Source organism: Nannobrachium achirus (assembly GCF_963921795.1).
Source record: "Nannobrachium achirus genome assembly, chromosome: 11".
NCBI classification, from domain to species: Eukaryota; Metazoa; Chordata; class Actinopteri; order Myctophiformes; family Myctophidae; genus Nannobrachium; species Nannobrachium achirus.
The window spans coordinates 11590094-11652593 of record NC_137820.1 but is presented as its reverse complement, the minus strand read 5'-3'; the positions used below and the strand labels follow the sequence as shown (position 1 = coordinate 11652593).

At 41.4% G+C, this 62500-nt stretch overlaps 1 protein-coding gene across 1 annotated transcript; it reads left to right on the top strand.

Moving 5' to 3' along the window:
• Positions 1 to 22181: 22181 nt before the first annotated feature.
• cbln1 (cerebellin 1 precursor) lies at positions 22182 to 59520 on the top strand (the record flags this gene model as incomplete). The annotated part of the gene is made up of 3 exons (XM_080736641.1): positions 22182 to 22439; positions 23661 to 23780; positions 59323 to 59520. The coding sequence occupies 3 exons, from the start codon at positions 22182 to 22184 to the stop codon at positions 59518 to 59520; spliced, it is 576 nt and encodes a 191-aa protein (XP_080592767.1).
• Between the last annotated feature and the right edge of the window lie 2980 nt (positions 59521 to 62500).

The window sequence follows — 62500 nt, the reverse complement described above, 5'->3', positions numbered from 1 at the left end:
TCTAAACAAAAATGTCACATTCTGTACACATTTTCCTTGTCATTGTGTGAATGGAACATACGGTTGCATACTGTTGGAACATAAATCCACTCGGTTGTTTGGCTTCCACTGGGGAGCTTCAGTGGCCTAAATGCTTTTCCATGCTTTAAAATGTTTCCTTTTTTTTATCTAGAAAAAGAAAAGAAAAAGAAGGAGAAAAAAAGGCCACTGAGAAATAAGAAAGAGTACAGTATGCTGCTGTAATACATTAAGCATGGGGAGGCAGGCGGCAGCAGTAGTACTACAATATTTATATGGATGCCAGCTGGAGTAAAGCCATTTGAGGAAGAATTGTTTCTCAAGTTGTCCTCAACAGGATTTTATATCATGTCGAATATCAAGGGCTTTTCTAAGGCAGCTCTGTGTAAACCCAGCCTGTAAGGAGAAAGCCCAAACATGTAGCTTCTATTTTAAGTCGGCTTTACTGCGCAGCCTTAGGGCCGATGCATGCTCCACTTTTAAGGCCTGTCTATACTTCGACCAAAATGTTCGGTGAGTTGTGTTTTCCGACATGCAAATTTCCGAACTCTCATTCGGTCTAATGCTTTTCAGAAGTCCCGAGGGACATCATTTTATGGTCGAAATCTTCAGTTTCGGTCGAAGTATGGACAGCCCTTTAGAGCTGAATGACATCATGTATGTAAACTCAGCACAAAAATTATATCTCCCCTTTAATAATACCAATTTGTATTTTGCAATACAAAATTTGCCAACATTCAGTCCATTATATCCCCCCTTTAATTATGCCAAATGGTATTGTCTTTGATATCATTGTTATCGTTGATTTGTCACCTTTAAAACGAGGTACAGTTTGTAAGGATCGTGGAATGAGAAAACGTGTGGGTAGCTCCCCTCCAAAAATGGTCAAAATGGCCAGGCAGGCCTGCAATACTGTTCTTTTGGTGTTCACCTTTGTTGCTTGGAGCATTGAATGATTGCACTCTCCCACAGTAATAAGGAAAAGAAAAAACAACACTATTGGCCATTTTTACACTTTGTTTAATGTTAATCTCAGTGTCGGGGAAGCCCAAAACAAGAGTGAATGCAAGCAGAACAGTATTGCAAGCCATTTTGTCAAGATTTTGGTCGGCGCTACCCACGCGTTTGGCTGTGTAGCTCATGCCTCGAATGCCCGATGCCCTTTCAAGCTGCACCGTTTTGTAAAGGTGACGAATTAACGAAAAAAATCATAAAACAAAATACAAATTGGTATTATTAAAGGGGAGATATAATTGACCAAAGTCAAGTTTCCTTTCTTTTTGTATAGAGCCGGACCGAGATATTTCGGCTCTAAAAGTGGAGTATATATCGGCCCTTAGATTCTAAGGGCCGATTCTAAGGCTTAGAATGAATCATAAAAGCCTGTATAACTGTATCATCTGTCTGGGACTTCTGAATCAATAAAAGCCATCATAGTATATTCATTCAAACAATACCTTTAAATGACATAGAGTGTTTCAGACTATTTGTTTACTTTGCAAAAGACATCATTTGACTAGATACAAGGGTATTTTAAGTGGACACGTTACATTATTGTACAATGATTAATTACATTTAATATATTATTGCATTTTATTCTTCTCAGTGGCAAGTCACTGCTTTATCCAAACACAACAGATCAGAATTTGTATGCTGTGGCCCAGCTATGATGCCTGGGCCACAGCATCATAGCTTTTCCTCTAACCATCATTTAATTTGTGTTTAAAGCTATGAGAGATTCGGATCGTTGTCAGTTAAAAATCTGATTTAGGGCGGAATATCTGTCTATCTTAGTGAAACAGCTTTGTTTTGAGATAGTGTCAGTATTCCATTTTCCAATTTATATCAGTTTATAAAACATATACGTTTCAAATGTGTGCCACTGGGCCTACGGTGATAAAATTACTCAGCACAAAGAATCATGAATAGACCTTCAATTTGCTGCATCTATAGGAGCTGACAACCTTGCAGATCGCTGTACTGTCAGGGCCAGCTTCAATCACAGAGGTCCTGTCAACAAACTGTAATTCGATTTAGTAAATAACATTACGGGCAGCAGTTTGCATATCTGATTTGATTATTATGACGGAAGTGCTGGATGTGCTGATAGATGCTAATTTACTTAATGGTGGCTCATCTACAACTGTAGCTATAAATAGGTAGTGAGTGTTTTAATTAATGCTAATGCCAGAATGAGTGGCTATTAGATTTATATCAACTTGCTGGATCAGAGAATGCCACAACATAACAATTAAGGACAAAGCATAAATGCAGTGTAGTTAAATTAACACTGATTCTTTGCTGTGCAGGTAAAGACCAACATCTACATGAGCAAAAACGATTGTATTTGATGCCACCAGCTGTGTAATGTTGCGAAAGCCTTCCTTAATTAGCCCTTATGTGTCTGTGAACATCTGACATATCCAACTTAGACCAGCTATTATGAAATATGTCTCCCCAGAAAGGGGCCATTGAGTAGCGCATTACTGCAGTATTGATGGGTATTGATATTGGATGTTTGTGCAGGCTCCCAGAGACCAAGCAAGACATTTGACACCACAGTCAGCCTCAAGGTGGCACTATACCAGCCCACTTTACATGTTGTGGGCTCGCTGAAAGCGGGCACACATATGTTATCCTCATTATTTATCTATCAGTCAGTCAGTCAGTCAGTCAGTCAGTCAAGTTCTCCTCAAAACTTTGGCACCTTCTACTCCTACATACTTACACCGAAAATCACCATTCAAGGAAGCCTTTGAAAGTGCAAACTTTGAACAGGTAGAGCTCATGCTCTGTTTGATGTACAGCCATGAAACCTGAACAAATATATGCGTCTCCTCATGCCGAATAACTTTGACACTCTGACTTTTGACACTTTGTCTTTTGACCTCTGACCTTTAGATCTCCCACCATTTTGAATTATATGAAAAACAGTAAAAATCTATCTCCTCCTGGGATTTTCGCGTCACCCGCACAGAACGTTTTTTTTTTTTATTATTTTATTTTTTACATGAAATTTGGAGCAATACCTACTCAGGCTATGGGGTGAGAAGTTTGTACGTGATTTCTTTTTAATAATTCAATGAATATTGCAGTTTTATGCAAATTATTCTTCTGCCTCTAAATCATGCAAAGTCACATGTTCATTTGGTAAAGATGCAGAGGGTTAGTCCAAATATCACTGAAACCAATCTTATTCCAACTGGCCAAAGGGGGGCGCTATACGAAGCGTTTGAAAATTCTAACTTTAAATGGGCATAAGTCATGCCTCGTTTGGCTTGAAGACATGCAACTTGCTTACACGCGTGACTTGACTCAAGAGGAACACATCTGTGTCTTTGTCAAGTAAGCTCCGCCCTTAGATTTTCCGCCATTTTGAGCAGTTTGTGAAACGCTTAAACCCATTTTATCCTGGGATTTTCGCGTCTTTTTTTTACATGAACTTTGGACCAATATCTAAAGATCTGTCTGATCGGATTTTTAAAAAATTGAAACATTATTTTATAATAATTCATTGAATATTGCAGTTTTATGCAAATTATTCTTCTGCCTCTAAAACATACATGCAAAGTCAAATTTTCCTGCTTTTTTCCGCTGCTTTTTTCCTTTCCTACTTTTTCCTGGCTTGGCCACTTCATATCTGCTTGCAGCTATATTATAACATTGTTTTTTGCCTTGAAGCGAGCCCATAATTGTTTCGAAGGAACAATATATCCTAGTGTTATAACAAATATTATAGGTCAAGTTTATTCTCCTCAAAAGAATTACCGACGGTACAAAGGCAGGGGCGTTAGCCAATGAGGAGCAGCGTTCTTGGTGACATCACCACTAACAAGTGTGACCTGATATAAATAACAACAACACGTGGGCTCGAGACCAGTATGTTACAGTATATCAGTATGTCATACCAAAACTTTATAGACCAAGGTTATTCTCCTAAAATGTATTACTGACAGTACAAGGGCAGGGCCAATGAGGAGCAGCCAAAGGGTAGATCTTTCTGCCCATAGATGCAGGTGTTCCATGCAAGCCTAGACGTTTCGTAGGAACAGTATTTCTAGTTTTTTTCTCTCTTCCCCCATTTCCTGTCAGTCTACTTTCCTATCAAATAAAGGCATAAAAGTCCTTTAAAAGAATACCCCAAGGCATTTGGTTCATCTTGCCCCACGGTCACCACAAAACCTGGATAGTTTAACGGCCGGGCTTACACCAGAAAACACTCACACACGCGTGCGCTGTCTGTACGTGTGTGAAAAGCCCCTGGCTACACCAAGGAGGGAGTATAAGACCAGGGAGTTTGTGTACAAAACGCATAGGCGCGCACACAAAATAGAACCGACCCTATTTTTACAGCATGCGTATCCGGGGCTCGCGCTATCCGTGAGCCTGGTGTAGCCGATATCATTGATATATATTGGATCTTTTCAAAACGCGCATACGCGCGCACGCCCCGCATACGCACTCGTATAATGCATCAGGCTGATCTTTAGCGAAATGATTCACATAGTTTTATACATTGAGATATCACATGCATGATATATGAGTTTAGATCTGGGTACATTTGCTTTAACATAAAAGTCATTATACCATAACATTAAAAAAAAAAAATGTGTAGAAATATGCTTTCCACTTTACCCATGTGTCTGTCAACTCCACAGCCAGGTGGAAATGATGGTTGTGTTCTTATTTTAAGGTCAAATGACAACTCATGTGTACAGTTTTAAAGATACAGGGGGTGGTTCATCTTACCCCGTTCTCCCCTACAAGGTAACTCTACCTATCGGACATAGCCTATACACCTAGTGGATGAACATTTCTCCAAAGTGGACGGACTGGCTGTTCAGGGAATATGAATGGCTGAATTTATTTCCACTATCCCCCCCCCCCCCCCCCCCACTGTTTGCAGGGAAAGCGTTTCTCCAGTATAGACATGCTCGTGTCGTCGTGTGTCTTCATATTACCTACTGAAACTTGTGTAGCTTAGCCACTTCATGATGGCTGTTCAAGTGATGTAACTTTGCCACACTGTTTTGTGGAAACATCTCCCCAGTGTGGACAGACCGGTGTCCCTTCAGAGTACCTAACCGACTGAAACTCTTTCCACAATGTTTACAGTGGTAAGGTCTTTCTCCAGTGTGGACACGCTGGTGTGCCTTCAGAGTACCTAACTGACTGAAACTCTTGCCACACTCTTTACAGTGGTAAGGTCTTTCTCCGGTGTGGACACGCTGGTGAGTCCTCAGGTGACCTAACTGACTGAAACTCTTGCCACACTGTTTACAGATGTAAGGTTTTTCTTCAGTGTGGACAAGCTGGTGTGTCTTCAGGGCACTTGAATAACTGAAACATTTGCCACACTGTTTACAGTGGTAAGGTTTTTCTCCAGTGTGGACACGCTGGTGTGTCTTCATGGCACCTGCATGATTGAAAGTCTTGCCACATTGTTTACAGATGTAAGGTTTTTCTCCAGTGTGGATACGCTGGTGGTGCATCAAATCACATGACTGATTGAAACCCTTGCCACACTGTTTACAGAGGTAAGGTTTTTCTCCGGTGTGGGTACGCTGGTGTGTCCTCAGATTAAATAACTGATTGAAACGCTTATCACACTGTTCACAGTGGAAAGGTTTTTCTCCAGTGTGGAGACGCCGATGATTCGTCAGACCAGCGAATGCACTGAAACTCTTGTCACACTGTTTACACTGGAAAGGCTTTTCTCCAGTGTGGATACGCTGATGATTCTTCAGGTTACCTGCGTCACTGAAACTCTTTCCACAATGTTTACAATAGAAGGGTTTTTCTCCAGTGTGGATACGCTGGTGTGTCTTCAGATTGCCCAACTGATTGAAACTCTTATCACACTGTTCACAGTGGAAAGGCTTTCCTCCAGTGTGGACAAGCTGATGCTTCGTCAGGTTACTAAGGTTACTGAAATTCTTTCCACAGTGTTTACATATGTGAGTTTCTTTCCTGTCATTACTTCTTCTGGCTGAGTTAAAGTCTTTGTAAGATCTTGGTTCGTCAGTTCCATCTCCTTTTCCCTGGCTGGTTAAAGAGCTGGCAATTTGAACGGCTGTTGGTTCTTCATCAAAGCTGCTGCAATCGCTGGAATGCGATGCGGATGGAACCATTTGTTCTCTTTTGGCTTGGAGGTTAGCCGTCATCTTCTCTTTGTTCACCTCTCTCTCTCTCTCTCTCCTCTATACCTCTCTCTCTTACTCGGGCTGTCTTAGTATAATTTGAAGTCTATCGGCTTTTATTGGTCACAAAATGTTTACTCCGTTTATTCAGTCCACCACAATAGCATGCTTGAAGCCACAATTTATCTTGGATGTACTGCTCTTATATACTGTAGACTATGTCTGATGTCACACAACACAAACTGTTACCAAGCACTAGTGCAGGCGTCATTTCAATGAATTAATTGTGGGCTCACTGTGGTAGAAATATTTATAGAGTAACAAATATGTGTATTATATACTTGTTTTCCTTCCATTCAATGTCATTGAATGGGTCAACCAGCTACTGCTGTCAATCTTAACAGCTGAATTCTCCCCCACGCTTGCTCTCTCACTCTGTCAGCAAATCTGTACTGTGTGTAACTATTTGTATGTTGTCTTTATCTTTAGTACACATCCTTATAAGACCATGTTTAGAATAGCATCTCTGTCAGAATGGACTATAAGAGCTGTATGATAATGGTGCAGGGGAGGCTTGTGCCCGGATGGGCTGACAGTGAGAGGCCAGGAGGCCTGCTCCTCTGATGCTGTAATGCTGATACTCTGTTCAACTTTTTTGCCTTTTTGAATAAATCTTTGTCAATTCTTCAAATCCTTCATCCTTGTGAAACATTAATTAATTTCTATAACATCGCCTGAAAGGCGAGACCAGTATGTTATCTTCATTATTTATAGAGTGAGTTCTGTCCTGTGAGTTCCGTCGCGTGAGTTCCGTCGCAGACAGTACAAAGGCAGGGCTCTTAGCCAATGAGGTGTGGAGTTGGGAGTGGTGTTAGCTGGAGTATTGGTTGAGCTTCACATGACAGTTGGCACGCTGCAGAATATGGTACGAGCGAGCCCACACTGTTTCGTAGGAACAGTATTTCTAGTTTGTCATTGCTATGCTTGAAGGTTATACATTCTTATAGACAGCAGGTCAGACTGGCTTATTGTCGGTATCGGCCAAGGGCCATTGTTAAAGGATTTTTTTTTTCTATATGTACCGGTATGTTGTCACTCACTAATGTTCATGAGCGGGGACATCAAAGCCTTCCGCTTTCTAAGCCTCGCACCGAGAAACGAGTGCATCCTTTTCAAACGTACAGCCTTTTCAACCGCTCTGTGACGATATATATATATATATATATATATGTTACAGTACGTTTGGGTAACTCAGTACGTTCATTGTAAGAGCGCTTGTTTTGTCGTTCACCACACACCAATCACCACCAGATGGCGACGACAGCCATTCACTAGTGAAGGCGCTGACGTCACTCGTTTGCGACTCTCTTTCTTTATTTACTAGCCTAGCTCGGCAGTGTTTAGCCATTAGCTTACTATGAGCTAGGGAGCGCTCCATTGTAGTCACTTGGACAGGGCGTTTATCGTGGGCTTGCATTCACCACGGCTTCGTAACTCGCACGGCGCTCCGCCGGCCGCGCGGCCCTGGCCCGCTCTTCGCGGCCACTCGCGCCTGCGGCGCTCGGGGGCGAAGAGCAGGACCATGGTCCGCTGGCCTTCGCGCCGCTTGCAATGTCGTGGACAATCGAGCGGCTCCGCCTGGAGGATGTTGTTGTGGCGACCGCTTGTTCCGCCCCGTGCCGCACGACGAGTGCTCCGTTTCTCGACCGTACTGTTTCTCTATCAAACCGTGACATATATATATATATATATATATATATATACAGTATATATATATATATATATATAAATATATATATATAGTGGCGATGCGTGCCCCAAGGGACCGGGCCTTCGGGGACCCCCTCGAAATCTGTACCGACCAATCAAACGCTCATTTGTCCCTGATGTCATAAGGCCCATTTCCACTGTAGAGCCGAACAGAATAGAATTGGCCAAACAGAATAGACCATTTGAATTTGAATTTCAAAATTGTATGAGATGAATATACCCATAACCGGAGAAAGTAACCACACTTTTAGACAGACTGTGGTTAATTCCAGAGGTTATAAATGATATGCAGCTAAGACAAGCTTAAAATACAAATAAACAGCCTAACCCTAGCACTGTAGGGCCGACCCAGAACTAGAACTAGAAGGTCACAAAAAAAGAGCAGCAACACTGCTGGCCACACCCATAGGTTCTCAGAACTAAAGTTTAGTTCTACCTCAGGTGCAGGACCGAAACAAGGTTCCAGGAACCGGGCTGTACGCAATGGAAATGAAACCAGATCCAAATAAATAGGTTCAGGTTCCTGAAAGTTCTGGTTTCACTTTGCAGTAATAAAGGGGCTAGAGACATGGGCACAGAACAATCAAAGAATGCGTTTAGCCAAAAAATGAGTATCTCATAGACACCTCTGATTGGTTTGCCTATCTGTCTATAGTCAGAAAATTAGTACCGACCAATCAAACACTTATTTGTCCATGTGTGGTGAGGTTAAAAAGTATTAAAAAGAAAAAAATGCCGACAACGCCACCTGGAGGCTATGGAGCCCAGGACTCCACTTAAAAAAAAAAACAATAAACAAGCAAACAGCTTCTTTAAAACAGGGTTGAGCAGAGTTAAGAAACCAAACCAAGGGCACAAGTAAACAGGGTTTAATGTAATAAAGCAGAATACATGACAGCAAATGATAAATCCCAAACAGGAGTCCTTCAGACAGGCTATCTACCAGTCTGTAATGTCTATCATTGTCCAGTACATAATGTCCTAATTCGTGGGCAATCAATCCATTGAGGAATCAGAGAACAAATAATCAGGACTAATAATCAGTTACTCACTCTTACAAGTTACAATCTATAGCCCTAATGCACACAATTAACGCAGGGCCCTTAGCCAATGAGGTGCAGCCAAAGAGTAGATTGTTGTGCCCATACATGGTGTAACATCCAAGCCCACACTGTTTCGGAGGAACAGTATTTCTAGTTTTTAACCTTTTAACCCGATATGACTTCAAATCAATATCACGATTAATTTAAACTTTTGCCCTGATTTCGGTTAATGAGCAATTATGTTATACTTAATTCTCTGGCAAGGTCTGTACTGTAAACTACATTACTATACTAAATTACAGGCTCACAACAAAGTATGGGCCTAATGCAGGGTTTATGTGGTTCAATCAGACAAATTAATTTAGTAGATCATTAAAAAATCTATTTAAATTATTTTGTGTTGACTCGTTGTCATAAAAAAAACTTTAAAGATTATGTCGGTTAGAGGTTCTAAACGCCGTTTCGATATATTTTCGGTTAATTGCCCAGCCCTAGTAGTCATACAATCAAACATTTCCACCTCTAGATTCCTTGGATCATGATGCAACTCCCCACAGGCAGCAGCCGTTCGCAACTGGTAAAAAAAACTAACCTAGCCCAACCCTACCCTCCCCTGCCCCTTCTTTGTACTTACTGTTTGTTTAGACTCTTTTTTTTGTTCTCTCATTTTTCTTTTCTTTACATATCTACTGCATAGTACTGTGTTCTATTCGTCTGTCATTCAATGTTATATGAGATACTTAAATGGTTTCCTGTGGAAATAAGCTTAGTCTTTTCATGGATCTCCTTTTAGTAGACCTTGTACCAGTGAACTGTACCGTCATGAAACTGTACCTTTTCCTATGCAAACTTCTAATAAAGTCTTCAATCAATCAACCAAACAGACTCATGTCCATTTCTGGACACGAGTTTCTAAAAAAAAAATATATCGATTTTCTGCTATTGTACCTTTTAGCTCTTTGTGACTGCTCCTACAGAACTTGTCTAAAACTCACACAATCGCCAAACATTATCTTAGGAATCAAGTGATAAACACCACACTGAATTTTGAAACAAATAGCTGATCTACAAGCTCACAGCCTGTTGCATTGAGTCACATTACGAGCTTGTACGGTACATTTATTTAGACACCCCAGACTGAAAGATGTTAAGGCAATGGGAAGTGATATTGCTGCGCCAAGAAGTAAACAACAATTTCTTTAACGTTTTGATTGCTGTAATTTCCCAGACTCATTTTACTCCCTGCTGCCCATCTCAAATGTCTCAAAGCATCTTTGCTTGCCAAGGCCACACTTAATCAAGAATAGGATGCAGTGATGCCCCTCCAATGAGACCATCAGCATGGGTTTTTGGAATCTTTTATTGTCTTTTATACTCTTTTAATCCATTTAGGCCTAGGATTTATCGATTATTGACTGCTTTAACTATTGAAAAATAGCAGATATACAAGCTTACGGTGCCGCGCTGCGAGCTTGTAGTTCTGCTATTTTTGAAAAATCATGATTTTTCTTTGCAAGTCTTTGAATATATCTATTTAAAAGCGAACATTTGTAACTCAAGTATTTGCTTCTGGGTGGTCCCTGGAACAACATATTTTGAGATGGGGGTCCGTGGCCAAATACCTGTAATTTTGAGGGTACTTGACATGAAAAAGTTTGAGAACAACATGATTTAGGGGAAGGATTTAGAAGTCGGGTCAAAGATCAGTTCAAAGATATTCAAAGACTTGCACACATTTTCACGATTTTTCAAAAATAGCAGATCTACAAGCTCGCAGATCGGCACTCGGTGCCGCGCTGTGAGCTTGTATATCTGCTATTTTTCAATAGTTAAAGCATAGAATAATGGTTAAAGTGGTTCAAATCTAATGCGACGCGGGCACGTTCCAGGTATTTGAGAGTTAACACAGTGCATTGAGTAATGTGCCAGGGGCTATTTGTATCCTCTGTCTTGTTCCTTTTGTCTCTCACTTTAGTCCCCCACTGTTCTCTGATGGTATAAGATATAGAACCATGACAAGCAGGAAAGCAGCTCACACAACAGCAGGGAAAATAAGTCAAAGAGACAGAATGCATTAGTTTATGCCCTCCGTGTTCCGTCTCCTCATTCTGCGATATGCTGTACCTGAGGCTACACGCGTGCATGTGTGTGTGCATGTGCGCACAGACAAGCATGCACGCGTCGCGCACACACACACACACACACACACACACACACACACACACACACACACACACACACACACACACACACACACACACACACACACACACACACACCAGTGTTGTTTTTGACAGGACATTTTGATTTAGTTTTAGTCATAGTCTTTTGAATAAAATGTCATTTTGTTTTAGTCATAATTTAGTCACCTGAAAAGTTTTAGTTTTAGTCTAATTTTAGTCGACTAAATATCATAAGATTTTAGGCGACTAAATCTACAGTTGATTTAGTCAAGCTAAATGTATTTTGGCAGGCCTTGATGGCATCGTAATGACTGATTTTACACTTGGTTGCGTGCTGAAAATAGCCGATCTACTGCGACGCGTTGTGAGCTTGTAGATCTGCTATTTTCAGCACACCTGAGAGCAACCAAACATAAAATGCACTGGTCCCTCCCTAATGTTTTAGTCTAGTTTTCATTTTGTTGACGAAAATTGGCAATATATTTAGTCTTAGTTTTAGTCATCACAGCTTAGTTTTTATTTCGTTATTTAGTTTTCGTCAGTGAAAAAAACACTGACACACACACACACACACACACACACACACACACACACATGCGCACACAGGTGCAGGTAAACGCCATGGGACTGGGGTTAACAAAGCATCAGTAGGAATGTACTGTCTAGTGACAGACGTCTTACCTCCTGGGGCCTGCGCGCAAGCATGTCTGTGTCTTTTGTGTGTCTATCTGCTGACACGGAAGACTGAAGCTATTGCCTGACTGTGTCTCTGTGAAACATCGTCGGGTGTTTGTGTGTGGGCGTTTTGTTTTGCAGGAAATGGTAGGATCTGAGATTTCTCCAGCGAGATGTCCTTTCTGGCAAATAAAACACACATGCACGCACGCACGCACGCAGGCAGGCAGGCAGGCAGGCAGGCAGGCAGGCAGGCAGGCAGGCAGGCACGTTTCTTTTTCCCACACATGTATAATCACACATCCTTCCACTCCCTGTCTATAATTTATATATGTGTATTCTCAAGGGAAGATGAACGTCCAGTGCTGACTTTAACACAACAACATACTCTAAACTTCATGGGCCCATTGCATTATTAATGAAGTAATTGAAGTAAGCTTGCAATAAATATGGCCTGTATTACTTTCAGCGTGAACATTGCTTCACCAATTAGACAAAGGACAATATTGGGTTTTAATGGACAAAACTGACTAGTAAAAGGTTAACAATATAATATATAAGACTGTATATCTATTTACCCCATGTTCATTCCTCTCTGCTAATCACCCTGAGCATCTGATTCCCTTAAATCAGCCTTTCCCATGATGTCAGTCAGGTAATGGGTTTTCTCAGACGGGTGGCTAGCCTCTCCCTTATAGAGATAGGGTGAGAAGTTTGGTCATCTGCAAGGGACTCTGAGTCGAGCCACTGCTCCTTCACTTGGAAAGGAGGCAGCTTAGGTGGTTCAGGCATCTACAGTAGTAAGGATGCCTCCCGAGTATCTCCCTAGGCCTTGGGAGGGCACTTCAAGGGAAAGCCTCGCTCAATTTGAGGACAGTCTGAAGAAGTTCATGAATACAGGGGCGTCAATTGGGTATGGCAGCAGGGGCGGGGCTATAGGCGATGCAGCCGATGCAGTCGCATTAGGGCCCGGAGGCATTAGGGCCCGCCACCGCTCCGGGGAATAAATAAAAAAAACTTTTATTTTGAAATGCTTACCGGATTAAGAAGACACTCTATTGGCCCTCTTGACGAGTGCTACTGATTACCTAGTCAACAGGGGGTCCTTAGACAGAGTTACTACAGGGGGTCCTCCAAATCTTCCAATCCTTTTTATATTAACCACTTGAACCCTAGTGTCCATATTCTGAGAACTGTAGCCGAAAATAGCCGATCTACAAGCTTGTGAGCTTGTAGATATGGAATCTATGAAAAGGTTGTGGGGGTCCCTGCTCCATCTCTCTTAACCAAGGGGTCCTTGGCCTGAAAACGTTGAAGATCCCTGATTTATACTGTTATATTGTGTCGCTGTTGCCTACTGTATTTTATTGTGTTGGAACTTGGCAGCCGCTGTGCTGCGCTGTTTCTGACCGGGGGGGTCAGAAACTGGATTTATATTTTTTAAATATAAATCCATGAATGTCTCTTTGTCTATCTGTGCTGGTTATTATGTCGTTAAATTACAGTAAAATAACTACAAATGCAAAGTTTTACAAAATGGTCACTTTAACAAGGTATTAGAATTATATTCTCCACACTTGTATTCTCCCCATCTTGACAAGATGGTATATTCCCAGGCAGGTCAGCTGCACAGGTGCAATGCATTATTGTTAATTGTGGCACGTTTACTAACATGATAAGTTTAGCTGCACTTAACAACCGTTCCAGGCTGCCATCCAGCCCAAGAAACCGTAGAAACAGGGGAAAAAGATAAAATGTACTTCTTAAAATAAATGTATCATGCCTGTTGCTAAGGTATGGCGACATGACTGGTGTCTTCGTGCGCGTGCAAGACACCAGTCATGTTGCCATACCATAGCTTTTTCTGAACTGACGCCACTGCATGAATATACTGGGTGCAGATTCAGATAATGCGTAAAAAGAATTGGTACAATCCGCACATTTTCCTTATAGGGAGGTCCTTGCTTCACACCCCACTGGGAGGAGACCCCCTGGCAGACCAAGGACCAGGCGGGGGGATAATATCTCCACATTGGAATTGGGCATTGGAATGTCTCGAGATTCCCCAAGAGGAAGTGGCTCGGGAAAGTGAAGTCAGGAGCTCTGACCACTCTTCTGCTGCCGTTCTGTTGTCCTGCCGACAACAGACAACAGGACGCCCTACCAGGGACGTGCTGGCCATTGGGAAAAGCGGGACAACTCCCGAACGGCCGGTTCATTCCCGGCCGGTCCAGGACCGGCCTTCGTTCCATTTTGGGGGCTAGGCAGCCAACAAAGTAAATTGTCACTGTCGGGCAGAAACCTCGTATCTCCAAGTTTCAAATGTGTACATTTTTTCGCAAAGCAAAGCCCTGCTTCATCATACAAGGCCGTCGCACAAAAGTAGTGAAAACAGCAGATCGTCTGTTTTCACTAGTTTAAATACTTTTTTAAATGATAAATACAGAACAAACGGTTTTGGACATACAAGGTTTCCACCCGACAACCACTGGCTTGTCACTTGTCATGATCTGAAATGTCAAATCTTTGAGTAGCAGCAGCGCTATAGAGAGAGATCTCTCTCTATAGTGCGCACTGAGGGCCTCTCCAACTCTTTTTCCAGGGCTGAATCAGGGGCCCAGTACGTCCCTGCGCTATAGATTCACTTCAGTTGAGAACGATTTTTAGATATTTTTATCTTTATATCTTTATCTTTTATCGCGCCCGGTGGAAATGATGCTGAAGACTTGACAGCCGAAGCACCAGTTACCTTGAGGCATATGGGAAAATAAAAGGATACAATAGAATGTGTGTGTATGGTCCTCCTTGTTTTGATTTAATGATTTTCTGTAACTGTCATGGTGGCTCTCTTGCATAGTTAAATTCAACCAATTCAATTTAAACCCTTCCGTGTCACATCCATCCTGCACCTTGCGCTCTCCATAGAAAATGGTGTCCGTCAATGCATCCAGTTTGTCTGCACAATTAGACATATAGCTCAGAGGAGGACAGGGAAATCAAGGATCAGATAAATGGAACGACAGACAAACAGGTACTGTAGGATGGTAGGTAGACAGAAGGAGAACAAATGGTAGCAAAGACGGATAGGAAGGCTGACTGACAGATGGACTGACAGACAGACCATGAAGATAGGCAGAGGAGAGAAACAAAGATATGACTCCTAGTCTGCAGGCAATGAGGATTCTATTCATGATAGCCAGCAAATCCTCAGAGAATGCACACGCACGCACGCACGCAAAACACACACACACACACACACACACACGCACGCACGCTCGCACGCACGCACGCACGCACGCACGCACGCACGCACGCACGCACGCACGCACGCACACACACACACACACACACACACACACACACACACACACACACACACACACACGTAAAGGCAGGACACCAGATCATTTTAAACTGTACTTTCTCAGAGTCATAAACAATACATGTTTTAAACTGTAAAAGCCGCACCCCTGGCATTCAATGATCCCAGGTTGAGCAGTTTTGTGATGTCAGGAGTGGAAAAAAGGCCACCCTGGTTAATTCACCTACACTCCCTATAAACATATTGTCACTGTCTGGCCAAAATCTCTTAACTCCATTTTTGAGTTGTTTTTTTTTTTTGCATAAATCAGGGCTTTTGAACACCCTTTACATCTGAGTGTTGGTTAAAATAGTATTGAACGAATGAAAAGTAGTAAAAAGTGCTTGGGACAAAACCTCCTAACTCCACACTTTCTGCCAAACCAGCTAACTCCACCCGAATGGCCCTCTCATCTTTTCATAAATCTGTGCTATTGAACACCTTTTACGTCTGTGTGTTGGCTAAAATAATGTTGAACCAATGAAAAGTAGTAAAAAGCCCTTCGGTCAAAACCTTCTATAACCCCACTTGAGCAAATTTTCCTGAAAATGAACATTTTGGAGTTGGGAGGTTTCGGCCTGACAGCAGAGATATATATACACAAGGATACTTATATCAATACCCTACATAATAAACAACCGAATAATAAATGGCCAAAGTCTGTCTGTCCGTCCGATGTCTGTCTGAAACAGTGCCCAAATTTGGAAACTTCATCCTACTATGACATCACTGATACCGCCATGGTAACAGCCGCACAGCCCAAATTTGGATGCCATGGTAACAGCCACATGCTGAAGCAGTGCCCACATTTGGAGATGACTGACATCACTGAGACGTCTTAAATCCTACTATCCTACGAGCCGATAATTTCACCTCAGTACACACACACACCAGTAACAAGGGGGCAAGGACCAGTGCTTTTAATTTAACCTTTAACTCTCCCAACGCTTTGAACGTTCACGTTCGCCCCAATTCGCAAGACCTCTCCGCCAATACGGCGCTCGTTCGGTTCGTTCGTCTGATGACTGTAAGCTGATGAGGGGTCGCGCGGCCGTCTACTGTAAACACATTTTCCGCGGTGATGGTGTAAAAAATCCATTATGCGTAACATCAACGGAGAACAATTCACTTCCTTGTTGATTTCCTCTGGCTGTAAGGCTCTGTGGCCAGTGACTGGTCTTCTTCTTCTTCAACACATAACAGGCAAATTCACATTCATTCTCGCATGACGCCGCCCTCTGCTGCCTGGCAGACCAAAGTGCACTATTGCACAACCCAAAAAAATAAAAATAAATAAATAAATGTCTGTCTGTCTATCTACTATAACGTCGCAAAGGTAAGCCGATTTTGATGGCACCAGACCCAATAAATAAATAAATAATCTGGCAGTAGGAGAGTTAATAGGGGAGAGGCTCCCAGAGCATTACAAAATATCTGTCTTTGAATGCTGTATACTCTGGTGGTTCTCTTAAAAATCATGAAAGTGCTCTTCAACATGTGTCATAGATATGACATAGGCGACTGACGTCATAGACCACTGACGTCACAGACTGGCCACATGAGGTCTGAGATCCACATTGGAGCTATACACTAGCTGTTACCATGTGGCTTCTGACAATCTCTGAGTCCGTCTGTCTGTGTGTCTGGAGCTAATCTCACAATACACAATTGCAGGAGGCATCTAGAGAGAGGGCTTGTAATTATTGGCTGTGTGTGTGTGTGTGTGTGTGTGTGTGTGTGTGTGCGTGAGCGTGTGCATGTGTGTGTGTGTGTGAGAGAGAGAGAGAGAGAGTGAGAGAGAGAGAGAGAGAGAGAGAGAGAGAGAGAGAGAGAGAGAGAGAGTGAGAGAGAGAGAGAGAGAGAGAGAGAGAGAGAGAGAGAGAGAGAGAGAGAGAGAGAGAGAGTGAGAGAGAGAGAGAGAGAGAGAGAATGAGCAGACGTCACTTGTCCCCATCCCGCTGCATTTGAGTGAATAGAAGTCCTTTCGGCCCGTCATTCACCGTCAACTTGCATTAGGAGCGTCTCTCTGCTGTAAGCTCCAAGGAGAGAACTGCTGGGACAGAAACACATGCAGAGAGGAGACCAATTGGGAGAAGGGAAAGATAAGAGACAAAGGGATGCAGATAAGGGGCAGAGGTGGAAAAAGTACTCACGTTTTGTACTTGGGTAAAAGTAGCAATACTGCACTGTGAATGTACTCCGTTACAAGTAAATATCCAGAATTCAAAATTTACTCGACTAAAAATATGAAATATGATGTATTGGCATCAAAAATGTACTTAAAAGTACCAAAAGTAAAAGTACAAAATGTTTGAAAATCGCAGATCTACAAGCTCAACGCGTCGCATTTGCGTTGTGAGCTTGCAGATCGGCTATTTTCAAATAGCCGAGGTATAAAATAGGGCTAAAGTGGGTTAATGTGTGTTTTATAATATTATAATTTACACCTACAAAGTAACTAAGAACTAAAGTTTTCAAATAAATGTAGTGGAGTAAAAGTACAATATTTGAATCCAACATGTAGAAGGAGTAGTAAAAGTATTGGAAATTGGAAATACTCAAGTAAAGTACAAATACCTCAAAAGTGTACTTAAAGGAGTAGTTCACCACTTTTCAACCTGTCTTCATATAATAGGTCCTTCATGATAAAATATCACAATTTTTTTCTACTCAGTCCAAGTCTCCTAGGAGAGCTGTGGGAAGTTCAGAATCCATCGTCTTGTGACATCATCATTTTTCAAAAAAGAAAATTAATCAATATTTTTGAAAGAAATATTTAGATTTTTATTATCGCGAGAACAATGGCTTCCACTTTAAAATTGCAACTTTTCAGGAATAGAAAGCCTGCAGTTTCTATAAGCTGGATTGGCAATCGATGATGTCACAAGACAATGGGTTTCTGACCTGCCCACAGCCCTCTTCTGAGAAAAAAAAGAAAAGAAAAAAAAAAAGCTATTTTTGAGTGAGGACCAATTATATGAACATAGGTTGAAAAGTGGTGGAGCGCACCTTTAAGTACATTACTTAAGTAAATGTAGTTAGTTACTTTACACCACTGATAAGGGGGGGAGAGAAATAAAGAGAGGACAAATCGAGAGGGAAGACAGAGAAATACAGGGAGGCGGGTATCCCGGGCGGGAGCAGGGAAGGATGAAGTGAGAAGAGATTGAGGGAACACAGCGGTGGAACAGAGACATGGACATTGTGAAGGTAGAGTGATGAGAGGAAGGCAGATATAGTGGTCAGTGAGACGGGGAACAACGGTCAGAAATCTATAACGTGGTCTCTCCTGCTGTTCCTTGAAGAAGCCTCACCTAGTAGCTGATGATGGCTGCCTGCTTTCACTGTCGAAAAGCATTCACCTGTTTGAATTTCTGTTTTTCTTCTTGTTTCTTTCTTTATTAGCTACTCTTAAAGGGATATTTCACTTTAAAAAAAAAAGTAATTTTATCATCTACTCAGGTTTCACCATTAAATCCTATTGTTTAGTATTACAATGCCATTGGCCACAATATTTGCATATAAATACCCCCCACATAGACTAACATTCACACCTCCCAGAGAAGTTGAAATTCCAGCTTCTGGACGAACAACATCTCACTTTTTAACTGAAGCTATTCCTCACTAAAACATAAGTAAAATGCCTGTAATATTGTTTTTCGTGATCATTAGAATGTCTAGAACATGTACATATGTTATTATTGTGAAAAATATCCCCAAAATGCAAATTAGAGCATGATTTATGATTTATGGCTATAAAACCTTACAAAAACATTATTAATTTTTTAACATTACATTTTCCTGTGATTAGGATTGTTTTTGGGCCAGTAGAAATTAATTCGGGTCTTGCAGGGTTAACTCGGTGCTGTTGTGTTGACACCTGGAATATCAGTGACTTTTGTGCTTTCTTCTGTCTCCAAAGAAAAGGGTAAGACATCATGCTATAAATTAACCCGATTGTATTAAGCCTAAAATGGTTCCGCCGCCGTGCAGAACCGTTTTTAACAGTTTAAAACCGCTTTATCCGCTGAAAAATGGGTGCATGGCTGCAACACATTCTCACCCCCAACTTAAAACTCATTTTAACCCTGATAGATTAAATTAAATCACCGTCCTTTTTTTCTGGTGACATTCGTTGACTGATTGATTGTTAAAAATGGAGTTTGAAGTTACAATGGGTTTGTATAGGAAGGGGGGCGTGGTTGATACAATGATTATCAAATATCTAAATATTCAATCAATCAACTTAAAAACTGTCTGGGTTGCTCACAAAAGCCTGGATAAAATGACCAAAAGTTTTTTTTTTAAAGTGAAATAACAGGCGTTTTCTGGAAGATGTCTTATTATATGATCTCTCTCCTATTCTCGCCTATACACCTTTCCACCTCAACAGATGAGAGACATTTTCTTCACATCTCTACATTTGTCTTTATTTTAACACCAATATGCTATATGACAAATCCTCTTTTGCGATATATCAGTGGTTCTCAACCTGTGGGTCGGTACCCCCAGGTGGGTCCCCACATTATTTTGGGGGCTCCACAGATGATTAACTTAATGTGCAAAGTTGTTTTCTCACTCAACAGTAAACAAACCAACATAAAGAGTAAGTCTATAGAGGGTATCTGCACATTTCTAAAGTGTCAATTTAAGGACTTTTTAATACTAAAATGACAAATTAAACATAGGCCAAATTGTCAATTATTAGAGGCAGAAATTGCGAAAATGGCAGATCTACATGCTCACAACGCCTCGCAACGTTGTGAGCATGTAGATCTGCTATTTTCACAATAGAACCGTGATATACAAAATCTAATGCCTCAACTCTTAGTGCTCGTCAGGGTGGGGAGGGTCCCCAGTTCAAATATGATTATTTTGGGGGTCGCGGCCTGAAAAGGTTGAGAACCACTGCAATATATCACGAACTAGCCAATAAACTAAAATATTTAGGCCTACCGCCGGAAAACAATGAGTAGATGACACTGAGGACAAAAAAAGAATAAAGTAAAACGATGCACAACATAATAAAATGATACTATCAATCAAAGCACAAGCAGACAAGTCTATGCGCAAAGCACTTAATAGGCTATGGATATTAGGCTTACTTCAATCTTAAGCACATAATCGTAAAGAAAGTTGTCATCTTTTCAGAAAACACATTAAACTTGTTGACACCTCACGGCGGGAGGAAAAAAAGAAAAGAAAAGAAAACGTGACTGTTCTGCACAACGGAAAGTAGTTACTGACGATTCCAGGACCATGGACAGTTCCTCGTTAAAATGGACAGTTCCACATCGCACCAAAGTAATGCCAGTCTCTTGCAGTATAAGCTGCTAAGCTGGAGCAGTGGTAACTAGTTACATTTAAGTACTACAATTTTGAGGTATTTGTGGTATTTACTTGAGTATTTACAATTTACAATACTTTTACTTCTACTCCACTAGCTACATCTTGGATCCAAATATTGTACTTTTACTCCACTACATTTATTTGAAAACTTGTAGTTTGCAGGTATACATTATAATATTACAAAACATACATTAACCACTTTAGCCCTATTGCATACCTAATAGGCTTTTTGAAAATAGCCATACAAGCTCATTCATTGTGAGCTTGTAGATCTGCTATCTTAACATTTTGTACTTTTACTTTTGTTACTTTACTTTTTACTACATTTTGATGCCAACACTTTCATACATTCACTCAAGTACATTTTGAATTCCGGACTTTTACTTGTAACAGACTAATTCTAAATTAGGCTATATTGCCGTATTGATACTTTTACTTAAGTAATAAATGTGACGTGAGTAGACCTACCTTTTCCACCACTGGACAGTTCCACATCGCACCAAACTATAACGCCACAGTGTCTTGACGCAGTTGGCTACAGTTAGAGCCGAGGTGGGGGTGAAGGGAAGAGGTTTCCTGCGAGAGAGGGAGACATTAAAAAATAGCTAGCCGCGGGTCGTCGAGATGATCGGAAAATAGTGGAGATTATGGCATACTAATGGAATGGTAGAGTCTTGATCCTATTGCCAGGAGGGACAACAGTGGCTCTGTGAGGCCAACACTTGGTTGGTTGTCTGGCGACCGCTGACGAGGAGAATGGATATTCTTAATAGTCTGTTATAAAAACTTGACTTTTTCTTCTCTGATTTCTCCAATTAACTGTATGATTCATGTAACTCCAACAAGCCGATCATCACGGGCAGCGCTGCGCAACCAACCGTCCCTTCGGGCTATGGGATAGAGAGAGACTCCCGTAGCCTACCTACTAATCCGGTGATGGGAACCGGTTACCGGAGGGGAGGGAGGAGGCGTCACTGGAAGAAAGAAAAAAAAAAAAAAGAGAAGGGGCGGGAATATCGCTCGCCTGCGCGCGTCCGCTCATCCCGAGCCTTTGTGTTTGAAACTCCAATATCTCACATATCAATAATTCAAGCGCGAGAGAGCAGACGCGGAGCCCCGTACGTGCGCTATGCATTCTACTGCGCTGCGACTCGACCAGGGCGCCGACGCATCGCTCGCTGCTGCTGCTGCCGCCGCTCCTTCCATCACCAAGTGAGAGAGGGGGAAAGTGTTGACTTTGAGACTCGCGAAGGACAAATAAGTTACGACCGGGAAAACCGATGACAAAAGGTTTTTAACGACTGTTTATTCCCACCACCACCCTGCTGCACCTCCCCAAAACAACGCAGAACGGGGGGCTATTAAAGCTATACGCTCCTTTTCTTCACAGCGTGGTTTAAAGAGGGAAAGGTGTGATTTAAATAGCCTACTCACCAGAAAAAGGAGTCAGCTCAGTCATATACGGAGAGAGAGGAAAAAAAACAACCTGAGTTGTAATATCACCGCAGGTATAGGCTTCTTTCTCCCCTCCTATAGAAGGCGTCCATATTTGTAATTCCTCGTAGAAACTTGGGAACTCTTCCTCGCCTTTTTTCACGGGATTAGATCCACGGTTCGAAGTCCAAAAAGGAGACCTCACATCATGTTGACGTTGTGTCTGCTGGGTGCCGTGTGGCTCGCGGCGAGCCCGAGCCGCGCTCAGAACGAGACGGAGCCGATCATCCTCGAGGGGAAGTGCCTGGTGGTCTGCGACTCCAACCCCGCCGCGGACCCCACAGGCACCGCGCTGGGCATCTCGGTGCGCTCGGGCAGCGCCAAGGTGGCGTTCTCTGCCGTCAGGAACACCAACCACGAGCCCTCCGAGATGAGCAACAGGACTATGGTCATCTACTTCGACCAGGTATGGACATTCTGTCGATCCGTTGGTGTTCAATAAGCCATGTGATGTGGCTTTTATATACGACCGTATTGTTGCTTCTCAGAAGAACTGACCATGACGCGTTGTTAACTTTTAGATCTGTTTTTTTTTTCCTTTTCTTTTTTGTTGCCAGTGACACCCTTTCAGGCTATATATTTAGGTTAGAAAATAACCTTATGCAAGTTGGCAAAGAGCGCATTTGAGCACGCATATAAGGGCGTTTCATATTAGGACTATTCTATAGGCTATATGTGTGGAAAAAGAAAAAGTGGATCAATGAGTTGATAAGAAAACACTAATCTTATAGGCTAGCTATATAGGCCTATCTAATTAAACCGTGGCGGGCTTATACTGATAGTGATGTGTACATATAGGCCAATAGGATAGGATAAGCCGGAGCCCGACTCTAAAAGTTGACTAGAAAATAGAAGTCGATTAGCCTAGCCTTTATACGTGGTCGCACACCTGGAAAAGTGCGCGCGGTCGCCTCCCGTGGTCCGCTGTTAATTGTCTCATGAGGAAAGCAGAATAGGCGAGACAATTCCAAACGGCGAGGATGCAATAGGAATGAAACGTAATTGCTCTCTTTCTGTGTTGCAATGGTTATAGATAGCCTAAAGTGGGAAAGTATATAGAACTCCTGGCATTGAATATTTCAACTTTCAGCTGGCAATAGCGCCTATGGGAGCCTATATCTTGCCAAATAATGTAATAACGATAGGTTGCGAGGGCGAGGTCCTAGTCGGCTGTCTTAAAGGTTAATTTCCTTCAAATGGCCATTCAATTATACATTAGTTCTCATCCACCCCGCCTTGCACTCATAAAAACAGACATTTGGGTGCAGAAATGCATAATTGGACGTTTCATTTGAAAGATTGATTCAGTTATTTCCCCAGTCCAGTCTGTGAAGTTCTATCTGAAAGGTGTGGGACATAATTCGAGGGCTAGGCTACTTTTTTTCCTTCCCTCATTTTTTTCCTTTCTTTTTTACACTTGCAAGCTCGACTGTAAACGTTAATGTGACTATTCTGTTTATTTCTGTTTTATTTCTAAATGAATTTTGAATTCGAGTGCAAGCCAAATAATGTATAGCCTATGGCAATGAACATTTATTCGATGTCTCCTCTCTTTCCATCCTCACTCTTTTTCTCTATCCATGCACACTCCTTGTGTGTACGCTGTCTTTGACCATAATCTCTATAGATCCTAGTAAATGTTGGGAAGAACTTTGATGAAGAGCGGAGTAATTTCATTGCGCCGCGCAAAGGGATTTATAGTTTTAACTTCCACGTGGTCAAGGTCTACAACCGCCAAACCATACAGGTCAGTGTGTGTGTGTGTGTGTGTGTGTGTGTGTGTGTGTGTGTGTGTGTGTGTGTGCGTGTGCGCGCGTGCGTGCGTGCGTGCGTGTGCGCGCTTTCACTTCATAAAACTTGAATATCATGATGTGGGGAGAGAGAGAGAGAGAGAGAGAGAGAGAGAGAGAGAGAGACAGACATACAGACAGACAGACAGACAGACAGACAGACAGACAGACAGACAGACAGACAGACAGACAAAAAAAATGCCCTAGAGTCGTTTGTGATGCCTTTCCCAGGAGACAACGGCGGCGGGAGGCGTTTACAGATGAAAGCCAGGCGCCCACCCGTCGCTCCAGTCATAATTAATCGATAGGCGTGGAGCCTATAAGCGGAGTGCAGCCGGTGGGGCAGCGTGGGGTTTAGCCAGAGGCTCCAGCGCTGTCCCATCAGCACCATGGACAGCTCTGTACCATATCAGCACCATGGACAGCGCGCTGTCCATATCAGTACCCTGGACAGCTCTGTCCCAGTGTAGTACCATGTAATGGACAGCGCCGTGCCATCAATTCAATTCAAAGGAGCTTTATCGGAATGAGAAAACATAGTTTACATAAAGCAAGTGTCGAAAATAAAACAGTTGAAAATGGGGAACATAATATAGATTTGGAGAGGTACAGCATTGTGTAAACAGAGCTATGTCACATTGTGTCATTTTATATCAGGGTATAAAGCTTTTGGAACAAATAGCAGCATTGTTTTTCCTCATTGTTTTTATAGATAGTGTAAGAAAAAAACAATAAAATGCATTTAAAGATAGCAGCTCTTTCATACTGTGTGCAGTAGGTCTAGATGTCAATCCATGGTTTGTAGTCCTTAGGGTGGTTGTGTTCCAGTCTCTAGCCTTCTTTTATCGCAACAGTTCACAAATCTTGCTGCTGTGTTCGCACATTGTTGTATTTCTCCCAGTACCTTTCCCATCAGTATGGACAGCTCTGTCCCAGTGAGCTATATATATATATATATATATATATATATATATATATATATATATATATATATATATATATATATTATTATATATATATATATATAGGTCTATATATATTTATAGATAGATTGTATATATGTATGTAATATGCACCCTTTAAATAATTTCCAGCGAACATGCATGAGGAACAATCTCCACTGTCCTTTTTGACGCGTCAAACGACTTAACCTAAAACTGTTAATTAGGCCTGCATTTTAACACGCACAAAACGACGTCCTCCTGAAAGACTTGCATTGTTGATTCCAGCACACATTTTGTTAATTAAACGTTCGTTGTGTAATTCTGCTGTTGCGTTCCCCGAGGGCACAGCAGCAGCCATTATGGTACTTATGCTTTATTATCAGAATCTTGAATTAATTAGCATGACGGCACAACAGCAGCAACCACAGACGCACGAAGGCAGACGATATGTGGGGTTGAAAAGCCCTGTCAAGTATGTCGTGTAGGCCTAATCATCTCCATGTTACTGAGAGCGCAAACAGACCGAGGGTTGTAACACTTCACTCATGACATGGAGAGCTAATTAGGTTTGTCATACATACAACAGGACAGAATGACGAGGTGTGCCACTTTGTTATTTTACTGCATGACTGCATTGTGTCAGGAAGATTCAACACATAGTCATACACACCAGTGAAGTGTGATGAAGCAGTAATAGAATGATATATTGGCTATAGACTATATACATTTAGGCCTAGAATTATTGAATGCTTTAACCAGTGAAAAATAGCAGATCTACAAGCTCGGTGCCGCGCTGCGAGCTTGTAGATCAGCTATTTTTTTTTAAGTCGTGAAAATGTGTGCAAATCTTTGAATATGTATTTTTTAAAGCGAACGTTTGTAACTCAAATTTTGCTTCTGGGTGGTCCCTGGAACTAAATATTTTGTGATGGGGGTCCGCGGCCATTTTGGGGGTCCTTGACATGAAAAAGTTTGAGAACCACTGACATAGTAGTCTCTCAAGAACAGACTAACAGAGCTCGAGTTAAGTGAAAAGGACATTTTCTTTGACGATGGCTATAGCCAGATTGCTGACATAGAAACATAGGTTTTTCAAAAAACCTTAGGAGGATTCAAAAGACACTTATAGAATCGGGTCAAAATTCTAATTTTCACGACTTTTCAAAAATAGCAGATCTACAAGCTCGCAGCGTGGCACTCGGTGCCGCGCTGTGAGCTTGTATATCTGCTATTTTTCAATACTTAAAGCATAAAATAATGATACACAATAATGTGTACCCGTTTTAAATGGGTTAATAGGACTGGTTGTTACAGATCCCTAAATATTCTTTAACAACCAGTCAGCCATCTAATGCATGACTGCATTGTCAGGAAAATTCAGAACACACCAATGAAGTTTGATAACTCAGGAATAGAAAAAAATGAAATAAAATAAATATATACGCTAGGCTATATAAAGAATTCAATTTGGTTAGAGATATTACACTATACACACAGGAGTAGAAAGTCTGTCGCTTGGTTTGCAAAGGATTCACTTGTTGGATGAAGCAAATGTTGCCACTCCAAAACAAATAAAGATAAAAAAAACATTCTTTCTTTTTTTTAAGCAGAAAGATTATTGCAAAATGGCAGCTTTAAATCCTGGTAGAAAACACTTTGTGGTGAGATTCCAGAGATGAAACAAGCAGGTGTGACTTTTCATCAAGGTGGACAGATTGTTTGCGTGTGTGTGTGAGAGAGAGAGAGAGAGAGAGAGAGAGAGAGAGAGAGAGAGAGAGAGAGAGAGAGAGAGAGAGAGAGAGAGAGAGAGAGAGTGAGTGAGTGAGTGAGTGAGTGAGTGAGTGAGTGAGTGAGTGAGTGAGTGAGTGAGTGAGTGAGTGAGTGAGTGAGTGAGTGTGTGTGTGTGTGTGTGTGTGTGTGTGTGTGTGTGTGTGTGTGTGTGTGTGTGTGTGTGTGTGCGCGCGCGCGCATGCTTGTGCTTGCGTTTGTACATGTGTGTATAGCAAAATCCTAAGTGTTAATCAACTCTTAGGAGTGTAAAAAGGGGTGCCATTTTTACACTCTCAGAGTTCAATCAACACAGGATTTTCCTGTGTGCCGTTTACCCCACACCTCTGTATGTGTCCCACCAGCCAGCCAATACATCTGTTGTGTGGAAAACTCCCACTGTTTGATTGCCTTAGAGGAAGCTACTGTGGTGCACAGAAGGGGGAAAGAGACAGCAGGAGAGAGTGAGAGAGAGAGAGAGAGAGAGAGAGAGAGAGAGAGAGAGAGAGAGAGAGAGAGAGAGAATGGAGGGGAAGTTATAGCTATCTATCTATCTATCTATCTATCTATTAAGGCTGGGCGATATTAGGAAAACCTTCGATATTCGATAACGTTGTTGAATACCTCGATATCGATATTTCTCACAATATTAGTAGAAACAATGGCATTATACAGTTTTTAATGTTTTTTTCTGCTTTAGGTCCTCTGCCTGCCTAACCCAGATAATGAATAGTATAACCATGCATGCACATTGCACAGTACACATAGAATAAAGAAATTAAATGCCTTATTTCCATTTTCCAACAGTGGTTTTATTGCAATAACCACACCTGGTTACAGATGGACTGCTTTGCATGTGCTACATGCATGCATAGTGTGTCTGTTAATTCATTTGACACATACACCAATACCTAATTTCCAGCCGTCTTCATCGATATGTATATCTTGCATGTTGATACCTCGATATCGATATATTTTCGCTATATATTGCCCAGCCTTACTACCGGTAATCTATCTATCTATCTATCTATCTATCTATCTATCTATCTATCTATCTATCTATCTATCTATCTATCTATCTATCTATCTATCTATCTATTGCTGGCAGGGACAGCCAGATGGCTAGAGATGATGGACATTCAACTTGTGACATGTATTCTTCAAGCTGTATATGAAGTGTGGGTGGTGTGATGTCTGTTTCATAGGGCTTTAGGGCTATAGGCCCTAAAGAATGCAATCATTGCTGTCCAGCTTTTTTTTGGCATAGTGCGCTGTGCACCTCCAGCAAATAGTTCATTAGTGTCATTATTTTTGACCGACTAATCACAATTGAGGAGAGGAAAACTGTAGTCATTCAAAATGCTTGAGTGACAATAAATTGACTCCAGGCCATTTTGTAGTTCATCTACAGTAACACACAACTAGACACTCAAGGAGCTGGAAACAAAGCTTTTCACACACATTACAATGCAATTCAATATCTTTGTCTATTTGACTTTCATGAGCACTTAGTGCAATCAGAAACTAACTTTTAATAGCTAAATAAGAAAAAGAGGCTGCGCATCAGCAATGGGTTTTCTCAGTGGAGTGCTAGACCTAAAGTCCAGTATACACAAAAAGTAGGAATTAAAAATTCCCAAAAAGTAGCACATCCAAAACTTCAAATAAATGAAGGACAAAGTACTTACAGTTCAACTTTTTTTATTGGCACACACCAAGAATGTTCTTTGGAAATGAGAGTACTTTGTTCTCCATTTATTTGAACTAGTAATAGCCTTTGCGGATGAGAAATATGTCCATCACTGTTATTTCATTAAATCCATGCATGCATTTCTTTACGAATGCCATACACTTTAGTAAAAAGGCAAAGAATCTTCTCCCAATAAAAAAGGTTCCATTCTTGTATCATGTAATTAAGAAAAACCTAATGTCTTCATCTTTAAACGGAACATGAGATGACTTAGACTTCAGTGTCATCTCTGATCTGAGAAAGACTGCTCTTGATGGAGCATAATCCAAACCACCTCCATAGATCAATAGGAATAGTTAGATAATGCAGGGACTTATCTTTGTGATATATAGTGCGACTCGAGTCAACAGGAGATCTCACACAAAATAGCTACAATGTGTGGTCAAACAACATGCTATACTGCAGTGGTTCTCAACCTGTGGGTCGGGACCGACTCACATGGGGACCCATAATGATTAACTTAATATGCAACATTGTTTTCTCACTCAACAGTAAACAAACCAACTTAAAGTGTATAGAGGGTATCTGCCCATTTCTAAAGTTACAATTTGAGGTCTTTTTAATACCTCTAAATCAAAATTTGGTAAAATTGTAAAATATTAGAGGCAGAAATTGCGAAAATAGCTGATCTACATGCTCACAACGCCTCGCGTTGCGAGGCGTTGTGAGCATGTAGATCGGCTATTTTCACAATAGAACCATGTTATACAAAATGTAATGTCTCAACTCTTAGTGCATCAGGGTGGTGGGGTCCCCAGTTAAAATATGATTATTTTGGGGGTCGCGGCTAGGGAAGGTTAGCAGTGTCCTGGTGCAGTTTCCCATCATCAGATTGTTCTTCTGAACACACCAACGTCAGTCACATGAAGCATACTGTACGCTACAAGAAACACACCCTATCTGTACAGCAGTGCCTCTTTTGCCAGCTCATTCCTTATATCAGCGTCGATCTCAAACAGGAAGACAGCAGCAAAATTAGGGAGTCTGCTCAACATAAATACACATCATATCTCCTTTTCCATGCTCCACTGGCTTTTGGTGTTGTGTGCTGTTGGCCAGAGAAAGGCAGTGAATTGTGGATGTTGTCAGACCCCCATGCACACACACAGACACACACACACACACACAGACACACACACACACACACACACACACACACACACACACACACACACACACACACACACACACACACACACACACACACACACACACACACACACACAGACAGCAGTGTTTTCTAGCTGCTTGTGTGTCACAGTATGTTCTTGTTTCAAGGACAAGTGTGACTGTGAGCAACTCTGCTGTACTTTGGATTTTAGGGAAAATATTATGCAAATAGGGATGGGAGGCACAAGTGACTGCCTTCCCAATCAGGGAGCTATGGGCTGTCCACACCACGCAATGCAGTTATAACCATAACTTTAACTAACACCCTTTGTTAGGATGGGAACCCCTTTTGGGGTAGTTGTTGCTATGTACAGTATACATACATTTTGTAATACATATTTGAAGTTTGTTTTTCAATCGGCCTAACACAGTGGCGTCAGTTCAGAAAAAGCTAAGGTATGGCAACATGATTGGTGTCTTGCACGCGCTCCTTCGCGCGCGTGCAAGACACCAGTCATGTTGCCATACCTTAGCAACAGGCATGATACATTTATTTTAAGAAGTAAATTGTATTTTTTTCCCCCGTTTCTACGGTTTCTTGGGCTGGATATGGCAGCCTGGAACGGTTGTTCAAGTGCAGCTAAACTTGTTAGTAAACATGCCACAATTAACAATAATGAATTGCACCTGTGCAGCTGACCTGCATGCGGAATATGGGAATATACCATTTTGTCAAGATGGGGAGAATATAATTATAATACCTTTACAAGGGACCATTTAAAGGGACCATGTTTTTAATGTTGCATTTGTAGTTATTTTACTGTAATTTAACAACATAATAATAACCAGCACATATAGACAAAGAGACATTCATGGATTCATATTTACAAGTAACTTTTATTTCCCCCCCTGGACCCATGGGTATGGCAGCTGCATACCCCTGCCATACCCAATTGACGCCCCTGGCCTAACACCACAACTACAATGAAGACAGTAGTGAATCATATACAGTATATAAAGTTATAGTTAGTGCTTGGTGTGGACGGCACTTTGTGCATAAACTAAATGTTTATTATGTGCTTTTTAGGTGCCAAGGGTTATGCTGCAGGGAGTCCGCAGAGAAATTCTTCATCTAAATGGGGTGTACCGTACGCACTGTAAAATGGTATTGAAATTCGAGTTGAGCCCATGATCTAACACACTCATGGTCCTTCACACCGACTGCGATCATTTAATTGGCAACGATGCCACCCACTTCTGCCAATGAATCATATCTATATCGTATTCTCCGCATCAAAGAGAGTCACTGATTGTCACACTTTCAGCAAAGTGACAGATACAAAGATAATTATATTCTATGTTCCTGTTAAAACACTTTGCTCACAGTTCTGTACACGTAGGTGGCGATGAAAGTGACAATATAGTGTGTGTGTGTGTGTGTGTGTGTGTGTGTGTGTGTGTGTGTGTGTGTGTGTGTGTGTGTGTGTGTGTGTGTGTGTGTGTGTGTACATGCCTACATGTGCTGTTGTGCGTACATGTGTCTGGAGAAGGCTGCATGCTTTCTTACCATTTCTAGCACACTTTCTTCCCTGTACTGTGTGTGTGTTTGCGTGTGCACGATTGTGTGTGTGAATACATATTGCTTTCTTTGTACAGTCTGACTCACTGATAACAGTGATAAAGATTCTCATCTGTCATCTCTACATTACACACAGGCACACGCACGCACGCACGCACGCACGCACACACACACACACACAGACACACACACACACACACACACACACACACACACACACACACACACACACACACACACACACACACACACACACACAGACAGACAGATGCTTGGTTTCATTCTTAGCGCATAAACCCTTTTGTTCTTCGCTGTGGGAGAATACCACCATAGACTATTACAGTATGTGGAAGTGTGATCATGTGTGAAAAAGAGGAAGAGTGTGTGTGTGTGTGTGTGTGTGTGTGTGTGTGTGTGTGTGTGTGTGTGTGTGTGTGTGTGTGTGTGTGTGTGTGTGTGTGTGTGTGTGTGTGTGTGTGTGAGAGTGCGTGCGTGCGTGCGTGCGTGTGTGTGTGCCGGTTTGCGTGCGGTTGACTAGGTGATTGGGGTTGTGTAGATAGAGATAGCAGAATTCTTGAGAGGTATTTATATGTGAGTGTGACTGTATAATTCTGCTGCTGGGACTAAAGGTTATAGTTACCACACACGCATGCGCGCGCGCGCACACACACACACACACACACACACACACACACACACACACACACACACACACACACACACACACACACACACACACACACACACACACTGTTTAATATTCGTTGTTGTTTTCTTCTTTTTCATTGTTGCCTGTAATTGTCTTTGGTAGTGTATTTTCATGTTTGTTTGCTATGCACACCTCCACACTCACTGTAAGATGTGAGATGATCTCTCCTGGGGATCTGCTGTCACCACCGGCATTCAGGATGCTCCGTATAGCGTTCACTAACTGATAAGTGCAGAATCACTTTAAGAAAACTTGCATCCAGAGACTGGGGTTTGTTTTTCTTTGCTTGTTTGCGATGTGATTTTCTTTGTTGAGTTTTTCAGTATTGTCACTTCAACCGGAAATTAGATTGAACAATTTTGTTATTGTGTTGGTTTTGCATTTGGATATCACTCAGCACCTACCTGTCCATCCTGGAAGGGGGCCCCTCCTTTGTCATCCTAAAGATTCCTTGGTTAATTTGAACTTTCCTTGTGAAGGGTGTTTTTCCTTGCCTTGTCTCTAGGGGAGCAGCAATTAATCAAACTAATCGATTGAATCGATGATAAAAATGGCTTTTATAGAAAGAGTACATTTGATAAGATAGCCGAAAATAGGTGATGTACAAGCTACAAGCAAATAGGCTATCTACAAGCTCACAACGACAACGCATTGCAATACGATGCATTATGAACTTGTAGATATTTTTGTGGTATGTTTGTGCAACACCGTTGTATGACGGCGGGTATAGTCGAATAAAATAGTTAATCAGACTAATCGATTTAGTCGATTGTAAAAAATAATCGGTCATATCGATTCATTGATATATAAACATTTAAATAAAATTATGATTTAGGGCCTAAAGTGTAGATCGTGCCAATTCTTGGCCATCTGGCTGATGTATATCGGACCAGTTACCCATATATGGAGATCCATGTACTGTATATAGTACATCCCTTTTATGCCCATACGTGGAGATCCCTGTCTGAACCAGCCACACAGATATGGGTTATCTTCCTCCATATATGGTCATTCCCATATGAAGTCCTGTTAGATATAGGCTTAATATTGATGACATCAGGGATCTCTATATATAATATGGGCATAAAAGGTATTCTGTTAGAGTGTTCCCATGACATCACAACATACAATTATGTTATGCCCATACATGGAGATCCCTATCTGAACCAGCCACAGGGTTAGGGTTAGTTATATATGTGCCATGCCTTGGCCATCTGGCCAGTGATGTATATTGATGACATCAGGGATCTTGGGCATAAAAGAGATTCTGGGGAATACCCATATATGGACTTTTACATAGGTGATATCACCTGTGATATCACCTGTGATGTCACAGTGATGTGTCAAGGGAACCACAGTAATAGGTGTGACCTTCAGAGATACACAGATACGTGGACAAGATGTGCCGGACATCACAGTGACATCAGAGCATGATGTCAGAGCGGCAAACCCATAGACTGTAAAAATGTGTACACGTCCGTCTACACGCGGACAAGCTGTGACATTTCTCATGGTTAACTGCGACCTTCGGTCGCAATAATGAATGACAACAACAAAATTCTCCACGGCAATTATGTTTCCATTTGAAGCCTCTGTCAGATTTAACACAGTAGCGATCCATGGCTGATTTGAACCTTTACAGCTCTAGAAATTGAGACCGTTATATAAATGTTATGAATGCTCAACACTGTGTCTGTTTCCAGCACCGCACCTCTCTTCATAATGTGAGCAGGTCGGTGAAGTTATTAGCTGCACGATGCCTGCTGTCATATCTCCTATTATGGATACTCCCCACCATTAGAGCCCAGTTATTTTTTATTACCCACAGACTCCCACTCCTTTTATATCTCCCTAGAATGAATGACAGCATATGAAGTGGATCTTACTGGAACATCTGGTGCTGCATTATTTAATTTTTCCCCCCCCCTCATCTCATCTTTTCACCCTGTTTGAAGTAGCATCAAATCAGATTACATTTGGTCTCTCTCAATGTAGCTGACGCGGGGATGTGTAAACCTAGACAGTGACACGCTTTAGGTGACAATTTGTATACACGGTTGCAGCTATGCAAGATCAGTCAACATTGTTGTCGCTGAAGGATCAAAAATATTCCATTAATCTACAGTACATTTCCTTTCATTTATTAATAATGGACAATGTAAGCACCATTTTAGTAAAATATGCAAAGGAATTACACCTCTTGAATTGATGGACTTTAAATCTGGCTTCTGCGACGGTGATGGTAATAGGAATGGCAGCACTTTCATGACGTCAATAACGTCAAGAGCAACTTCATTGGTATTGATTGTTTTGACCATGTAATTAATTGATTACATTTCACAGTGCATTGTGAATCCTTACAACAAATCTTATCATTCATACAAGGGGATGGACGAATACAGCAACAGTACAGACCAATTTGTTTTTGTTTTTAAAAGACCAAATCTAGATCTGACAAACAAAGTGTTTTAGCGAGGATCAATCTCTCCTATTGCAAAGATAGAGAAGTCGTTAGCATAGTGGCTATTGAGAGTGCAAAAATGGGTAAGGGTTTGATTCAAGGTTCATTTATTTTTCATTTACATGCTGGCACATGAAATGAAAAGATAAAAAGTGAAAATGAAAAGAAAGAATATTAATCTGTTGGCCCTGTGTTGCATACATTCAGAGAATGATTTGTGTTATTATTAACAAACTCATCATCAACATTGATTGAAATCAATAATTCTCATCATCACTTTGTCAAGTTAACAACCACAGAAGATTAAAAACGCAACAAATTTAGTTACTAAACCATTGTTTGTGCCAGGTGCACAACATACTGTATAAACCCAGAGAAGAAAGGATTGGCCAGTCCAAACCAGAACATATGTGCCTCAAATGTTTTGGAATTTCTGAGAGGCACAGAGTGGCAGAACTGTTTGGCAATAACAGCAGCTGCGGGCGATAACATTATCCCAAGTACAGCGATAAAATTGACGTTGATAATGCTGATAACTTTAGACATTAATATTCAACGTGGAAAAATATACTGTAACAACCTAGCAAAAATAGACTGCAGTTTTTGGCTTCCATGTCAAAGTACACGGCCCATTTCGTACCGTGACACATCCTTTGTTTCTTTGAGCTATCAATGGTGAGAAAGTCGACGTGAAAAGTTAAAGTTAAAGGATTACTTCACCACTTTTCAACCTATCTTCATATAATAGGTCCTCACTAATGTTCGTATTAAAATTGCAAAAAAAAAAGTCTCTTATGAGAGCTGTGGGAAGTTCAGAAATCCAAAATCCATAATCTTGTGACATCATCAATGGGGAATCCAAGCTAACAGAAAATGCAGGCTTTCTATTCCTGAAAAGTTGCAATGTTAAAGTGGAAGCTATTATTGTCCTCGCGATAATAAAAAAATATATATTTTGACACGATGATGTCACAAGACTATGGATTTCTGAACTTCCCACAGCTCTCCTAAGAGACTTGGACCGAGTAGAATTTATTTTAGCAATTTTATTATGAACATTAGTGAGGACCTATATGAAGATATGTTGAAAAGTGGCAAAGTCCTCCTTTAAAAAAGAATGGAACAGAGGCGGCATGAAATGAAGTCCATATAATGGACTTCATATTAACTTATTTATTTCCAACAAAGCGACGCAGCATAGATTAAGACGGCCTGCAAAATATACCGTGGTTTCGGTACCATATCGACCCCACTGGGAGTATGAAAGACACGATGACCCTGAGCACAGTGGAGAAAGACAGATGAATTTGTTAGAATTGATTAAAGTGCTGGACTCTGAAATACAAACTCCCACACAGAAAATGCTTTCCCAAAACTGCACTGTCTTGTCTTCACGTGGAGTGCTATGGAAAGGTAGAAATTCACGTTGTCTTGCTGTTAATGCAAGCGTTCATAACTGTTCCCTTTCCCAGAAGGTGGCATAAACACTTCCTGTTCCAGGTCAGTTTCCTGTGGTTTCCTGTGGTTTTCTATGGCTTCGTTTGATTGGCTCAGCTGCAGATTTGCCACCCACAACTAGGGATGGGACGATTAGGATATGAAAATGTCACGATTATTGTGACCAAAGAAATCACGATTTATGATATTTTTGCGATAATTAAAATATCCCTAACATCCATCCTGGGGTGATCTACAAGCTACGAGCAAGCTACAAGCAAAATATTTATTTGATAAATATCCCTAACATCCATTATCCTACGAGCTTGTAGATCGGCATACAAGCTACAAGCTTGTAGGTTGGCTATTTTTTGGCAAAGATATTTGGTAGAGAGTGAAAAAAAGACTGTATCAAGTACATATATTATAAGTAAGTACATTTTACCAATTAGCCAGTAGCTATGCCCCTCCCCTAAAAGCTTTTGTCCAATGCTAGCTTAGCAACCGGCAGCTTGCCAAGGCTGTTGCCAAGGCAAACCTTGGCAAGCAGGAAGTTATTCTAAGCTAGCATTGGACAAAAGCTTTTTGGGAGGGGCATAGCTACTGGCTAATTATAGAGGGTTTAAGTGGTACCGGATATGCAGCTCGGCAAATAAAAGCTGAATTGATCCCAGTGCGTGACGGAGGACCATTTCCAGATAAATTAAATCTCCACAATATGATTATCGTGAGTGTTTTTTATCACGATAAACGATAATATTGCTTATCGTCCCATCCCTACCCACAACACCTTCATATCGTCGCTGTCAGATGTAAACCTTGTATGTCCAAAACCGTTCGTTTTGTATTTATCATTTTAAAAATGATTTAAACAACGCCTCGCACCGCGTTGTGTGCTTGTAGATCTGCTATTTTCACTAGTTTGGTGCAACAGTCTTGTATGATGAACTTGAAGTAGGGCTTAATTTTATGTTTCTCAGAGTCCGTTGTCTCTCTCTCTTGGTCCACGTCTTCTAGCCATGTGAAGTTAAATGCTTACTTTTTCATATTCAATATATACATGTTTCTCAAAATACTAAACCAATCTTGCAAGTTTGCATTATGTTATCGTATTTTTTTATGTTAATCTACTATATAAAAGTAGAAGTTGCGCGTCCAGATCACAGCCCATTTGGGGATGATCTTGACGTCATTACCAGGACGTCATATGGACTTTTTGGTTTGACAGGATTATTGTTATTGTTTGTAATGTTAGTTGAAATATTAGCATATAAGGTTATATTCTGGGACATATCTAACTCGTTATATATATATATCTGGCCTAGAATATCACCTGATTTCAACCAACATAAATCCTGACAAACAAAAAAGTCGTCGGTAATGACGTCCCGGTAATGACGTCTCAAGATCATCCCCATTTGGGCTGTGATCTGGCCCCAATCGAGACGTCACTGATTGGTTCAGTTCCTGACCGTGCTTGCTGGGTATCTAAGTAACCCTTAGACATCAGTCATCAGGATAAGGTTCAAACTCAGGATCAAACAGACAACAATGTCTGAATACCAAATGATATATTGTCATGAATATCAATGTTGATTAGGGCTGCAACAGTTGATAAAAAATAATTGGGTTATTATTAAAGAGATTACACAAAATATATTTATTTGAACAAAATAATCAATTTAGGTCCTTATCATCTTTTTCATTGGAGGGTTATTATCTTTTCTTTTTGCTGGTGAACATTACAGGAGTGCCTATGGTGCGTTATATTGTAAGCTATAAACACAATCATTGTTTGGTTAACATAATTGTCTTCTATCCCACAGTATGTTTGGGCTTCTGGAGAAGCAAAACTTTTACCGTTGTTGGTCACCTCAGGGTAGATAGGCATTAGTTATTAGTAACTATTTTTCGACTTGACTACTTGTGATATCTACAGATAATATTCAACACACACACACACACACACACACACACACACACACACACACACACACACACACACACACACACACACACACACACACACACACACACACACACACACACACACACACATACAAGTACATAGATGTACAATAGGCCTACATCCTGTGTTGTTTGTACATGTCTTTAAATACAGTAGCATAGATCGACCATGAAGCCCAATAGGGCTGCCACAGTTAATCGGACAAATACCTGTAGTTAGAATGTCTTTCTTTTGGGTCTACCACTTAGATAAGGTTGTCTTCTCTCCACATTTCAACCAGGTCTTATAAACAAGAAGTTGAGATCAGATACGTTGGAAGTCCCTTAACAACTTGTTGCACACCTACCTCGCCCTATAGGGTTTATTAAAGCCATCTTAATCTGAGCCATCTTAATCGGAGGAGATATAGGCCAACACAGGGACTGTGAATTAGATTAGATGGTGCAACCATACGGAGAGAGAGAGAGAGAGATGGCTTGCTAAACATTTGTTTCTTCGGTCACTGCTCACAATGGGAATGCTATTTAGAAAATCTCATGAAAGGCCAGCAGAACTGTCTGTCGCTGTTGTAAAAAGGGCTATTCTGAGAAACTTAAAGGAGCTATAGTCAACTTTTTCTTGAAAAACGGATGCTAAAATAAAAATAATGTTTCAAAAATATTTTATAAAAAAACAAGCTTCATATATGTGTTTCTATTCAAAAATGACCACAAAAAGTGTAAAATAATGATAAAATAATCATTTTGGCCATTGTCAGACCAACACTTTGTTTACATTCTAGTCTATAGACTAGGATGTAAACAAAGTGTCGGCCCTACAATGAAAAAGTTGACTATAGCTCCTTTAACATTACAACATTTAATTAACATTAAAAGCCATTCAATGAATGGAATTATAAAGTAATAGCTTGGTTTCTTGTTTGTGTCCATTAAATATATAAATAAATAAAAGGTTCTAACCAGAAATAATAAAACATACATTTTGCTCCCAGATAGTGGTTTTGCAGTCTCTAGTATAGGCTAAAAATTTGACTAAAATACATGTTTTTCTGAAAAATTGCATTTTAGTGTCAGGCCGTCCGGAAGATGTGTGGCTTGTGAAGAATGGGTCCAATATTTCGTTCAGGGACCATGGGACTAAAGAATCGGTCAGAAGCTGTGTTCACATTCACTTCTCTTATTGGAATTATAGACTCACAACTTCACTTCTGGTCTTGTAAAGAGGTGGCCACCTGCGTCACAGAGATAAGGGAAGTAAAGTGCATGGCGTGTCTTGCTTTTCTATTTGTCTTGGGTGAATAATAAACTGCCCACAAAAAGTTCAATAACTTAACTTTGGTTGTTCATTTCTCTCCTTCAGTAATACCAATTGGTATTGTGTTTTATAGCATTATCATTGATTAGTCACCTAAAAAATACAGATTTTAAGGATATAATGCATTTGTGGAATGAGCAACAGCTGTGGGTAGCGCCTCCAAGAATTTTGCCAAAATCACCCAATATGCTTCTGTTGGTAATCACTTTTGTTTTGAGCGACCTGCCAGTAAACATCTGCTGAGAGGTTTGTGCCAGTCACAGGTGTGTGAATGGCCAGGGGCGTCACAAGGGGGGGAAAAGTGGGACTGAGTTACTAGGGCCCAAGGTGGGGGGCCTTAATTATTTTATACTTGAGCTATTTTTTTAAAGTCGTGAAAATGTGTGCAAATCTTTGAATATATGTATTTTTAAACGGACATTTGTAACTCAAATTTTGCTTCTGGGGGTCCATCTCAAAACTAAATATTTTGAGATGGTGGTCCGTGGCCAAATACATATCTTTGGGGGTCTGTAGCAACTCATAATGTAATAAGGGCTCATAATGTAATAAGGGCTCATAATGTAATAAGAAAAATGTAATAAAAACTCATAATGTAATAATCAGCTCATAATGTAATAAAAAAACGAGCGCATAACGTAATAATGGATTTTTCAATAATGTAATAATGTAATAACGTGTTACATTAAGAACCTCCACATAGGAGGCTCATAATGTAATAAAACTTCATAATGTAATAATGTATTTTTATTACATTATGAGCTGATTATTACATTATGAGCTTTTATTACATTTTAATTATTACATTATGTGCTTGTTTTTTATTACATGTTTTTATTACATTATGAGCCCTTATTACATTATGAGTTGCTACACACCCTGCCAACTGTGTTGATGGAGAATGGAGCAACTATCTGCTAAACATGCAGCAAATTAATACATATGGGGATCATTTAGCTGTACAAAGAGCATCCACAATGTTCAACATACAGTTCGTGATTGTATCGACACTGGGTGTTGATGCAACATCGATAATATCCCCATGTGGTCAGTATGACGACAGTCTGCCATTGCTAGTTCTGGGCCACTTTGCCGAAGGTCATGGGGACCATTATGTAAGCCTTGATGGACCAGTCACACACTTGATTCAAAGAGTCCAGGAAGCAGAGGAGACCACTTCAATCTGTCCCTCACTCTGGCCCTAAGTCTAGCCCTCACTCTGGCCCTGACTCGGTACCTCATTCTGGCCTTGACTCTGTCCCTCACTCTGGCCCATTTATCATGTTCTTTTCACGAAAATATGCTCAACTAACCAATCAGAAAACATGTACAAATTCATTGCGCGTCTGAATTCAACGCTGAGGCTGTTTGTCAATCACTCACTACCTGTTTGCAACCCTGCGGTGTATGTGCGCTTGCACGAATGTTAGAGAATGGGCACGCACGTGCGCAATAACGTGCACATTGCTTTTAGGGTCTCGGTTTTAGGCAACAGTGGTTCGCGTCCAGGTTTGAGCGGCTGAAAATATGGTCACCCTACTATTAAGTCATCTATCTATAAATGCGAGAAGTCTCTGCGTGTCTGTCTGTCTGTGTGTCTGTCTGTCTGTAATCCGCGTATCTCGAGAACCGTTCGTCCCACCGGCTTCAGATTCGGCACGCGCGTTCCCCGCCGCGGCACGGAGTGCAGTGCCGGGTCTCGACCCGACCCGACGCGCGGTTTTCCCGAACCGGCGCGAAACGTTTGGAATCTCCTTATGCGGGGTTGATTGTTGACATCAGGCTGTTCCGGAGGAAATCGGCGAAAGCTCTGACTCATTGTGACATCACTTCATAAAAGGCTCTGACATCACGTACGCCACATGAGTCAACAAAAAATCTCTGTGAGTGTGTATGTATGTATGTAATCCGCGTATCTCGAGAACCGTTCGTCCCACGGTCACGCGCGTTCTCCATATATGGGCATAAAATGAATGCCCCCATATATGGGCATAAAATGGATTGCAGACAGACAGATACAGATATCTCCATATATGGACATAAATGGACAGAGGCAAACAGATGGTCAAGGAACTCCATATATGGGCATAAAATGGACGCAAACAGACAGATACAGATATCTCCATATATGGGCATAAATGGACACAGGCAAACAGATGTTCAAAACGGGTCCTATGACAACAGGTATAATGAGGTTTGCATTAAAGGGGGAACCGGCACTGTGTCTGCAACACAGTTGGAGGCACAGACAGATACTCCATATATGGGCATAAAATGGACGCAGATAGACAGATATCTCCATATATGGGCATAAAATGGACCCAGAACTATAACGGCATATGGGCATAAATGGACACAGGCAGACAGATGGTCAAAACGGGTCCTATGAAAACAGGTATAATGGGGTTTGCATTAAAGGGCGGGGCATTCATTCCCTATTTACATTGTTCCGAGGGCGGCCCAGCTTCTAGTTATGCTAATGTATGGACGTCTCTGTTGTTTCATACACCATCTTTGGGCATATTCTACACTATTGTTATTTATAATTTGAGCTTGACTGTGATACATGTGGCTACCTGTTTGATTGATGTTTTTGTGGGATAGAGAAGCCAGGGCTTGTAGTTACTGGACTGTCAAAATTGTAGCTACCTGATACTGTATGCTGGTGGAAAAGGGGAAAAAAATCAAACCAAGTTTGAAGTGAGAGGTGGTGCGTGTGTCTCATAATGATATTATCCGTTCCTATCTCCTGCCCTGCTCTGCCCTCACTCTGGCCCTGACCCGGTACCTCACTCTGGCCCTAAGTCTGGACAGATGGTGGAAAAGGGGAAAAAAATCAAACCAAGTTTGAAGTGAGAGGTGGTGCGTGTGTCTCATAATGATATTATCCGTTCCTATCTCCTGCCCTGCTCTGCCCTCACTCTGTCCCTGACCCGGTACCTCACTCTGGCCCTAAGTCTGGACAGATCGAAGAGGTGCGCTCTTTGAATCAAGTGTGTGACTGGTCCATCAAGGCTTACATAATGGTCCCCATGACCTTCGGCAAAGTGGCCCTGAACTAGCAATGGCAGACTGTCGTCATACTGACCACATGGGGATATTATCGATGTTGCATCAACACCCAGTGTCGATACAATCACGAACTGTATGTTGAACATTGTGGATGCTCTTTGTACAGCTAAATGATCCCCATAATGTATTCATTTGCTGCATGTTTAGCAGATAGTTGCTCCATTCTTCATCAACAAAGTTGGCAGGGTGTGTAGCAACTCATAATGTAATAAGGGCTCATAATGTAATAAAAACATGTAATAAAAACTCATAATGTAATAATCAGCTCATAATGTAAAAAAAACAAGTGCATAATGTAATAATTAAAATGTAATAAAAGCTCATAATGTAATAATCAGATCATAATGTAATAAAAAATACATTATTACATTATGATCTTTTATTACATTATGAGCCTCCTATGTGGAGGTTCTTAATGTAACACATTATTACATTATTGAAAAATCCATTATTACGTTATGCACTTGTTTTTTTATTACATTATGAGCTGATTATTACATTATGAGTTTTTATTACATTTTTCTTATTACATTATGAGCCCTTATTACATTATGAGCAGTTATTACATTATGAGTTGCTACAGGGTCCTTCACATGAAAAAGTTTGAACCACTGACATAGAAACATAGGTGTTTCAAAATACCTTAGAAGGATTTGATATATTCAAAGACTTGCACAAATGTTCACAATAAAATAAATAAATAGCATATCTACTGTTTTTCAATAGTTAAAACACAAAATAATGCGTAACGCATTCCCAGTCTAAATGGGTTAAACCCCCTCCCCCTATGAAGAACATTAATGGGGGGGCCGCAGTGAATCCTCGTACCCAGGGCCCAGAATTTGGTGCGACACCCCTGTGAATGGCACCTGAGTATGGGTCTTGCAACTTTGTTGAGTTTGTGTATGCTCCAAGCAGCAACACTGTCCCCATGGAAAGATGCCACTTTGTCCCTTCAGGATAAGACCCGTGCAATAGGGCAAGTGGAACTGGTGTTCCGGTTCACACATTACACATTATTTGGTATCAGCCCTGGTACCATGTCGTCACTGTCGGACAGAAACCTCATATCTCCAAGTTTCAAATGTGTATGTTTTTTGGTAAATCAAAGCCCAACTCATCATACAAAAGTGTTGCACAAAAGTAGCGAAAATCCCTTTTTTCATTTTTTTTTTTATAATAACCAAAAAAGGTTTTGGACATACAAGGTTTCTACCCGACAACAAGGATTTGCAGGCAGGTGTGTGCTAGTCTCTTGCCTGTAAATCTCTGTAAGAAAATCTGTGGTTCCTCAGGGGAAATCTCGCTCTTTCGAACGACCATCATTTCGACAACGGAACGTCGGGAGGGTTAGCGACTCACCCCACGGAGGTTAGGGTTCGGGTAAGGGTTAGGTTTGGGTGTCTAAAAGATGACACGTAGAAACAGCGAAACGCTCCCGGTTCCTCAGTGAAGAAAGCTTGAGAAACCAGTCTTCTTGGGGTGTTGTCATCCTTTGACTTCACCAGTCTCAAAGAACTTAGTCCTAAGTTTGGAAATACCAGGGCTGCCATGACACCAATTCAGCGGGTGGCTGAATACTGTTTTAGGTGCCCAAGCAACAACAACAAAAATAATAATTGAAACACATTTGGCAACATGAAAATGTTAAGCTTTGCCAATGAGGTTGGCCAGATTTCTGCCAGCATTGCTTCCACAAATGGCTTTTTGAATAACAGGTGTCTCTCTGTCTCTCCAGCTCTTGAGTAAACAGTAAATACAGTTCAGGATATTATTTTTATAATGTTATCAGAGAGACAGAGAGAGACAGAGAGAGACAGAGAGAGACAGAGAAACAGAGAGAGAGAGAAAAGAAGAAGGTGAGGAAACAAGGAATGTACTACTACTATGACATTACCAGAGAGAGAGAGAGAGAGAGAGAGAGAGAGAGAGAGAGAGAGAGAGAGAGAGAGAGAGAGAGAGAGAGAGAGAGAGAGAGAGAGCTAGAGAGAGAGAGAGAGAGAGAGAGAGAGAGATGAAAACAGGAAACAAGAGCGAGGTGAAAGAAAATTGTCATTTTGAGACAGGCAGCCGGACAGGAAATGACAAACAAGGTGTCATTTTCGTCCAACATGTTGCAGATAGTTTAGTACCCAAAGTCCCTCCTTGCGTCACTCCTATAGCTTTCCTTCTCTTTTTGACCCTCTCTCTGATTTCATTTCGTAGCTCTCTCACATTCTGCTCTCAGTGATATAATTGGTTCTTGCATTAATGAATGTAGATCAATGAAAGACTGACAATGTATACAGACCGGCTATCATGTGCTTAATAGAGTACCAATGGTTAATTGTAGTGGTGCGTGGTGTGTGGTGTGTGCGTGCCTGCGTGCGTGCATGCGCATGCATGTGTGTGTGAGCGCATGTGGGAACCATAATCTAGACACTAGTGGTACAGAGAAGCTGTAACTAACTGGACTGTGGGGATGCATATTTAAACACATACCCTCTCACTTTCTACATATTTTTTATTGGTGAATTGGTATTGTGGGCGTGTGTGTGTGTGCATGTGTGTGTGTGTGTGTGTGTGTGTGTGTGTGTGTGTGTGTGTGTGTGTGTGCGTGTGCGTGTGCGTGTGTGTGTGTGTGTTGGTGTGTGTGCGTGCGTGTGACCACTGGCTCATCCTTCCAAAGCCACTGTCATGACTTTATTAGACCCATACATCACTGACACAGCACACACTGACCCTGGGTGTGTGTGTGAGGAAGAGTATGTCAGTGACCGAGACATAGAGGCGGATAGAGACCATTTGTGTCAATAAACGACTTGGTGGAGGAAGAGAGAGAGTTTGACTAGAACAAGGCATTGAGTCATACAATTTATGATCAACTCATTAATAAGTTTAGATTAACAGGGAACAGGCCCGGCAAACCCACTGGGAATGCTAGTGCTGTAGTCGAGTCCACCTAAAGCGAGTCTAAGTCAAGACCAAGTCCGAGGTGAAAATCTGGTGCACTTTGAGAGCAAAATGAAGAAGATAGATCTATGTAATACATCATGGGATTCTCAGGACATAATTTAACATCTTGAAAAGTTTATAGTTCCTGCTGTTATTTGCACTCATTTTCCGGACTATGGGTTTTCTTACTAAACCATTTACACACATTATCTAGTAATTCATCAATGAAAAGCACCAGACAACTCTCTTATAATGTTAATGTGAATGGGCTCCTCATAATATGGGTATTATTTCATTGTATTGTCTTGACTCTTGACTCGAGTGGACTCGGTAAGGAAACACTCCCAAGTCCCTTAGTCCAAGACCGAGTCAAGGCCGGGTAAAATCATGGGTGAGACCGAGACCGAGACCGAGTCAATGAAAATTTGGACTCGAGTCCTGACTCGAGACGAGTCATTGACTCGAGTACTACAACACTAACCATTATGCTGTTGCAGCTTGCCTGGTGTTGCCAGGGTTATTGAACCGATACGCGGATAAGTTCTGTGTTCAGGTTTCGGTACTCAGACTGGTTATTTTGAGAGTTAAATAGGCTCACACTCTCCCTCCCCACTCCCTCTCCCTCCCCCTAAGTCTCTCTCCCTCCCCGTATCTCTCTCTCTTACTCTTTCTCGCTGATCGAGCTCTGCATGGTCTGACGTCACTCGCAACAAGAAGCCGTTCCATAACAACGGCGATTTGCGATGATGTTTGCAAAAAAAAAACGTTGCCTTACAACATTTGATAACGTGCCGACGTCAGCCGTTGCCTAACAACACTGAGCTGATGCCTGGTCATGTCCAGTCCAGGCTATAAAGTGGCGGCAAAGGTGCGCTGAACTGTCACTGTGAGAGCAGCCTCGGTTTCATTTCGGCGTGTCTTTGTGACGAGGCGTGTGTCTTTCTGTGTGTGGGTCTGTTCAGGATGAGAGATTGTCTGAATGGCTGGGTGACTCGACGTGCACGTGCACGTGCACGTGCGACGTGCGTGTCTCAGGGGTAATAGAGAGATGTGGTAGTGTGGTTGGCCCTCCTTTGTCTGCCAGCACCTTAGTTGTCACTGTTTGGGAGCATTACATTCACACTGAACAGAGACCACCTCTCTCTTTGTCTCTCTACCTCCATGTAGTTCCATGTCTCTCTTCTTTCTCCCTATCCACATCCACACACCACTCTCTCCGACTCTGACATACTCTCTGACTAGCCTCGCGTAGCCAGGCTTACTCATCTGCGAAGAGAAAAGCCTAGTTACAATATGAGGCTGAGACGGCATAGAACGGTGCGACTTCCGCCGTGAGAATTTTCCCGGATGTTGTTGTTTTTTTCACAGTGTGGTGTTCCCACACACTATTCCCCGCTGTGGGAAAAAAAACTGTTCTACTTCTCCCGGCACTTGGGTTGCGCTCGTAATAAACAATATCCAAACAAAAACATGGATTCTGACAAAGTTACACCTATTAAGAGCGAGTTAAGAGCTACAATCTATTTAGGTTTGTTTCGCTGGGGGATGTAAACAGACCTGCACTGCGTGACGTAACTTGACGTAATCTCCTCCTTGTCACTTTCAGCTCTTTACTTTTCGTCCATTTCTCTTGTTGTAAAGGTGTCTTTCTCTTGTCCCTCAGTCTATCCTGCTCACTTTGCATTGTGGTCTTTAATGTGGTGGTTAATGAGGCTGAATTGAAGCTTTCAGTTCTATCTCCACATCAGTGGCAAGCACCAAAGCTTAATGTAACGGGATTACAGATATCTGGTTCATATAAGGTGCTGCGCTAAAAACTGCTAAAAACTGCCGGAGATTAAAAACATTGTCAGATTAGTAAATAATGCAGCTGCACTTGATAAAATGTATAATGGGTGTTTTAGATTCTTTGATACACATCCGCCATTCCTTTGCCGGGAGAAACAACACCGCTTTTACCATTGGCATTGCATTACGGAACGCACACATTGTTATGTTGTTACTTTTTTTTTTGTCATAGCGTAAAACTAAATATTGTCACCATCATGCTTTCATTGCCAGGTAGCAAGCAGTTATAATGATTTTCTCACAAGTTGTCATCTGCTATTTGGACGATAAAAAAAAAACAAAAACATGTGGGCGAAATGGGGGAACTTACAGTATAACAGTTCTTTTGGGATTGTTTGCAATAAAACAGTTGCATGTATATAAACATACATCAACAACACAAGGGCTGTCGATATTCAACACCAGCGCATCAGCAAACAATGAAATATCTCAGTACATTTAAGTACTACCAGGATTCTCTTCAGATAAATATTCTTGAACGCAACTGATGACCATGCTTGAGGATGATAGTCCAGACATTGGCAGTCGGTCTTTATGGACATTCTTTAAGTCTTCATTGACACAGTATTCATTCACTGATTAGCTGCAGCTGTATAGCTTACATGACTGTAATATAAGGTCAGTCTTATCAGAGTATAGTGTAATGAGAGTGTGGCGACAACGCAACAACAACATATCTACTCACGTAGACATGCAGTGTTGGGTGTAACAGGGTTAAAATTAATAGCGTTACTGTAATGGATTACTTTTTGGGGTAACGGAGTAACGTAACGATTTAGTTTAGCAATTAGTTAGTTACTTGGTTATTTTTTCTCAAATACCGGTACACAGTAATGGTGTTACTGACTGATTGATTGATTGATTGATTGATTGATTGTTTTATTAGACAAAAATGGAGAACAGTACAAGTTTAGTCAATACAATTGAAATGTAGTACAGTACAAGTACAGTTAAACACCCTGCCTAAAAGGAACATCCCAAATAAGACTTTTCTTTTTTACGGTCGTTTTTACGTTGGAAGCCCTCTGTATTTAATTCATGAACATAATAAATAGCAAGCAAAGAAAACATACAATAATATCGCAGTTCTAAAAAACGCTATGTACAGGATAGGGGAAACAAGGGGGTGGGGGTGCTCACTTATCGACTGTCTATGGGAGAAGTGATAACTATCTCCTTCTCTGGCATCCTGAAAGGTGAGTTTTCAGGGCAGTTTTGAAGGATGCCAGTGAGCTACATGTTTTAAGGGAGTTAGTCAAGGAATTCCACACCTGGGTGGCAGTGATGTAGCGATCCCTTGCAGTCTGTGGTGATTGTGCAATCATTCTACCGTATTCAATGGCTCACCACTTTTGGTGTGATACACTGGTTACCGTATTACTGGTCGTGTTTACATTCATTTGTCGCACGTGTGCGACATGGCAGAGCTTGAGAGAAGACAGAGAGGTTGCTCTTTAGTAAGGCCGTGGAAGTATTCACACCGTTTTTGGATTTACTGGTGAAAGGAGGAGATCAACGTCAATGCAAATTAGTAGGGGTGTAATCGTCCTTGTATCTCCAAGTTTCAAATTTGTATGTTTCTTCGTAAAGTAAAGCTATGGTTTATCATACAAGGCCGTCGCACAAAAGTAGTGAAAACAGCAGATCTACCACCGCGAGGCCTTGTGTTCTTGTAGATCATCTGTTTTCACTGGTTTAGTTCATTTTTTAAAATGATAAATACAAAATGAACGGTTTCGGACATACAAGGTTTCCACCCGACAACGACGTAATGTTATTGTAACTGAATCGAAAAAACTACTTTAATTAGCAATGATCTACTATATCGATTTGCAAAAGCATTTATCGTACCGTTTGGCTTTGTATATCGTATCGTATTGTTTTGCAATGCAAATAATGATTTAGCAAGTTTTAGCAAGTTTAAGAGGGAAAATGAAAAAGAGGGGCCTAATTACTTTTCCATTCCATATAGTTACTCTTGGTCTATCGATAAATGTGTGTAATCTCTGTGTTCATGTCAAGGTGCGAGTTTGCATATGCAATATAAAGTCCATGTATTTGCTAAAGAATCACATGTTTACTTATTTTAATCCATAACTAGAAGCTCGGCCGCCGAGCGTCTAGTCGGCGCCCTGGCCAACTCGGGAACAATGTATAAGGGATGAATGCCCCGCCCTTTAATGCAAACCCCATTATACCTGTTGTCATAGGATCTGTTTTGACCATCTGTTTGCGTGTGTCCATTTATGCCCATATATGGGGATATCTATCTGTCTACGTACATTTTATGTCCATATATGGAGATCTCTGTAGGACCCGTTTTGACCATCTGTTTGCCTGTGTCCATTTATGCCCATACATGGAGTTATTTGTCTGTCTGCGTCCATTTTATGCCCATATATGGAGATCTCTGTAGGACCTGTATTGACCATCTGTTTGCCTGTGTCCATTTATGCTCATATATGGAGATATCTGTATCTGTCTGTCTGCATCCATTTCATGCCCATATATGGAGATCTCTGTATCTGTTTGTCTGTGTCCCTTTATGCCCATTATGGAGATCTCTGTATCTGTCTGTGCCTCCGACTGTGTTGCAGACACAGTGCTGGTTCCCCTTTAATGCAAACCCCATTATACCTGTTGTCATAGGACCCGTTTTGACCATCTGTTTGCCTGTGTCCATTTATGCCCATATATGGAGATATCTGTATCTGTCTTTTTGCGTCCATTTTATGCCCATATATGGAGATCTTTGACCATCTGTTTGCCTGTGTCCATTTATGCTCATATATGGAGATATCAGTATCTGTCTGTTTGCATCCATTTTATGCCCATGGCGGGGAACGCGCGTGCTCTAATTTGAAATAGGGAATGAATGCCCCACTCTTTAATGCAAACCCCATTATACCTGTTGTCATAAGAGCCGTTTTGACCATATGTTTGCCTGTGTCCTTTTATGCCCATATAGGAACATCAGAATACGTAACCATGGCATTTTTTGTTGACTCATGTGGTGTACGTGATCTCAGAGCCTTTTATGAAGTGATGTCACAATGAGTCAGCGCTTGCGCCGATTTCCTCCGGAACATTTATAGATAGATAATAGATTTTTCCCTTTAAAAACTTGTCTATTGACACATTTCACACAGATGTAATGTCTTTGCTAAATAGTTACTATAGCGTTAAATCATTGAATCGTATCGTATCGTATCGCCATGAATGAACCAATATCATCCATGTATCGGGATACGTATCATATCGTTGTTCAAATGTATCATCTATCTATAAATGGGACAAATCTCTGTCTGTTTGTTTGTTTGTTTGTTTGTTTGTAATCCGCGTATCTCGAGAACCGTTCGTCCCACCGGCTTCAGATTCGGCACACGCGTTCCCCGCCGCGGCGCGGAGTGCAGTGCCGGGTCTCGACCCGACCCGACGCGCGGTTTTCCCGAACCGGCGCGAAACGTTCGGAATCTCCTTATGCGGGGTTGATTGTTGACATCAGGCTGTTCCGGAGGAAATCGGCGAAAGCTCTGACTCATTGTGACATCACTTCATAAAAGGCTCTGACATCACGTACGCCACATGAGTCAACAAAAAATCTCTGTGATTGTGTATGTATGTATGTAATCCGCGTATCTCGAGAACCGTTCTTCCCACGGGCACGCGCGTTCTCCATATATGGGCATAAAATGAATGCCCCCATATATGGGCATAAAATGGATTGCAGACAGACAGATACAGATATCTCCATATATGGACATAAATGGACAGAGGCAAACAGATGGTCAAAGATCTCCATATATGGGCATAAAATGGACGCAGACAGACAGATACAGATATCTCCATATATGGGCATAAATGGACACAGGCAAACAGAACCGGCACTGTGTCTGCAACACAGTTGGAGGCACAGACAGATACTCCATATATGGGCATAAAATGGACGCAGATAGACAGATATCTCCATATATGGGCATAAAATGGACCCAGAACTATAACTGCAGTGATCTCCATATATGGACATAAAATGGACGCCGACAGACAGATACAGATATCTCCATATATGGGCATAAATGGACACAGGCAGACAGATGGTCAAAACGGGTCCTATGAAAACAGGTATAATGGGGTTTGCATTAAAGGGCGGGGCATTCATTCCCTATTTACATTGTTCTGAGTTGGCCAGGTCGCCGACTAGACGCTGGGCCGCCCGAAGGGCGGCCCAGCTTCTAGTTCTACAAATTAGCCATGGTGAAGCCCAGAACAGCTCCACAACACTCTGGGTAGGCTGCACTCTGGATTTAAGTTTTTGGTAACGGAAAAGTATTCTAACGAGTTACTTTTATCAGTGGGTAACGCAGTAACGTAACAGATTATTGTTTTATGACGATAACACTGTAACCTAGATAGATAGATAGATAGATAGATACCTTTATTATCCCAAGGGGGAAATTTAGTTGTCCAGTAGTAGCACAGCAGTATACAGTTATTTACAAAGTTACAGAGACGTAAGAAAGATAGATAAGAAGTCCTCTGGTGGGCCATTTGAATGCACTATACCAGGGGTCTTCAACAGGGGGTCCGGGACCCCTAAGGGGTCCTCAGAGTTACTACAGGGGGTCCTCCAAATCTTGTTTTCTTTTTTATATTAACCACTTGAACCCTAGCGTCCATATTCCAAGAACTTTAGCCAAAAATAGCAGATCTACAAGCTCACGCTGCGAGGCGTTGTGAGCTTGTAGATCGGCTATTTTGAGCAAAAGAGCTTTGGTGTAGAGGGGGAAAAGAGCACACTAAGTACAAGGAGTGAAAGGTCATTTTGTTAAGTATTGACGGTTCAAGTGGTTAAATATCTGAAAACACAAGTTGACATGAATCCAAAATGCACCGATGATTGTAACTATGGAATATATTAACAGGTTGTGGGGGGTCCCTGCTTCATCTCTCTCTCTCTCAACTAAGGGGTCCTTGGCCTGAAAACGTTGAAGACCCCTGCACTATACAGAGAGACAGAAGTGCAATCTTTGTTCATTATTAGTAGTCAATACATGCATGCATTGATTCACAATATTATACAGCAGACTGTTAGGAACATCACAAAACAGTCTGTGGCCTATTCAGAGGTACGTCTGAGTCAGAAATGCCATGACTACAAATAAGCCACCGAGAGATAAAAAATCTGTTTTTTGGTGTAGAATTGATGTCCAAAAAAAGACCAACAACTAAGAAAAAGTAAAATGTCATGTCATAAGACCTTAAAAGGTCAACGATTTGATCCCAGCAACAGTTCCAGGTGTTCGCCGGGAGTCAAGGCCTATTATGATCCAGGTCTTATGCCTTATGCCTTAACTTCTTTACCTTTTTTTCACTATTTTGAAAAACATTTTTAAATACTTCAAATGCTGATCTACATCTGCACATTGTGAACTTGCAGATCAGCTATTTGAAATATTTAAAAAACAAAAACAAAATAGTAACAAAAGGCAAAGAAGTTAAGGCATAAGGCATAAGACCTGGATCATAATAGGGCCAGTGTTCTGTTGTTAGACTGATAAGTAATGTGAAAACACAGATGTTTATCATCTAGGCCAGGGCTACTCAGCAAAATACAAAAAGTCAGAGGGCCGCAAGCTAAAAATGACGGTCGTATTTTGGACATTTAGTCTAGACAATGATTTTGTAACACAATGCATGAAAAGTCTAATAAATAAGGAAACGGACTAGAAAACAGACACATTTCCATCTGTAAGGACAAACCTTAAAGAACAAAAGAAGAAATGATTAATGATGAAATTATGAAGTTTCTTATTTTGGAACACATAAAATAGCAAAAAAGTCTTGTATAAAACAATACAAAAATAGTTTCTTAGTGGTTTTGGAGAGTAACTGAAAAATTATTTGTCCACACTGAAAGTAGACAAAATATATTTGTATTGGTATGACCATGGCAGGCCACATAGACATGCTGCTGGGGCCGCATGCGGCCCACGGGCCGCAGGTTGAATAGCGCTGATCTAGGCCTATAATAATGTTATTTGGAATAAAACAGTAATGAGATTTAATACAATCTAAATGAAAAGAAAACAGTAATGAGATATCACCAATTTATGAATGTAGACAAAAACATATGAAAATCGATGAAAAGGTTGTGGAGGTCCCTGCTTCATCTCTCTTAACTAAGGGGCCCTTGGCCTGAAAACGTTGAAGACCCTTGGCTTATACCAAATGGGAACTTCAGTTTTCAGCTTCACCCAACTGAGGGTTGCCCACAGAGGAGCGCAGAGGGGGGAGCAGTTACAGTAGGGGTCACAGTAGGTGTCTTGCTCAGGGACACTTCCACACATTGCTGACCTGGACTGGAATCGAACCTGAGACAACCAGGGTCTCTGGTTCCCCAGGCGAGCTCACTAACAACTCAGCTATGGCCTCCCCAAAAGGTTTTGGAGTCAAAGCAATCCAATAATACAGATTAGAATACAAAAAGGTTTTTCAATAACAACAAAAAACCAGGAGAGGAAAAGAGAAAAAAGTCATACCTGTGCTATAAGGCTGTATGTGTTCATTTAGGAGCTGGACATGAGTGAAAGACACTTCTGGGTACACACGCACGCACGCACGCACGCACGCACACACACACACACACACACACACACACACACACTGTTTCTGTGCTTTGCTTTAGTGTTTTGCTGTTATTAAGAGCAGTAGTGGACTAAAGTAGCTCTTGACTCTGACAGGCCCTCAATCATCTGCCCACACGCACACACACCGTCCTGAAGTGCGTCTCTGTTGAGTGTATGAGTGTGAATGAGGGTGATGAGGGGTGTAATTATGGGGTGCTCCTGTTTGACAGTGTCCTGTTAGCTGGCACACAGTAGTTCTCAACCTGTGGGCCCGTGAGGGTATTGCAAGTGGGCTCCCAAACAACTGGCACAACTTTAAGATTTTAACAATAATATAACATTGAAACATCGACCGACAGGTTTTTCAGTGTTCGTACCTTATTTCCGCTGGCAACTGGAAATGTGGCCAGATGTAAACAAAAAATACATGGCCAGACGGAGTGTTGTCTTTCAAAAAAGATTGTATACACGATCATCAGAAAAAAGCTTGTTTTAACCAAAAGACACATCCGGGAAAAGAATCAGAGATAAATAGATTTTTCAAAATCTTATAACATGGAGCCAGGTGGAGTGGAAAATTTTTCGATGACGTAATTTCTGGTTACTATATTCTGGGATTTGTAGTCCTGCGGATCACTCACGAGACCCGCCTCGCGGAAACGCGAGGACTTTCATGAGTGGCTGAAATCCTTGCCGGACACATGGAGTCAGACCTAGTAAAGGCATGAAGACAATATAAAACTTGTAGGCTACTGAGAAAAGCCTGCATTTGCACAATGCACAGCTATTAATTTGTCACTACAGTGCTCAAAATAAACTGTGCAAAAAAAAAATTGAAACTTACTTTGTACTGTGCTTAAAAAAGGTAAAACTTTGTAACCTTGCTAAAGAGAAAAACATACTGAGAAGCTAGTAATTTGTCACTACTGTGCTCTTACTAATTATCAGTTAAATTGTTATAGTTTGGATATGGCTTTGGGCGTATTATGCTGTGTGTATTATTGTAATGGATCAGTAGCGCGTAGGTACACTGTATTGCTTTGCACTTGAGCGAGCAGCACTAACGCTCATACGCACTTTCATAATTAAGATTATTGAGAGGGGCGCTTCCGCGAGGCGGGTCTTAACTCAATCCTGGTGGGTTTAGGAAACACGCGTGCGGGAGAGTGGCATTAAGCGTAAACCACTGAAAAAGCGGAAAGAAGGCATAGGTCGTCTTTGGTGGTGAATGTGATACCAATAAATAAGAACTACGTATGTAGGTTCCATTGATCTAAAGTGGAACGAATGCTTTCAAGATTATTAAGTGGAACCTGATCCAGAAAAGGCTGCGAACCACAGAGCTCGCAATATTTTTAGAACGGTTTGTTTTATGTCTTTTTGTAAAGTATTTTCTGTACAATATGTCTTTGTGTGAGGAGCCAAGTCATTTAGAAGAGGGTCTGCCTGTGTGTCCAGATATGGGGGGTTGCGGGGTATCACGGGACCTGACTAAGTAAAGGTGAACGCACACCGGCTGCGGACAGGCTGTGCACATTTTACCCTAACCCTGGCCTCAGTAAAACTATGCCTAAACCTAACCTTAACCCTGACCCTGACCCTGACCCTGACCCTGACCCTGACCCTAACCCTAAGTCGGACTAATGGGACGTCGGACTATCGAGATTTTCCTGCGGCAGGTGGGAGAAAATAGAACAGTGGCGTATTCGGAGCGGCGGGCGAAACGTGAAAACGCGCGCCTGCGTGGGTATGTCCATTGAAAATAATGTGGGGTGGCTGTTTTGACACGCGCCATCCGCAGCCACTGTGTGCTCTTCAATGTGCGGTGTTAAACATCGTTACCATGTTTATTTATTTATTTTCGGATATACGTTTCAATTATCAGCTATACAGTAAATATCGATTTAGCCTAATCTAGCCTGACCCTGTGGGAACAACAAGGGCAACATTCCTCTTAGTTCAGCAAACCAGAGGGTTTACATTCACTCTGGGGCAGCTAAAATAGCATTCTTGGATGGCTCTGGGACAGTGGTGAAAAGGTTTAACACTCGCAATCCCCATTCCAACGCATTTCCTTTTCCCTGTTGACAGAAACATGGTGACTGTGGAGGTTTTTTGGACGTATCCATGGATATATACCGGTACTGTAGATGTACAGTAGATACTGTACCACACTGGCTGCTGCTGCTCAGGGGCGTCAATTGGGTATGGTAGGGGTATGCAGCTGCCATACCCTGGGTCCAGGGGGGAAAATAAAAGTTACTTTTAAATATAAAAAAACTGACGCCACTGCTGCTGCTCACTGGAGCGATGTGTCAACACGGCAGTCACATTAAGAGGGTTAAGCCGCGCCTCCTAATGTGTGTATTCCCCATGTGTGTGTCTAATGAAGCAGGTCTCTCCCCTCAATTAAAATCATCATAACTCATTCTCTGCCCAATTTTCAAGCAGCTTTGTTTGTCAGACATTTACTGTAGTTACTTGTTATGACATGTCATACCAAAACACCTGATAATACATCTGATCTTATTAACAGTAATGGTTATTATTAAGCAGATTTTCTTTTGGTCTCAGGTACTTATACAACTCGGGCATCATATCTGAAGTTATGGCAAGCTGCCCCACTTATTATGGCAATGATGTTGACATGGCCAATACATGGTCTATACTACACATTTATTGCGACCGTAGGTCGCGGTTAACTATGAAAACCGTCACACCTTGTCAGTAATTACGTCAACCTCAATGTCCTATAGCTGACCTTTGACATCACATTGTTGTGACATCACATTGTGACATCACATTCCGTCCTTGTCCCTTGTATGCCCATATGGAGATCCCTGATGTCATCAATATTAAGCCCATAGCTTGGAATACCCATATATGGACATATTGTGTGAGTCTCATGTGGTCTATAACGTAAGACATCTATGATTTTATTTTAACCTTTATTTAACCAGTAAAAACACATTGTTACAAAATCTCTTTTTCAAGTGGGAACTGGCCAAGAGGCAGATTAGAATTTCACATCTCTGCTGTACACAATACAAAACAAAACAACAGTAGTACATCCATGATACACAGCAAAAAACCTTATAAAAGAAAACCTCCAACATCAGATGCCAGATGTCAGCCATATCCATATTTGGGGAAATATTTTGTCCACAGTTTGTTCAACTTAAAGAACCAACCGCAACTCGAATCACACTTGCAAATTAATTCCGGGGCGATGTCACTTTTCGCCCTTAGGCAAGACTGGTATCTATAGTATGGATGTATGTACCTGGTATACACTGAAAAGAAGAAAAAAATGGCATGTTGTCTACTCTAGCCCGTATAACTACCATAATTTATTCTTCACTGTATCCTGTTTGCTGTAGTATATTGTTGCACCTTTTGGATCCAAACATTTCGTAATTGTAAACTTTCAGACAATGTACAGAAAGATGAATGAACGAAGAGTACTGACAGAGTCTCTCCATATGTGTACCATAGCCATAGCCAATGCTGAGAAAAAATACTGTAAGTTTGTATCCCCAGACCCTTACAAAATCAGGCTTAATTATGTCGCGATTTATTCTATAGTATAGCCTACAGCAGTGGTTCTCAAAGTGGATTTCAAGGACTCTCTAGGTTCCGTTATGGGGGTCTAAATTGAACCTTACACGTTTGTAACTTTGACAGTGTGCAAATGGAACCAGATGGACCCGTCAGGGTCCATTTGGTTCCATTTGTACACTGTCAAAGTTAAGAGGACACATTCGAATTTCAAAGTTTGAGAACCACTGGCCTACAGTACCTCCAGTAATAGCTGTACGCTATTAGATCTAACCAACTGAAGCCATATGTCAGTGAGAGATGAGGGATGTCTCTGGCCAATCCAAATCCAAATCAACAGGGACAATCCGGATGTTGATGGGTAATATCTTGAGTGTGGGTTACCTCATTAGCTAGTCTTTTTTGCTGGTCTCACATGGGAGACAGAGGAGCAGTGCCAGGTATGATGGGCCACCACCAGGTTGTGGATGTGATGAATTGGATGGGAGACAATCGAGAATATAGTTGACTGTTCACTTTCCAATCCTTTAATATTGTTTTTTCTACCTCCAAATGTTTTAATGAGTCAGACAATGAAGGGCACGTGTGTGGCATATGTGTGTGTTGGTGTCTCTCTAAATCAGGGGTTTTCAAAGTGGGTGACGGGGCACCATGGGGTGCCGCGATGGCAGTCCAAGGGTGCCACGAGATAATTTGATAATATTTTGAATTTATTTGGACACTTAAAAATATATTTTGTATCATTTTCAAATACAGTACAAAGATGTTTTCATTTACCAAAATGGCTATTATCTCAATGTTTTCCTCGCAACATAATCTTGGGGAGAATAATGGCAAAAATGCCCTTATGTTTCCCCTTATATGGAGGTGAATTAATTTGAATGTACAATGCAATTCTGATTTAATCAAACAAAAATGTAACAATTTTGATTAAAAAATAGTTAGATCATACTGTTATGCTAAAGGGTATAATAAATACAGTATAAGGTGCTGGGAGTGAAAATTATAAATACATTTATAATGTAGGGGTGCCTCGGAGGAAAAAATATTTATAGGGGTGCCCTGAGCCAAAAAAGTTGGGAACCCCTGCTCTAAATCACAGTTAAAGGACCATACCAATGCAATACATTGTCTGTTCATTCAGTAGCTTTTGCCATATATCAACCGTTTACAGTTATTTATTGTATTTTATTTATATTTTGTGCATCCATAGTAATTAAAATGTTACTGAACAGAATATACAGTACCTGTGTAATTGAGTCAATGTTGGCTAAACATCACTGAGAAACAATGTTAAGAAGTTATGAATGTTTGAATTGCTGTTATTCAACTGTTTGTTTACAGCTATAGACTTTTCAAATCAATCCATGTTTTAAAATGCTTTAAAACGCAATGTTAATGACGCCCCCCCATAAACACCATAGTGCTCTCTAAAATATTTAAATACACTATGCTTTGCAAAATGAGAGGCAGTAATGTCAGTTATCCTTTGAGTCAGAGTCAATGGGCTAAATAGGCCAGACCACCAGTGTGGTCTTTAAAGCCCCTGTGGTTGGGAAATACAGTACCTGTTTCCAGGGACGTGCTGGGCCCCTGATTCAGCCCGGGAAAAAGAGTTGGAGAGGCCCTCATTGCGCGCTATAGAGAGAGAGATCTCTCTCTCTATAGCGCTGCTGCTACTCAAAGATTTGCCATTTCAGATCATGACAAGTGACAAGCCAGTGGGCCAATTACATGAGTTATATTTCGTCGTTGTCGGGTGGAAACCTTGCATGTCCAAAACCGTTTGTTTTGTATTTATCATTTTAAAAATGATTTAAACTAGTGAAAACAGCCGATCTACAAGCACACAACGCCTCGCACCGCGAGGCGTTGGGTGGTTGTAGATCAGCTGTTTTCAGTACTTTCGGCCTTGTATAATGAAGCAGGGCTTTGCTTTGCGAAAGAATGTATCAATTTGAAACAAGGTTTCTGCCGGCCGACAGTGACGATTTACTTTGTTGGCCGCCCAGCCCCCAAAATGTAACGAAGGCCGACATTTTATTTTTATTTTTCTCCTAATGGCCGGCCTGGATGGGCCGGGAATGAACCGGCCGTTCGGGAGTTGTCCCGCTTTCCCCAATGGCCAGCACGTCCCTGCCTGTTTCATAATCACAATGTTTCATTAAACATGGAAACCAATATTGTGTGTGTGTGTGTGTGTGTGTGTGTGTGTGTGTGTGTGTGTGTGTGTGTGTGTGTGTGTGCGTGCGTGCGTGCGTGCGTGCGTGCGTGCGTGCATGCGTGCGTGCGTGTGTGTGTCCTCCCCCGCCTGATTCATGTAGCACACAGTATAGGTTGGCTATTTTCGGCATGTGTGACACTCGCACGCGTTTCTGTATAAAGTTTAAATCAATGTTATACCCTGTATGTCGTCTCCAGGTGAGCCTGATGCACAACGGCTGGCCGGTGATCTCGGCGTTCGCCGGTGACCAGGACGTGACGCGCGAGGCGGCCAGCAACGGCGTTCTGATCCAGATGGAGAAGGGAGACCGGGCTTACCTCAAACTGGAGCGAGGCAACCTGATGGGAGGCTGGAAATACTCGACGTTCTCCGGGTTCCTGGTGTTCCCCATGTAGAAGAGGAGGAGACAGGCGGTGGAGGGGATCTGATGACCATTGAAGGGACGTTTAAGGAACTGGAGAAGACTGGAGATGGGGGGAGATGAGAGAGAAGTTGTGGGATTGGGAGGGGGGACAATGGACTTCTGCTTGGATGCTACGGAGGAGAGAGGGAGGAATGGACCTGGATTGATAGAATGAGAGATGGGATGTGACAAAGAAAAGTATTTCAGTGGTAATAGAAAAAGATAATCACTGGTAAAAAGGAGTAGAGTACATGTTCAGTTGTGAAGCCGGTTTTGCCACCACCCTCCCTCTCTCCTAGTCCTCCATCCATCCATCCATCCATCCGTCCGTCCGTCCGTCCGTCCGTCCGTCCGTCCGTCCGTCCATCCATCCATCCATCCATCCATCCGTTCGTCCGTCCATCCATCCATCCATCCATCCATCCATCCATCCATCCATCCATCCATCCATCCATCCATCTCTGCCTCATTCGACTGAAGCTTTGGACAGCCAAACCTTTTTTTATTCTCCGACGAAAAAAAAAAAAAAAAGTGAGCAATTGTTTCTCAGTGTTCTAAAGGCCACGTTGTTTTCACCCTCCCCTCTTTCACGTCCCGGGCATTCCTACAGTCCTATACTATCATATTCTCTAGATTTATTCACCTTTACATTTCAACCCATCCAAATCATTTCTGCACCTTATTTTCCGATTAAATGCTGGTAGTGTGTAATTGAAACCTGTAGATATGACATATGTATATGTGTTGGGTAGGCCTACTTCACACTGGGTGGCATTGCTATTCTCTCATACAGTACCTTATTAGCATTACAATGTATTTTTTTAATCCTGTGTGATGACAGTGTCAAAGGACGGTTGTCCTTCCTTACAGTATAGAATATGTATTGTACCAAATTATAGTATATAATCATCATTAGCCTTGGGATATCTAAAGGTATGAGAAATATATGAAAGTGCTCGGGTTCTCTTCTATTTTCCTGAAGGCGTTCTTTTTATTATAATTGTTTAATTTGGGAATGAAGTCTGCTATGGAAAATACTATTCAGCTGCACAACAATAGAAGTTTCTATAGTTTATATAGTTTAATTTTACAAATTAAAATGTATATACTTTAAAAGTGGCATCAACTCTGAATTAAAGGAACTGGTATTCTTTTCTATTCCCCAGCTCAGGGACATGCTGGGCCCCTGATTCAGCCTGGGAAAAAGACTTTGAGAGGTCCTCATTGTGCGCTATGGAGAGAGATCTCCCTATAGCACTGCTGCTACTCAAAGATTTGCCATTTCAGATCATGACAAGTGACAAGCCAGTGGGCCAATTACATGAGTTATATTTCGTTGTTGTCGGGTGGAAACCTTGTATGTCCAAAACCGTTTGTTTTGTATTTATCATTTAAAAAAAAAAGATTTAAACTAGTGAAAACAGCCGATCTTGTAGATCGGCTGTTTTCACTACTTTAGTGCGACCGCCTTGTATGATGAAGCAAGTCTTTGCTTTGCGAAAAATGTACAAATTTGAAACTTGGAGATACGATGTTTCTGCCCGACAGTGACGAGTTACTTTGTTGGCCACCCAGCCCCCAAAATGGAACGAAGGCCGACATTTTATTTTTATTTTTTCCTAATGGCCGGCCTGGGAATGAACTGGCCGTTCGGGATTTGTCCCGCTTTTCCCAATGGCCAGCACGTCCCTGCCCCAGCTGACCTCTCAGTGAATGGACCTTATCTGTCCACTGTACCTTTTTTGTACTTCTCCTCGATTCATCATCTCTCCATCCACTTACCACCACTCCCTCCCTCCCTCCACCCATCCATCCATTCTTTCTCTCCATCCCCTTCTCCCCTTCTTGCTCAGTCGTTCTCTCTGACAACGCTGATAACCAATAAGTACAGGCATCTCTCCCGTCACACGTCTCAGTCAATCCCTTCCACTCTTCCCTCTCTTGATGTTCATGGTCCATTCCTTCACCCGCCCCTCAACCACCACCACCACCACCACCACCACCCCAGCCAACCAGCCAAACCCCACCTGTCTGTGTTTTCTCTGCTGCTGTACTTGTTTACCTCCCAGTGCGGATCACTCCTCCCTTGCTTCTCTTCAGTGTTGGACTTTGGTGGCACTGAAAACCTGGAAACCAACCACAGACTCTCTTGCTGTATAACTGGATATATATATATATTAGCATATTATATATACAGTACATTATATAATTTATATCGTTGTTGTCGGGTGGAAACCTTGTATGTCCAAAACCGTTCATTTCGTATTTATCATTTAAAAAATTAACTAAACCAGTGAAAACAGCCGATCTACAAGCACACAGTTGTGTGCTTGTAGATCTGCTGTTTTCACTACATTTGTGCGACGGTCTTGTATGATGAAGCAGGGCTTTATTTTACGAAAAAACATACAAATTTGATTAGATACGAGGGTTTCTGCCCGACAGTGACGATATATATAGTATGACAGACACACAACCTCTAAAACAGAATTTCTGTTCTTCTGATATAATGATGATGATGATGATGATGATGATAACAACAACAACTGGATCTGGTTCATGACTATATTATGTATTTCTGTATTTCAATGTTATATAAAAGAGAAAAAAGTACTCTAAGAGAAACCTACTAGTGATTGTTGTGTGGAAATCTGAGGCTGCCGTTCTGCTCTTCTGATTAAAACCATGCTTCTTGTTATTTTGTTTTGGGTTAAACCAAGTTGTGGCTAAAAAAAACTGAAACTACTATTACTGTACCTTAAAAAAAACTAAAAGAGAAAAAAAATACATATAAAGGAATTTTATTGAGGATGAAGATTATAAACTTGACTGTAAGATATATGTGAATATTTAGACTACGACGACGACACCTTTTGTTTTTTTGTTCTATCAAACAATCAAATCAATTTATCTACTGTTTTTTTATTTGCTTTGATGAAACCAATAAAATTTAAAATGGTTCGTTTACTTTT